Source organism: Dipodomys merriami, unplaced genomic scaffold, assembly GCF_024711535.1.
Source record: "Dipodomys merriami isolate MVZ:Mamm:240054 unplaced genomic scaffold, mDipMer1.0.p SCAF_10, whole genome shotgun sequence".
NCBI classification, from domain to species: Eukaryota; Metazoa; Chordata; class Mammalia; order Rodentia; family Heteromyidae; genus Dipodomys; species Dipodomys merriami.
Window position 1 is genome coordinate 39268034 of NW_027202271.1, and position 60948 is coordinate 39328981.

The 60948-nt window shown below is 37.4% G+C and overlaps 1 protein-coding gene and 1 pseudogene across 3 annotated transcripts; one reads left to right on the forward strand and one right to left on the reverse strand.

Moving 5' to 3' along the window:
- Nucleotides 1-11753: 11753 nt before the first annotated feature.
- Slc6a15 (solute carrier family 6 member 15) lies at nucleotides 11754-48257 on the reverse strand. 3 transcript variants are annotated; one of them, XM_069989362.1, is made up of 12 exons: nucleotides 48032-48257; nucleotides 35616-36071; nucleotides 30506-30663; nucleotides 30031-30157; nucleotides 28652-28833; nucleotides 26440-26550; nucleotides 22497-22738; nucleotides 22205-22397; nucleotides 20185-20377; nucleotides 17661-17820; nucleotides 13972-14134; nucleotides 11754-13100 (listed from the first exon to the last, which is right to left on the reverse strand). In XM_069989362.1, exons 2-12 carry the CDS (start codon nucleotides 35899-35901, stop codon nucleotides 12720-12722), a joined length of 2196 nt encoding a protein of 731 aa, XP_069845463.1. In that variant the 5' UTR covers nucleotides 35902-36071; nucleotides 48032-48257; the 3' UTR covers nucleotides 11754-12719. The 3 variants fall into 3 exon arrangements, with proteins under 3 accessions (XP_069845463.1, XP_069845467.1, XP_069845465.1); XM_069989366.1 differs by lacking the exon at nucleotides 48032-48257 and adding an exon at nucleotides 47767-47781; XM_069989364.1 differs by lacking the exon at nucleotides 48032-48257 and adding an exon at nucleotides 47641-47704.
- A 10906-nt stretch (nucleotides 48258-59163) lies between these two features.
- On the forward strand, nucleotides 59164-59993 carry LOC138838406 (3-hydroxyacyl-CoA dehydrogenase type-2 pseudogene; annotated as a pseudogene).
- The last annotated feature ends 955 nt before the right edge of the window (nucleotides 59994-60948 follow it).

Consider the following 60948-nt stretch of genomic DNA (forward strand, 5'->3'; position numbering starts at 1 on the left):
CACCTGTAATTCAAATGAGCTTGCAATGACATTTTTAATTACCTCAAGTCTTGAATACAATTGTTACAAAGGCAGGAGTGAATGCTGATAGAAACTAACACATCCTCAGTAGAACTGTGGCTCAAAGTGGTAGAGCACTCGCTTTGAGCAAAAACGCTCAGGGACAGTGCCTCGGCCCTGAGTTCAAGCTCTAAAACCAATGAATTAATAATAATAATAATTAATAATGATTTAGCAGGGCATTGGTGACTCATGCTTGTAATCCTAGCTATTTAGATGGCTGAGTCCAGATATATAGATATAGATATTATATGTATATATAATCACACAACTAAGTCTCTTATGGCAATATCTTTCATTCTTTCCTAAAACTGAGATAAAGTTTTCTCTGGCCCACAATAAGGTAGAAAATTAATGATAATTCAGTTAGACTGACCTACTGGGGAAATGACTGTTATGTACAGAACACTAGGCCATCCTCTTGTTCAATTACAGCTGTCTATTTCCTTCTAATTTAAGTAAATGAGGCAATCATTTCTTCTGAAAGAAAGAACATACCTGTAGGAAACAGGTGTTTGGAAAATGCCCCATGAATAGCACCGCATCTCCACACTCTCGTTATATAGTTTTGGACTTGAGAAGCAGATACTGAGGACAATAATAGCACTGGTGTTCACACGGTAAGAAGTGTGCCCTTCAGAAAATCATGTTTAGTATGACTATGAACCATACTACTAGTTTGCTGTCTGCCAAATATGAAGATAATGTATCTGTGTCTGCATGCACACACTTCAAACCAATCATCCACCATCCACACCTTCTCAGCATCTTACTGGAGAGACCCCCAGAGGGAAGTGAAATTTGGAGTGCAAAAAATCTCATGTAGACCTTTCGGTCTGCTCTGTAAATTGTAGCTACACTTAAAATCCCAGTTCTTTCTTTAACTGTGCCGTTTTAGCCTTTCCTGCATTCTCTATGTAAAGTTTATTTTAAATAGAATAACCTGTGATTACTTAGCCCAGAATGCCCAGATTCTACTAATGGAGGAGAAGAACAGATTCTCTTCTATCATTGGACTCTATAGATACTAATGGAATTTTCAAATGTGCAGAAATGAAATGATGGAGAAAATGTCTTTTAGGAGATGGAGAACAGTCTTTGGAATTTGTGAAACATGACTCAGTTCTTCGAGTCTATTCACAATGTGGTGGATTCTTTGAAAAGCCCTTCGTTAAATGGTTCATAGCAACAGAGGTACTTTCCCTAACACTCACCATAAAAACAAAAAGCATTTCTTCCTTACTCTCACAGGGCATAGATGGAATTAGGAACTTCTGATTGTTGACAACTGACCTTCGTATCTACATGAAGGTTAACCCTCAAAAGATAAATGACCATCATGCAAACAGCATGCAATGATGGCTTGTTATTTCAGTGTCATTCTAAGAGAATAAAGGGGACCACCTGTTCATTGAACTCATCTTGGATGAGGTGACAGAATTATGATTACCTGTTACCATGACTCATTGTTTCTTTGCAAGAGGAAGTAATAAAAGTGGTGAATTCCTCTGTTTCCCAAAAGTCACCCTGTTGTAAGCAAAGCCAGAACATTCCTGTTTGAATATCAGCTCTGCTCAGACTTTTAGAAAGCCAGAAAAGGAGAAGCTTTATCTAGGACCAATTACCAAATCTATGGGGACAGAGCCTAAATATGTTTAATGTTGATAAGAGGTCAATAACAAAGAAAGAGCATGGGTCAGATTCAGCCTTTTTAAAGAACTTTTGTCTCTTAGAGAACAAAATAAAAGTTAATCACATCTGAGATTTTCTTTTACATTTTCTAGGAAAAAATTATGAAATTGTTCAAGCAAGACTAGTAAATCTTTTATAATCACTGAAGTTGGGTAAACAGATGCAAAAAGTTTATTATTATCTTGTCCTTGTGTGTTTACGTGTTTATAAAAATTATTATATAAAAAAGTTTCATTAGGGTTCATCCTAATGATGAAAACTTTTATTTTAGCCACCTCTAAAAGAGTGACTCTTTTAAATTAACCTGTACTGTAATAGTTTATCAGTTTCTCCATTGAAAGCATACTACTATGGTGAACAATGTTCCTGAAGATTGAAACAATAAGCAAAATATTGCAGTTATAATATATATACTTTATATATAGGAGAATTGGGAAGAAACACACACACACACACACCTGCTTCTTTTTTTTAAACATTTGTTTTATTGTAAAATGCTGTACAGAGGGGTTACAATTACATGGGCAAGGTAATGAGTACATTTCCTATTGAGCATTGTTGCCTCCTCCTTTGTTTTCCCCCAACCATCCCAAAAGTTAGATAACAACATATCTTCCTCCCCATGTAAAATTTTGAGAAAAAGTATATCACATGTATCTGTGCTAAGTTGGTAAGTATTTCCTATATTGGCTTCAATTCCTCTATTTTTGTATTTTTTTTCTTTATAAAGAGATGGTGCTAATATCTGTTAGCATGGCTTTGAAATTGCCCCACCATCCAGCAATATTGTTGCTTTTGACCTCCTTTTTGTCTGTTCCATCTCATCTCCTGACTTGAATCATCTACATCTTCAATTTATGTCCATGAGATTTTTCTTCTTAATTTGCTCGTTTGCTTATGTTGAAATGTTTATACTATGGTACTCTGGCACAGATTTTCCTTATACCTCCTTATCAGTACCAACTGTGGTTATTGGCCAAATAGCCATTTGATTTTCTTCATTTCACCTTTTAAATATCTTATCTTCCCTTTAATATATGCATATGAATTTATTACTGTACATGTACTCATTCTTATTTAGTTTGTTAGTTCTAGGGCTTGATGTCAAGAGTCTCCTACCTTTGCTCAGTTTTCTTTTTTTTTTTTTTTTGGAAAAGTAGCAGGGTATATTTTATTTTTTTTATTATATATGTGTGTGTGTGTGAAAATACCATACATAGGGGTTACAATTACATGGGCAAGGTAATGAGTGAATTTCTTTTTTTTTTCTTTTTTTTTGGGGGGGGGCCGGTTGTGGGGCCTGAACTCTGGGCCTGGGCGCTGTCCCTCAGCTCTTCAGCTCAAGGCTAGCGCTCTACCACTTGAGCCACAGAGCCACTTCCGGCTTTTTTTCTTTTTGCTTATGTGGTGCTGAGGAATCGAACCCAGGGCCTCATGCATGCAAGGCAAGCGCTCTACCACTGAGCCACCTTCCCAGCCCCAATGAGTGCATTTCTTATCAAGCATTGTTGCCTCCTCCTTTGTTTCCCCTTCCCATCCCTTCCCATCTCCCCCCCCATCCTCCAACCCCCATCGCCCCACGCCGAAGATGTATAGTTCATTTTCGACATAAGATCTTGCACATCGCATTGGTGCAATAGTTTTCTTGTTCACAGCTGGTGTTTTTCCTCCTGAGCTAGGTCTCCAGTCCACCTTTATCCTGGTTAATTAGAGGTGGAATGTCATTGACTTTTCTGCCCAGCCTGGCTTCAGAGTTCCTCAAGATTTCACCCTTCTGAGTACCTAAGATTAGGCATTTCCGTTCTTACTTTTAGAGGATTTTTTTCTGTTTTTAGTTTGGTAGGGAATATAGTCCTCTAATAAATATCTAGTTAAAAAAATAGAAACCCACCCTTCTTCCTTCCTTCCTTCCTTCCTTCCTTCCTTCCTTCCTTCCTCCCTTCCTCCCTTCCTCCCTTCCTGGAAAATACAGCCCTGTAGTTTGAACTCAGGGCTTCATACTGTTACTTGACTTACTTGCTCACATCTGGCATTCTGCCCCTCACCCCCACCACTGCCCCCATGCTTCCCTGGTAATTAGAGATAAAGCCTCAGTCTTTGGGCAGGCTTCAAATCAGGATACTAATCTTGCATATATCAGCCTCTTGAGTAGCTAAGATCACAGGTGTGAGCCACTGCCCACCAGCTGAAGACTTACTTCTTTTCTTTTTTTTTTCTTTTTTTTTGGGGGGGGGGGGCGGGGTCCGGTCGTGGGGCCTGAACTCTAGGCCTGGGCGCTGTCCCTCAGCTCTTCAGCTCAAGGCTAGCACTCTACCACTTGAGCCACAGCGCCACTTCCGGCTTTTTTCTTTTTGCTTAAGTGATGCTGAGGAATCGAACCCAGGGCCTCATGCGTGCAAGGCAAGCGCTCTACCACTGAGCCACCTTCCCAGCCACTGAAGACTTATTTCTTAAGGAACAAATTCATAGTAAATGAAAACTGTTGTGCATTTTTGAATATATTATTCAAAAGTGCTATGAATATATTATTTTTTTCTACCCTATTAGAAATAGGCTTATTTATTTTCAAAGACAAATCATAATATTTTTACATACACTAACATATTATATATACCTAAACAATAATGGAAAATTTGGCTAACTTAGCTTTTAATATGCTATAATATAAGTGTTTTCAAGATATTTTGCTAATGTCCATACATCTTAGTTATCATATCAATACATTATATCAATTATCTTGCTTTTTGCTTTCATTTAGGAAAGCAACTTTTTAACTTTTTCTTTATTTTTCCTTCTAAGAATCAGTGCTGATATTTGTTTAGTTTTATTTCTTCAGAGACACAAACATATTTTTCTAATTACATGAAAGCAAACATTTGTAAAATATAGCCCTCATCCAAAATAAGGTCCAGGATTTTAGATAAGCATACACCACCTAAGCCTCCATTCTTCATTTCAATTTACTTGAACATAAGAACTAAAAACACTTGATTTTTTTTCCTGATGTGGAAATATGTTGCTGCCCTCTTATGGAGGATTCTTGAATAACAGAAGCTTTTTTTTTTTTTTTTTTTTTTTTTTTTTTCTGTGAAGGCACTGGGGCTTGAACTCACCGCCTGGGCACTGTTCCTGAACTATTCTGCTCAAAGCTAACACTCTACCAATTGAACCTCAAAGTCTACTTCCTAGTTTTGGTGATAAATTGGACATAACATCTCACAGACTTCCCTGCCTTGGCTAGCTTTGAGTAGCTAGGATTATATTTATGACCCACCAATATCTGGCTACCCATCTGTGTGTGTGTGTGTGTGTGTGTGTGTGTGTGTGTGTGTGTGTGTGTGTGTGTGTGTGTGTGTGTGTGTGTATGTGAAAGAGAAAGAGAGAGAGAGAGTGTGTAATCTTTTTAATAATTATTACAAAGGTAAGTTACAGAGGGGTTACCATTCAAAAGTCAAGTTATAAGTACATTTCTTTTTGGATAATGTCACCTCCTCTCAGTTTTTCCCTCCTCTCCCCAACTACAAGTTGTATAGATCATTTTCACCATAGCATCCAGTGGGTATTACTGGTGCATTTGTTCACCCTTTACATCTTTTTTTTTTTTTTTTTGTCTGTCATGGGGCCTGAACTCTGGGCCTGGGCGCTGTCCCTCAGCTCTTCAGCTCAAGACTAGCACTGTACCACTTGAGCCACAGCACCACTTCCAGGTTTTTCTGCTTATAAGGTGCTGTGGAATTAAACCCAAGGCCTCATGCATGCAAGGCAAGCACTCTACCACTGAGCCATATTCCCAGCCCTACTTATCTACTTTTAGATAAATAAGATTTAAATACTACAATTGGATTCATTATTCTATATTCTGCCTATTATTTTGCTTCTTATATTAGTTAACAATGGTTAAAATATATTTTTGCCTTTTCATTTGTTAAAATTTATTTTACCTCCAAGGATAATTAGTATATAATTTAAACAAATTTCCTTTTCACCTGGTATCCTTCAACTCATCTTAGAATTATAATTCCTTATTTAGTGGAAAATTGAAATATAGACAGTTGAACATTGAAGTGTGAGGGTTATAAGACAAGCATGTTAACAGAGATGTATAAATTGGATGAAGTGTACACGAAAATGCTTCCTTTAGTGAAAACCATGTGGCTACTTTATGCCATGGCTGCTGGCAGTAGGGTGGGAGATGCAGAGGACAGAAGAGCTTGTGTGGCAAGAGATGAACAGAAGAGCAGAGAAGGACCAAACTTGCACTTTATGACAAGCTCTCCTGTCGGAATTACCTGGAATTCCACAGATGCCTTCTAGGACAGCAGTCCTTTAGGATCCCCTTATGTGCCACGTCTTCAAACTTCCATTTTCTCACTGAAACCCAACTCCCAAGATCCTCAGTGAAAATATACACCCAACCCATAGGAATCAGTGTGCATTTACATTATACATGACTCTGACCCTCTCTTTTCTCTCATCCAGTATCTCTTTGCTCTGTTCCTCCTTAAAAAGAAAAATGAAGGTTGCCTCGGATGCCAAGAGCTGTGTATACTCAGCAATACATTCTGATAAAACAAAATATCTAACCTTTGGGATTTGCAAGGCTAATGTGGGAGAGAGTTTGAATACACTGCAATGAATCTTGTTCCAAGAGTCAACACAGTATCACATAAACAAGAGTCAACAGCCTCCCAAAAGAAAACACTATGTAAAGTGGGAATTGAAAATTGTGTTGGTTCTAGACAAAAGTTAAGGAGAAAATTAAGGAATGCAGACAGATACAGTAACATACGCAAAGAAATAGGTTAACAGGATCCGCAGGTGTTCCCCTGGCTATAAGCGTGAAGCCTGCGGTAGTATGGCTGGGAGGAATATGTTCTGGAACTCGCCATGAAGAACCAGGGATACCATGTTGCACAGTTCAAAGTGGAGGAAATGCAGAACATTGGGAGGTGTATATTTAAATAAAATATTATGGGTCTTATTTTAGTTTTCAGGGGCTTATTTCTCTTTAAGTTATAGGCATTTCTAAGAATAGGAAAAGACAAACATTAATACTGAAAAAAGATAAACAATAATTACAATTATTGCTTTCCTAAATGTATCTAAATATCAAGGAAATTGATCTAATGTAGGTTTCAGTAATAACTCTGAATATTATTTATTAAAATTCTTTATTGACAGTAATAGAGTTTGAATTCTAGGACTCATACTTGTTTGGCTGGTACTCTACTACTTGAGCAACACCTATAGTCTGCCTTTCTGCTGCTTATCTTAGAAATGGATTCCTTGTAATTTCATTTTGTATTTGCGGGTTATGGGGCTTGAACTCAGGGCCTCTCAAAGCATTTTTGGCTTGAAGCACACCTTTACTTGCTGGTCAGCTGGATAGAAGAGTCTTACAGGCTGATCTGCCTGGACTGGCTTTGTCTTTGATCCTCGGATCAAAGGAGGAGCTTGGATTATAGACATGAGCCCCTGTGCCCAGCTTAGTAAAATATTTTTGGCAGTACCCTTATTATCAATAAGTTGTTTAAAAAATAAGAGAACTAGGTCTTTTATTGTGTCATAGACACTTCTTGTGTTTATTCATGTGTGTGAAATGTAACACATTCTTCTTGGAAATACAAAAAACACATTTGAAACAGATAAGCTAGCGAAGATACATTAATTCATCTCATTTGGAATAATATTCCCCAAAGAATGCAAAATATAAACCTAATAATAAAAATGATGTTTCAATATTTTCTTTCATCTTCCTAAAGAACATGAAGACAGGAATTGTTTTTGTTTTCTCTACATAAAAGCACAATTCTGGTCTTATTGTTATCTTCAAAATCTAAGCCAGCACTGAGGATTCATAAGAGGAGCCAGATAAGGTCATCATACCCGGCTGACCAGTGAAGGATTTCACAGCAGGCAAAGGAAAGCAAGAACACTTTAAAAATAAATAAATAGGGCTGGGAAGTTGGCTCAGTGGTAGAGTGCTTGCCTTGCATGCATGAGGCCCTGGGTTCGATTCCTCAGCACCACATAAGCAAAAAGAAAAAACCCGGAAGTGGCGCTGTGACTCAAGTGGTAGAGTGCTAGCCTTGAGCTGAAGAGCTGAAGGACAGTGCCTAGGCCCAGAGTTCAGGCCCCACGACCGCACCCAAAAATAAATAAATAAATAAAAATAAATAAATAAATAAATAAAGACATTTATACAAGTGGTACTCTTTTCATATTAAAACACAAAAATTCATTTACATATAAGTTAATTCCTCTGACTAAAGGTATGATGTATGTATACAAATATAGAATTCTAACTCAGCTTATTGTCAAATAATTATCATGGTAATCATTGTCATTGAGAAATAGTATTATTTAATGCATAAAGTGTTTCCTTTCCCCAAAACTTTTATGGTATATTACTAGAAATTAATAGTATCATAATAAAGCACTATACCTTAATTATATTTGAATGCCTATGAAATCAGGCACTTTGAATTAATCATGGCAAAATGAAGTTGGGATCTCAAAATTAGTGTTTATTGTAACTGCTTTCTGAAATGCACTTTTCTCTGGGGCCGGGGGCCGGGGGCAGTTGTGGGAGATGTGTACTAGAGGTAGTACCAGTGTACAGTTAGATACAAGGATAAGCACTAGTCTTCTAAAGTTGCAATAAGGCTACTATAGTTTACAAATCATCTTATAATTTATAAAAGACAAGCATTCATAGGCTCCAAAGAAAAGCACATAGAAATACCAATTACTCTGATCGTGATCTACATGTTATCACAGTGTACTATTTAAATATGTCCAATTTTGTGTGTCAATAAGAAATAAAAATTTAACAATTAAGCCAGGCACTGGTGGCTCATGCCCGTAATCCTAGCTACTCAGGAGGCTGAAATCTGAGGATCACTGTTCAAAGCTAGCCTTGGCAGGAAAATCCATGAGACTCTTATCTCCAGTAAACCACCAGAAAACCAGAAGTGGCACTGTGGCTCAAGTGGTAGAGTGCTTGCCTTGAGCTGAACAATTCAGGGACAGTGCCCAGGCCCACATTCAAGCCCAAACAGACCAAAAATAATACATATACATATACATATATATATATATACACACACACACACACACACACACACACACATTTTTTATTGTGAAAAGACCGTACAGAGGGATTACAATTACATGGGCAAACAACAAGATGTACAAGTTGTTATGTTGAAAAACGAACTTTACAACTTTGGCGGTGGGGTGTTAGGTGAAATGAACCCCAAGATAAATATTCATATGTTTTTTTTTTTCTTTCTTGCGATTGTTTCTAACATATTTATAAGATGATTTCTATGTTGCTTTGTATGTCCCCCCCACGGTAAAACTCCTGTTTTCACTGTATTTGATGTTGGTTAAAAGATTTTTTTTTAATGAATAATAGCCAGACATTACTGGCTCATGTCTATAATACAATATTTATTCAAGAGGCTGAGATCTAAGTATTGTAGTTCAAAGCCGGCCTGGGAAGAAAAGTCCATGAGACTCTTATTTCCTCTCCAATGAATCATCAAAAAGTGAGAAGTGAGCCAGGCACCGGTGGCTCACACCTGTAATCCTAGCTACTCAAGAGGCTGAATTCTGAGGATCGTGGTTCAAAGCCTGCCCAGGCAGGAAAGTCCGTGAAACTCTTATCTCCAAGAAACCACCAGAAAACTGGAAGCAGCACTGTGGCTCAAGTGGTAGAGCGCTAGCCTTGAGCTGAATTGCTGAGGGACAACACTCAGGCCCAGAGTTCAAGCCCCATGACCGACAAAAAAAAAAAAAAAAAAAGGCGGGAAGTAGAGCTGTGGCACAAATGGTAGAGTGCTATCCTTGAGAGGAAAAAAAAAAGTTCAGGTGTCCCAGCCCTGAGTTTAAGCTCTAGGCTCATCACACACACACACACACACACACACACACACACACACACACACACACACACACAACCTAATAGTAAATCAACAATTTAAACCTACATAAACACGAACACATGGAGGTACAAACATCCATCTTAATAGGACTCTCTCCCCTAATAATGAGTCAGATGGCCTCCTCCTTTCCTTTCCCTGGGAACACTGCAGTTAATAGCCTGCCACTCCCCAGTGTCCTTTCCATTTCCAAATATAACATTCATAGCTATATCACTTCTAGGTATAAATTTAACTAATAGAGGTTTATAAAAGTAGTACAAAAAAATTCAAAGACAAAGAACCTCTGGTTTTTCAGTGTAGAAAAAATGTCCTTTAAACCTCTATTAATTAAACCTGGAAAAGGGAAGGGGAGGGATTTCATAGGCAAAGGAAGTAAATGAGAAAAAAAGAGGGATATCATTTATTCTCTCATTTTACTTTGCCTTTGAACTAAAGTATGTGGTGAACAATAAAGAAAGGGTGAACAATAAATGAAAGTATCACTGAAATACAGGTTCTATGAAAGATGCCTTCTCCACTTCATTTTACCTTTTTTTATTCTAGTTTACTCATCTGCCAACAGGAGGAATTAGAAGGGTTTAGATTCTTTTCACCTCAATTACAGGACTCTTGTCTTCTTCACAATAGCTTGGGAATAGTAGGGTGGATATTTATTTTGTAGTGTATGGTATACTAAAAGAAAATGCAATCAAGTATGACTTAGAGATCCCTTACTCCCATGTTCATTGCAGGAGCATTCACAAGAATGAAGATGCAGAAGCAATCTAAGTTCCTCTCAAAGAATGAATGTATAAAGATGGTGTAATGTATGCATGCAATGCAGTACTATTCAGTTCTTATTAAAATGAGATGTTTCTGGGCACTGGTGGCTCACCTGTAATCCTAGCTACTGAGGAGGCTAAGATCTGAGGATCATGGTTCAAAGCCAGCCCAGACAGGAAAGTCCATGAGACTCTTATCTCCAATAACCACTCAGAAAACTGGAAGTGGCACTGTGGCTCAAGTGGTAGAGTGCTAGCCTTGAGCTGAAGAGCTCAGGGACAGCGCCCAGGCCCAGAGTTCAAGCCCCATGAGCAACAACAACAACAACAAAAAAAAGAGATGTTAGCATTTTCAACAGCATAGATGAATCTGAAGGACATTGTGTGAAATAAGTTAGACACAGAATAACAAACATGACATGATCTTACTTATATGTGAGATCAAAATTTTTGCAAAATGAAAAATATGTGGAAACTGAGAAAAGAATATAGGTTATGAGGGCCAGAGGGAAGAAAAGCGGTGACGTAGGTCAATAGAAGAAACTGGGAGTTACAGTGACAGAATAAGTCTAGACATTTAACATAATGCACAAGGGTTGTAGAGTTAATAATACTATATTCTGAAATGTTGGTATCTATAGGTTTCCCTGTCATATTCAATGTCATAAATTTAACAATTTTATTCTTAAATACTATACTAGTTTAATCCAGGGACAGCACTGTGAAGCATTCTAATTGAGCATATGGTATTATGATCATTATAATTTTTTATTTAGTTAGTTATTTTGTCAGTAGTAGGGCTTGAACTCTGGGCCTGGGTGCTGTCCCTCAGTGCTTCAGCTCAAGGCAAGAGCTCTACCATTTGAGCCACAGCACCATTTCCAGTTTTCTGGTAGTTTCATTGGAGATAAGTCTCACGGACTTTCCTGCCTGGGCTGGCTTTGAACCATGATCCTCAGATCTCAGCCTCCTGAGTAGCTAGAATTACATAAACCACCGGCAGAAGGCTTAATTTTTTTTCCAAGATTGAGACTACATAATGTATCACTTAACCATAATACTCCTTTATCATTCTTTTATCTCTAAAGTGATCCTAGCTCTTACTTATCAATCTATTAATCCACCTTGGAAGGTGATGGTTGTGAAATACCTAAATGCTGAGTGAAATGTCATATCACCAAGTATCATAAAGAACATAATTCCATTCAGCCAATTCAATAAAAGGAACATGAAAGAAAACCAAAACATAACACCATTTTAACTTTATTTGTAGATTAAAAGGTAATGCCATACAGTTTAAACAATCACTTAAAAAATGATTTATAGTTGCATAAAACAGAAGCAAAACAAATATATGAAATAAAATGCCATCTTGCTTCAGGTTTTCAAATCAGTACTTAGTGTACTAATCATCTATATACATTGTAAGTAGAGAGTATAAATATACTATAAGTAATTTTGAAACTAGAATAAATATCAGGTAGGTTTGTAGGCACACGGCATAAGAAGAATGCAAAATCTGCATAATTCTAGAGAGTGCTTAGTGACTCCCTCTTAGCTCGGTTCCACGTGTCTATTTTACACAAAATATACAATAATCATTCTCATCCTCAGTCATCTCTGAAATCTAACCTTTCATCCAGGATCTATGCCTTCATGTTCTTCAAGACTATTGCACTATACAGCTACTGCATAAGAAAATATTGTTCCGTTTCCTCAACTAAGTGCCTAACAAGGTATCAATGCTATCAAAATAAGTACAGCCTATCTACATATTGTACCCATGGGAATGTGTAGGGAGTCACTGGCTTCCACATTGTCCTTTGCAAATGTGGAGAGTTACCCTGAAGGCAAACTTATAAATTGAAGGTATAACCATTTTTTTAATTTGCCAATATTATTAAAACCAGAAACCATTAGAAACTGAGGTAACATATATATATGTGTGTATATATATATATAATTTTTAGAGATAGAAATACTTGTAGATACACCAAAAGTACTTTTAAAAAAAAATCCCGACAAGTGTGGACCTCAGTCATTGTAAGCTTGGTCTGCAATCCTTCCTAACAATTGGTAACCCATGAATCCAAAGGAATATTCTAGTTGGCCTGACATATAATGTCAGGATTTAAGATCAAGCCTTGGAACACCTGAGATCGACCTCTGATAAGTGAAGCCCAGTGCTTCAAATATGAGAGCCAATGTCCATTGATTAAAAAAAAAAAAATCAACCAAATAAAACCTGATTTTCCAGCTACAAGTCAGATTCTGGCATATCCGGAGTATCTGGCATATCAGCCATCAGATACCCTATTCCGTATCGCCCATTGGGAGCAGTGTCCAGAGTTGGCGATCCACTCTGTTTCCTATAAATATTTTTACCAAAATGTGGAGAGGACATTTCGCTTGGTATCTTGCCGTGAATGAGGCTGGCGTCGTCCCCCTCCAAATTCACTGGCTCTTTCAGCACCCTTCCTCTTTTATAGGTCACAGATGCTAAATTACCAGAAGTATCATCTATGAGGTTGAAACAACGAACAATGAAGACTACAGGGACCGGAAGTATGGCAAAGACCATTAGAGAGATACACAGAACCATTCCCCACAGCGGGTAGCTCAGAAATTCTTCAGATGCCTATCAAAACAGAAACAGAATCAGTTATAAGCTTTCTATGCACATAAACAAATAAACTGCATTTTTCTTAGATCTGTGAGTAAAGAAATCTGGACTACTTTGTAACTTGCTTTGCTTTCACTGACAGAAATCAACAGACACAGCATTCGCCAAATTCCAATGTTAGGCTTTTTGTTTAAAAAAAAAAAGTCTCAGCACTTATGATTCTACTTCTTAGAGGCTGCCTTGACTCAAAAAAGCCAAGAATAAAAGAACAGTGAGAGAGAGAGAGAGACAGAGACAGAGACAGAGACAGAGACAGAGACAGAGACAGAGAGACAGAGAGAGAGACAGAGGCAGAGACAGAGACAGAGACACAGAGACAGAGACACAGAAACATAGAGAGAAAGAGAAGAAGAAGGGAGGGGAGGGAGAAAGGGAGGGAGAGAGAGAGAGAACGAGAACAGCTCTCCAAACTGTATACAACTTCATGAGTTAGCAACAATTCTAAAAGAATTGCAAGTTCACAATGTATTAAGAAAATAAATCTCCACCATAACTTCATTCATGGAATTTGTCAGTTGCTTATTAGCAATTTAATAAAATGAAACTTGTAGGACACAAAACATCAATTTAAGAACCCCAAATAGGAAGTGGCGCTGTAGCTCAAGTGGTAGAGCGCTTGCCTTGAGCTGAAGAGCTGAGGGACAGCGCCCAGGCCCAGAGTTCAAGCCCCACGGCCGACCAAAAAAAAAAAAAAAGAACCCCAAATAAAAGTGATATAATTTATAACAAAGTAGAAAATACTATGAAGAAAACAGAAGTTGAAAGCATCTAGTGTGGCATTTCTTTTACTTGTTTAAAAACTGTAATGTTTTATTTTACATTTTACCTTATCTTCAATCCATGCATTATAGCCAGGAGGACTTAATCCCATATTCACGATGCTGGCTATCAGTAATGACAGTAGAATTAGAGGAGAAATGTACTTCCACATGTAATAGTAATACCTACTGGGTGCAAAACCCAGCATATCTTTTAGGTCTTCTATAAACCTAATAAAAATAAATTGTCTAATTAATCATCAAGTCACAATTACGCTGCTTTAAAAATAGATATGGCCTCTATCAATGGTCTGATATTCAAGCATGAAATAGCTTATGATATTTTATTCTGATCACAAATATATTGAAAACAGACATAAACAATATATAAGGTAATAATGAAATCAATAAGTCCAACCAATTCATTTGGAAAAACTATCTTAATCTAATTATTACTCCTACCTAGAATTTCCTATTTGTGGTATATCAACAATCCTGCCATCATTTTTACATAATTCCTTAATATCATCAAATAACATCTCTCATTGTTGTTCCGAGTGTTCAAATTATTTGAAAGAAGGTCTATACTGGATGTTGGTGGCTCATACCTGTAATCCTAGCGACTCAGGAAGATGAGGGCTGGAGTTCCAAGTTCCAAGCCAGCCTGGGAAACGAAGTGCATGAGACACTTATCCCTATTTACCCACCAAGCCCGAAATGGAAGACTGGCTCAATTGGTGAACTGAGAGGAAAAGCTAAGGGACAGGCTTGAGTCCAACACCAGTACTGGTACTAAAATAAAAAGGATGTCCATATTTTATAACTAAGGGGCATGTCTCTCACCCCTCTCAACCCCCCCTTGCCTCTCTGTTTCACAGATGGAACCTGTCAGGTCCTGGCCTACAGCTCCAAAGGAAATTGAAACTGACTTTCTCCTTCTCTACCTGTCTCTCTCCTCAGCATTCCAGGTTCTACACTGCTCCTCTTTCTTTTGAATCATCTAGGTATTTTTTCCCTATAACTTCAAAGTCTGGATTTATTGGGGTCATCTCTATAATATTGTTAATCAGTACCATCAACTTCCCTATTTCCCATAAATTAGACGTAGGCATAATATCATAATTAGGTTTATGTTAGATATTTTAAATTATAAATTACATCGGGATATAGGTTAAATAAAATTCACCCTTTTTAAATGTGCAGTGTTCACACTGTCAGAACATGTAGGCCATTGCATAATATTCTATCTAATAATGAGTTTTTCCTACCCATCTGGTACTGATTTTTGTATAGACACTTTAATGATCTGAATCTAGTTCCCCTGATAGATTCTTTTGAGAGAACAGAATGATTTTTCCTATGCTCTTATGTGTTAGTGGTTATCTGTAGTCATTGTATGTGATGCCAGATTGGCTGGATTTATCTTTTCTTGAAAATCCTACTTAACAGCATAATATTGTTCCATAATATCTGTTGAAATCAGATTTTCTCTTAAAAATTACTTTGTTTTCTTGTACTTTTTTATGGCTAAACACTCTCTAGGATACCTATGTATCCTTTCTTCCACTCTATCTCTGCCAAAAATAGATACTTATATCATCTTCATGGTTTTACCTTTTCCAAAATGTAATATATCTGGACTCATTCAGGACGTGGCCTCCTCCAATTTGTCTTCTCTCACTAAGTAGTATGCATTTACATGTGAACACTGAACAGTGTTCAATTGTCTGGATGTATCCTACTTTATCCATTAACCAATACATTAAAAGACATCTTGATTACTTTCAACTTTTGGCAATGATTATAGCTGCTAAAAATATTTGCAGTGTGTGTGTATGTGTGTGTGTGTGTGTGTGTGTGTGTGTGTGTGTGTGTGTGTGTGTGTGTGTGTGTGTGTGTATGTGTTTGTGTGTGCGCTGGTCCTGGGGCTTGAACTGAGCGCCTGGTCACTGTTCCTGAGCTTTTTTCTTGCCCAGGGCTGGTGGTAAGAATTTCACTGGCTTTCTTGCTCGGTCTGGCTTTGAACTGCAATCCGAAAATCTTAGCCTCTGAATAGATAGGATTACAGGCACAATCCTGATTACACAAATACATTGTACCCAGGTTGTGCCATATATTTTCAACTCATTTGAATAAATACCAGAGTGTACTGGATAGATCCAAAGGAAGAAGATCTTCAATATTTTTTAGAAAGTGACAACATTTCTGTAGAGTGGCTTTGGTGCTTTGCATTTGCACCAGCACCCAATGAGGACTCTTGCTATTCCACACTTTCACCAGCATCTGTGCTGCTAATATTCTAGATGCTGGTCATTCTAGTAGAAGTGTAGTTGTGTCTCATTAATGCTGGACTTTGCATTTCCTTGGTGACTTGGAATATGGAGCATCTTCAATATCCTACGTCCTATCCATAGTGTGTTTAAGGAGGATGAGGGATAGGTTACTACATGCCAGACAGTTCTATTTACCACTATTTCTGTACAGCTGATGATTAGTAATCATAGGTTTCCTATTCTTCTTGGCTTGCAGCTTCGGAAAGTAAAAATCATCCTCTAACCTTGGCCACATCATTCACGCTATATTAATATTTTTCTCTATCTCACTAAAGACTTGGATCTTCACTTAGAATGCACTCATTCTTGAGTGATACTAATTCTTGCTTTATAAAAGGCACTTGTAAGCTTTGTTGTCACACAATCCATATGTCAATTAGGTCCAATATCATAAAAAGCATTAGATAAGAGAGAGTAAGGGAAGGGGTGATACTGTCCAAAAAGAAATATACTCTTCACCTGGCTTATATGACTGTAACCCCTCTGTACATCACCTTCATAATAACAATTTTAATATTTTTATTGTAAAAATACTGTACAGAAGGGTTAAGTTACATGAGCAAGGTAATGAGTACATGTTCTATCCACATTGTTACCACCTCCATTGTTTTCCCCTACCATCCATTCCCTCCTACCTCCACAACTACATTACATCTCCCCCTGACTAAATTGTAAAGTTCATTTTTCAACATAGTGTCTTGTACAAATTTAAAAGCATCAGATAAGTACTTCAGTTCTTGGAGACTAGTTTGATATTTCATTTCACACAAAATACATGAACTTTTCAAATTAAACAAGTAAATATATACTAAACTCAGAGTTGTAGGAATAGTGAATTCAAGCCATAACTCAATTAGAATACACAATCTGTGTGCAACAAATGATGTATGTCAGGGAAGGATATAATTTTTCCCAAAACATTCTGCTACTAAACGGCTTCATGACACACCCAATCCTTTTATAAAATAGTTTAACAAATAATTAGGATGTAGGCATTAGAGATTAAAAAAATAAATTGCTATGAACTTCATTTATGTTGCTGTGAAATACAAAATAAAGGATCACTTGTAGTCTCTCTAAGTCTGACTTTCCAACTGTAAAATGTAGGTGACAATAATAACTCAAAAGAACTTGAAGTTCTGAGAACACAGACAATGCTCACTGGAGCTTGGGAGTTTTTGATAGCCATAATTAAACCAAACTTTCAGAATAGATGATATCACAAAGTACACATTTCTAACTGCTCACTCAATGGGGGAGTTCTTTTAGTAGAGTCATTGAATGAATAAGTGCCTGCAAAGTATTTGACGTGGTAAATAATTTTTCCCTTTTTATTGCTCTCCTCCTTCATGAGATGGTTATTGTTAATTGAGGTTTTCAAAATAAAGATGAGAAAATGAACGCAAAAAAGCAAATATACTTACTTATCTATACCATAAACAAAGCTTACAGCAATATTCTCCAAAATGACTACAATTAGAAGAGGCAATGTAGCAGAATAATCATCAAACATTGTAACAAAGTAATTTCCAGAATGCTGCACAAATATCAAGCCAACACCAAATGCCAGAAGACAACAGATAACTGGAGGAAAAAAAAAATGAAAGGTTAAGTTGTTTTTTAAATTTCATTATAAATTAATCCTTACATTCAAACAAAACAAAAATAGTTACATTCAAACATTTTTTAATGTTTATTACTATTACAGGCAAATATTATCTAACACTATGGATATTACATATTGGGAGCATTATTACCTGGGTTTAGACTCAAATGGGATACAAATTCACTTTAAAACACTAAGTAATTTCCCTGAGACTGTGAGATAGAATTTTACCAAGCATGAGCTAAAATTATAAATTTCCATACCACAATTCCATTTTTAAAAGCAAAGGCAGCAAATGCTTCTGTGTCACTTTTCTGATTCTTACAAGCTCCTAAAGTTTTCACTTCATATGAAGTTTTAGAAAAATGATTATGAAATGAATCTGGCTTATAATAAGACTATTAAATCCTGTGTATTTTTGTATTTAAAATATTATCTTTAAAGCATAGCTGGAAAAAAATCTGATCAAAACTAGCTTCAGCATCAACTTGTACTTAATATTTTCATCTTGCCCCAACAGGTTATTTTGGAAACTATTTGTTATAGTATCAAGAAATTTGATTATCCAAAACAACAAAGAAGAGCTTTTAAAATGTAGTTTTGTTTTTAACATCAAAGAGACAAGTGCATAAGCCTCAGAGCAATTGCTATTGATACAGGACTTTAGAGAAGGTTTTGAAATTCATATAATATTCCTACGGTTTGGATAGACTCTGTTCTCTCATGGTTGATATGAGAGAAATAAAACCCAAAGTGATGGTAAAGCTGGAAAAGCAGTGGCAAGGGAGTAACGAATTCAAGTCCAGCCTGAGTGCCACACCATGTCTCAAAAACAGAACAACAACAACAAAAATCTGAAATAGATAAAGGTAGTTAAAAGAGAAAAAAAACAGACATCCATAGATTCAACCATAGAAGGCGTTTCTAACATCTCACTAGACATGAGTTACATTAAGTCACAACTTCCATCTCTCGTGTTCTGAGAGCTACACTATACAGAAATATATATATGTATGTTTGTATGTATGTATATACATATACATATCATATAATCCATCATATAGTATCATCATATAGTACAGAAAAGGAAAAACAGAATACATGTGGAAGTCTACTGTACATTAAATGTAAATCTTTTCATGCTTTATAATACCTTTCAATTACCTGTTTTTTAATTTAAATGGACAAATTGAAGTAATATTTATTACTATGATTAAAAATATGGGCACACAATATATGATACAGAGGCCTTTGTCTAATAAAAATATGAGTTTGGTGTGGTAGTTCATGGCTTTAACCCTAGTACTTGGGAGGCTGAGGCAAGAAGATATTGAGCAAAAAAGCAACAAAGCAAACTCTGTCTCAAAACAACACAAAAAGTGGGGCACCAGTGGCTCACGCTATAATCCTAGCTACTCAGGAGGCTGAGATCTGAGGATTGTGGTTCAAAGCCAGCCCAGACAGGAAAGACCGTGAGACTCTTTATCTCCAGAAAACCAGAAATGGTGCTATGGCTCAAGTGATAGAGCACTCTCCTTGAGCTGCAAAGCGCAGGGACAGCACCCAAGCCCAGAGTTCAAGCCCCATGACCGACCAAACAAATCAATCAATCAATAAAATAAAAACAGTGAATAAAGTTAGATCTTACTTTTTTTAACATCCCAGTTAAGCAACATGTTGTTATTTTTATCCTGCAGATTAGAAAAATGACTCTGAGGGCTTAGTGGTAGAGTGTTTGCCTAGCATGCATGATGCCCTCGATTCCAATCCCCAGTACCATACAAAAAGAAAAAGTTGGAAGTGGCTCTGTGGCTCAAGTCTTACAGTGCTAGCCTTGAGCAAAAAAAGCTCAGGGACAGTACCCAGGCCCGAGTTCAAGCCCCAGGACAGAAGGAAGGAAGGAAGGAAGGAGGGAAGGAAGGAAGGAAGGAAGGAAGGAAGGAAGGAAGGAAGGAAGGAAGGAAGGAAGGAAGGAAGGAAGGAAGGAAGGAAGAAAGGAAGGGAGGGAGGGAGGGATGGATTCTGATGAATCTAAATATTGGTAATTCCAATTTCAGTTTGGAAGTAACAGAGTTTGAATTTTCCCTGAACTCTGCTCAACTCCACAGACTATGCCACGGTCATTCTACATTTTTTGGACTATAATACAGGAGACATATGAAAATGATCCATTCTCATGCTAAGTGTGAGCAAGTTTCACTGCAGAAATTCAGAAGAGAAAACCCTATCTAATAGGATGAGAAGGAAATATTTTATATACTGCGACTTGGATCATAAGCATGATTCCAAAAGAGAGGAAATGGAAGAAGTTCAATAAAAACGCAAATACATTAAAAACTCACCAGTCAGAATTTCCTTCCTCACTTTGAAAGTGTCCACAATGGGCGTGATGATCCCTTCGATGGTCCCAAACATGCTGCCGAGGCCTAGATTTATCAGCATGAGGAAAAACATGACTGACCAGAAGGGAGAGGCTGGAAAATGGGTCATGGCTTCTGTAAAGGCAATGAAAGCTAAGCCTGTCCCCTGAACAGCCTGGAAGACAACAGAAACACAGCATTAATACAGAGTGGCATTACGTGATAACTTTACTTAGCAGTTATAAAGAGGGGGATCTCTGAACTAATAGCCAGAGGGTATTGGAAATAAACATAATGGCATAAGCCTTCAGCCTATTAAACCATGCCCTAGTTTCAGAACAAAGATTTAAATAATAAATGAAATAATAAAACTGCTCAGAATTTCTAAACAGTACACAATTATGCTGTGTACTATTTTGTGCTGTTTTATGAGAATAATGAATGAATAGTACTAAAGGCACCCAGAGGTTTACTTCTGTAATCCTAGGTATTCAGGAGGCAGAGATCTGAAGATCAGGGTTCAAGGCCAGCTTGGGCAGGGTGGCCTTGAACAAAAGAAACTATCAGGAACAGTGCAGTTCCAGAGTTCAAGCCCCAACCAAAAAAAAAAAAAAAAAAGCATAGTACTTTTGATTATGTTGTCTTTTTTTTTTTTTGGGGGGGGGGGTCTGGTTGTGGGATCTGAACTCTGGGCCTGGGCGCTGTCCCTCAGCTCTTCAGCTCAAGGCTAGTGCTCTACCACTTGAACCTCAGCGCCACTTCTGGCTTTTTTCTTTTTGCTTATGTGGTGCTGAGGAATTGAACCCAGGATCTCATGCATGCAAAGCAAGCGTTCTACCACTGAGCCACCTTCCCAGCCCTGTGTTAAGTCTTATGAGTAAGAATTGTGGTTTATTTTCATTGAAATATAAATACAAATATGTAAGTAACAATTTCTGTGCCATACATGCATAATAGGGTTTAGTCAATTGGTATAAAGAAATTTCAGATTGTGACTAATAAGCTTTTTTTTTTTTTAACTAAAATAGGGGTGTGGGATAAATGAAAAATAAAATGGTATGAACAGGAAATTTGGATAACAAAAAATTTGAATCTTAAAAATATCTATCACATCCTAATCTTTTCCACTTATGATATTTCTGCTTCTTTGCTTTAAAAAAAGGTTGGTTTTCATAATTCAGGATATTGTGAATTTTCAGTTAGCCTTCATTAATAATAAATAGATAATAAAACACTATAATGAACAGAATAAAATAGGATTACTGGTAAATGTTAACATGAGTTTTTTATAATACCATAAATATTGAGTTCTAAAATAACAGTATCTAAGAAATTAAAATTAACAAAATAGATGTTTTAATGAAGAGTGAATTGGAACTTTATAATCTTTCACTATAAAATTTGATTAGTATAATTAATGATGATTTCAATCACATTTTAATATAATTCCTTATATTTAGTCACAAATATACTTTTCTTAAAGCAAAACAATTGATAGTTTTTTCATGGTTACTATGTTTCCCTACTACATTTTCCTTTATAAAAAGACAGTAGTAGCTAGTACCAGGATGTTGATTACCGATTTGTTATAAAAATATGTAAGTGGCTAAGGAAAATATATTTTTTGGCCAACTATTCAAATATCCCTTTTAGGTAGCACTCATACATCTAATCATGTAATATACACAAAGATTAAGTCATTAGTTAAATTCTGTATTAAATGCTATTCTAACAAAGTTTCAGGCTGATTTCCATTCTATGATGAAAATCACCTTATTTGTATTAATATTTTACATTTATGTAACCCTATCAATTAAACTGTGCATTAAAAACTCAGCAAATCTTTATGATATAAGAAAATAGGTTATCTGAGATGAAAAATGTGAATTTTGGAACAGCCTATTATCACGGAGTATAAAAGGCCATATTTTTTAACAGTCTGTTGAATACATCATATTTTTACTGAATGAGATTATTTTACTGGCCAACATGGCCTACTAACTTTATTTAACTCATCTTCAATTTGACAGGAGTTGAGATGAAGAACAGGAAACTCTTCTTCTTTCACTTTCTCAATGACATCATAAAGTAAATAATAATCTTCTGCTGTAACAGCTGAAAGGTTGATGTGATGTGGAATGATATCCTGACTGATGTTTCCCATTTTCACAAACTTGATGATCATCTCTGAATTTCTGATAAACAGAACAATAGGAATGAGCACTGAGATTCCTTGGCAAATATGTTATCTACAACCCTGCCATTAAAAGCCAGTAGAAATTAAGTATGCATACTGTGCAACACATCTTTCAATTACAACATTCGCTTTGAAGCCCAGAACTGCAAACACCACCAGTGTTGCCAGGACAGAAGTGAAAAAGTTGATGAAAGACACCAGGACAGCATCAAAGTGGCAGTTGTTGTCTCTCTTGTTGTAGCTTGAAAAAGCTATGACACCACCAAATCCCAGCCCCAAGGCGAAAAAGACCTGGGTAGCAGCTTCTCTCCAGACCTTGGGCTCCAACATTATTTCAAGCTGTGGAGGATTAAGCAGAGTAGATGTCAGCTACAATATAATACTTCAGGTGGATAAATTTAGATGGAATCAGTTCTATTTTTTCCATCCACTTGAATAATATTATGTACCCAAAGTTTATTAAAATCTGGGGGTTAACCTGTTATTTAAATAGAAAGAACTATTTAGAAAAACATCAGAGATTAAAAAATTGATTTAGCAAGCCTTTACATGTTGATTTTAGTACCTAGAGAGTATAGAGAATTAGTAATCTTGAATTACTTAATATTATATCTCTTTTACTTTACAAAACAAAACAACTTTCAAATAACAGCTAAATAATTACCTAACACTCTGAATTTTTGTAATATTCTTAAATTTTGTTATAATGAACAATTATAAACCTAGCAATTATTAACTTACAGAGTTGAATTGCTTGTTCTTTGCATGCTCATGAAGGCCTTATTTAACTCACAGTAAAGTTTCTTTAAAAAAATTAAAAATAGAAGAAACCCCACTGCATGAGCTATATAAGCCTTTCATAGCCAAAGTCCTAATGTTCTGAATGTGTGAATTCACATTTCAAGTAACTGATTCACATCCTAGATAGCCATCTGATATTTCCAAGATATCAAGGTTTAACTGTAACAGTTAATATTAGCTGTGTCTGGCATAGACTTCATAACCATTATGTTAGAGTTCAATACTAGTAATACTTAAATTGGTATTCTTGAATTTTTGTAATGATACTGCTTTTTTGAGAGCAATGACAGATGTACTTAAGAACATAAAAATCATACTTTTTGATTTTGGTTCTACTAACCTAATAATTTGCAAAAATATTCTGTTAGAGTGAATAAGTTATAACAAATGATTTCTGTTAGTAGAATGTGAAGAAACCCTCAAGCCGGATAACCAAGTACTTTAAAAAAAACAGTAAGTAAACAAGAAATTCAATAATAGCCCAACTTAGGGAGAGCTCACAATCCTCTTTGAGTTTCACATCTTTCAACAGAAAGTTGTGAACAAGAAATGTCTCAATTACCTCAGTGCCCGCCCTAAAGTCACTACTCATGGAATGACAACATACATGAACTATCAGCAGGTATTCTGATCAGCCCCTTATATGGATCATTTCATTTAATAATCACAACAGGGTGAACAAATGCAACAGTGATACTAGACTGTGTAAAATGAACTATACAACTTGTGAGTGGGAGTGGGAGGGAAAAACTGGGAGAGAACAAGGGAAAGGATGACATTGTCTAAAAAAGAAATGCGTTCTTTACCTGACTTACATAACTGTAACTCCTCTGCATCTTTATAATTACAATAAAGGGTTTTTTAATAGTCAAAATAGCCTATGGAGTTGATAAGGATAATCTGAATTTCTTTAAAGTCGAAAACAACAAAAATAAACCCCTGACTAAAGTTATACAGATTTTCAGTGGTAAAAATAAATCATGAAAAAGTTCTTGTTCTATCAAACGTTAAGAATTATTGATTCAATTAATTAAATTGTCTTTTTTTGCTAGTCCTGTGGCTTGAACTCAGGGCCTGGACACTGTTCCTGAGCTTCTTTTGCTCAAGGCTAGCGCCTTATCACTTGAGCCACAGCAGCACTTCCCACCTTTTCTGTTTATGTGGCACTGAAGAACCATACCCAGGCTTCATGCATGGTAGCAAGCACTCTACCATTAAGCCACATTTACAGCTCTAATTGTCATTTCTTTTAATTTATAAAATATGATTTTATATGGTGGGAGGGAAGGGATGATAGGAGAAAAGCAAAGGAGGCAACAATGCTCAATAGGAAGTTTACTCATTACCTTGCTCATGTAACTATAACCCCTCTGTACAGTATTTTTCAATAAAAATGTACAAAAATATGGTTGTATTTATAGTTCCTTGGCACTTAGCTAGGATCTGCATAAAGCTTTTCATCCATTTCTTCATCACCAGTTTGCTTACTGAAAAATCACTATTACACTCAACTTTGCATCTTCATTTCTACCACTAGATGGCAGGAAATCCATATGCCCTACACACTCAGCTTCCACTTTCTAAACTCTCTCAGGACAGATTCAGTGTATTTTGCATTCTTAGGATCTTTCTTCCCTACTAATTTAAATGGGAAACAACTAAGATTACCATTAGTTTTATATTTATCACAGTTGAGAGTGACACCATGCTTATCCAATCAATAGCCAATAAAAATGAGCTCAAGAAAAATTTAACATTCTGATAGTTGTTCTTGGTATAGGGGTTTTGTTTGTTTTTTATAATGCAGTTTTAAATACCAAGGTCAGACAAACAGAATTGTGTCACCAAATATTGTCCACTAAAGAAATGCTTATATTCCAGAAATTCACAAAGAATTGTCTTGATCTCAGAAAACATTTTTTTCAATGTACTCAATACTTTTAGTCATTAAAGGTAATCAACTTCAAGCAGATTTTAATTACATTGGAGCTGAAATGCACAAATCTACTCTGTTTACTTCAGAGGAGTTTCCATAACTCTTAAAATGTTAAACAGGACTTTTTGAACTAAGTGAGAAAAGCCAGACACCATAGTCAGCATTTTTGGTAGGACAGAACCAGACATACAAAGAACACAACTTCTTTTGCCTCATATGAAGTCAGGCGCCAGGAGGGACAAAGAATTCCACAGACACTAATCCCATCTGCCCCACTCACAGCAAACTCGCTGCACATTCATCTTTCAGACACCTTCCAGTTTCATTATTTTACTCTTATACTTAGTATTATGTTAATGCATACATATAACATGTAGGAGTTTGCTGTAATATTTCCTTATATGCACACAGTGTTCTTTAAACAAAGTCACTCCTTTGAACTTATTCCCAGCTTCTCCTGTCTAAATTGTGAACTCTTCCTAAAGTTGAATTGAAGTTCTACTAATAAATCAATAGGGATGTGCAACTTTACTGTGGTGAAGAATGGATGTATATATTCCCCAAAAGCTATTCTTTGTTTCCTGCTTAATCCAAATAACAAAGTAGGACTAAGTTCACAAGTTATGATTAACCAGATTCAATTTGTCCAGTACTGAGTTCAGCTGTACCTGATGAATGACAGCAAAAAACCTCAGCCCTCTATGATGCCTACTAAGAATTTTTCTGAAATGTGTGTTTTGCCTAACTGATCACTGTATTTATTATTCTCAAATACCCAAAACAATTATTAACAGAAAATACTTATTTCTTATAAGATAGTATTCTAGGGTACAGTAGAGTCACATCCAAATCTATAGATTTTAAATCACCTGTTATCCTTTCAAATCACTATGTAAATCAATGTGCCCATTTTATTTTTCTAGTAAGAAATTAGTATTGTGTTACATTAAAAATCCACAGCAACAAAGGTTCATGAACCACTGAACAAAATTTCTAAAATTTCCAAAACAAATTAAAATGTATTAGTATAGAAACAAGAAGTAATCATATTACAAATAAGGGATTTTTGAAATATAAATTCTGATAGATTTATGCTGGAATCAAAACTGGTCATTTCAAGTTGGGGATAGATAGATTTAATTATGGAGATATAAAACTCGGGTCTAATCTAGCTGATTAACACAACTATAGTTTAAAAGTTCAATGTGTATTTATTAGAACAATACATAACAAAGAGAACACTTTACAAATTAAACCCTGGAATACTTTGATCCCACTCCTTAAGAAGAACCATGATACAAACCTTTGGAGTGAACATGTGTCGAATGCCATCAGTTGAACCATTTAAAAGGAGTGCTCTGATTAAAAAGCAAATCAGAACTACATATGGGAAGAGAGAGCTAAAATACATGATCTGAAAGAAAGAAAAATAAAACTAAGATGAATAAACAGCTATTTACATAGATAAAAAGATGCTTTGCTGAAATATATGGACATTTACTACTTTGGACTCTGTTTAATAACAATAATGGTTTAATTTCTAATATCTTTTAATAATTTATTGTATATTTTGTTTTTTATTTTTATTGGGGCTTGAACTAAGGTCTTTGTTCTCAAGGGGAGTGCTCTACTACTAAGCCACAGTACCACTACAGGCATTTTATGAGTAGTTTATTAGAGATAAGAGTATCACTGGGCACCAGTGACTCATCATGGTTCACAGTTCAAAGCCCGCCTGGACAGAAAAGTCCCTATGAGACTCTTATCTCCAATTAACCACTCAAACACTGGAAATGGAGCTGTGGCTCCAAGTGTTAGAGCACTAGCCTTGAGCAAAAAAGGTCAAGAACAGAGCGTAGGCCCTGAGTTCAAGCACCACAACCAACAATAATAAAAGAGTCTCGTGGACTTGCCTGCCTGGGCAGGCTTCAGACCACCATTCTCAGATCTCAGCCTCCTGAATAGCAAAGAATACTGGCAGCTCCTGGATAAGAGTTTATTGGTCATTTGATCTCATTTAAGATCTAATTAAGACTATGAGGAAAAAAGTAACAGAACTTTATTGTTAATTGATACAATATTTATATTTATGGTTTTGAGTGTGATAAATATATATATATATATATATATGTATATATATATTTATAATGTAATGATGAAACCAGAGTAGTTAACATTTGGGGAAGACTTTTGAATCCTCTTGTCATTTTCTTAAAATATACAATAAATTGTCAGGAACTCCAGTCACCACTGTACAATAGAATAAGAGATCTTATTTCTCTTGTCTGTATTTTGGTTTCTGTTTTCTATCATCTTTCTATTCCCCTCTTTGCTCCCCTTCCATCTTTTAGTGACCAGGAATCTACCTTCTACTCTTTTGAGATCACCTTCTTTAGCTTCTCTGTATGAATGAGAGAGTACAGTATTTAACTTTCTGTGCTTAGTTGATTTTACTTAACATAGTATCTTCCAGTTCCATCTATGTAGGTTTTTTGTTGTTTTTGTTTTTTTGTTGGTTATGGGGTTTGAACTCTGGGCTTGGGCACTGTCCCTGCACTCTTCAGCTCAAGGCGAGCACTCTACTGCTTGAGCCACAGTGCCACTTCCCATTTTCTAGTGGTTTATTGGAGATAAGGGTCTCACGGACTTTCCTGTCCAGGCTGGTTTTGAACCATGATTCTCAGATCTCAGCCTTATGAGTAGCTAGGATTACAGCATGAGCCATCAGCACCTGGCCATCTATACAGTTTTAAATGATTTGTGTTTGCATGTTGCTCAATGATTGAACAATATTCTATTGTGTATATATATCACCAAAAACAAACATACTACTCAGCCTCTATGAGTTTGTAGGTATGTGGTAGCTTGAAGAGTGTCAATTCCTTATAGGGTATTTAATTTTTTAAAAAGTATTATTTAGGGCAGAAATTAACAAGATTCTCTTTTCTTTTTTGGCCTTTTCTATCATAGCACTTAACATTGTTAAAGTTACCTTATTTATGTGTCCACTTATTTCAGTACCCCCTATTGGAATATAAATATGATTTTACAACAGTACTAACTTATTTGTGTGTGTGTGTGTGTGTGTGTGTGTGTGTGTGTGTGTGTGTGTGTGTGTGTGCATGTGTGCACACCAGTACTGGGCTTAACCTTCTAACATTGGCCCTGTCCTTGGATTTTTTGCCCTAGACTAAGCATTCTACCACTTGAGCCACTTCTCCATTTCTGGCTTTTTGTTGGTTAATTGGAGATTAGTATCTCATAAATTTTCCTGCCTGGGCTCATTTTGAATCCCAGCTTAGATCACAGGCATGAGCCATGGATACCCAGCAATAAGATAATTTTTTAAAGCATCATTTGTTGACATCTTTACTCATCTAGAATTAAGGGCTATACGCACTTTGAGCATAGAGATTTTTTTTTCTGTTTCATTTTGTCTGGGTCTGTTCATTCGTTGGGTCTGTGCTACCCAGAAAGATGCTTTACAGACTCAGGAGGGACTCTGGTATACTAACTTTTCCCGAGGACTGAATGCCTTTGATCATAGCTAAGCAAACCAGGGTCCAGGCTACCAGCAAGCAAACAGCCATCCTCCAGTTTAAGCCTCCACTTTCAGATATTGAACTGGAAATGTTCAGAGCTTCTCGGTACCAGTAGTAGGTAGTGGCAGAACTTTTTTCACACTCTGGCTCTATAACTATGGAAAGAAAGGCAATACATAATCACATCGAATTGTAAGAAATCATGAGACAGTGTTTTCCACTAATCCCAGCCATCCATTCTTAAGGTTTCTTAGCAACACATTATCCATTGAACAGGATTGTAGAAATCTGCACTAAAACATTTTTAAAAATTCAACTGTGAAAAAGTTTGAAAAATCAAAAGACCTCTATTCTATTTGATATTCCTTACTATCAATTCTTGAAAGAATATGTGAGATTCTGAACAAAGTGATTAAAATAAATAAGTTTGTCATCTCTTCTACCACCTTAAGGATGTGATTGACACCCTAGGACACTACTCTAGAACATTCCGGCAGCTACTCACAGACACCTTTGGAAATGAGACTCATATAAGCTGATGTGCTGTAAATGTAAAATTCACATCAGGTTTCTGATTTGCTACATGAAAAACACTATAACCATTTTTAATGGTTATGTTAAAATGAACATACTTTTCATGTATTGGGATATATCACATTTTCCCCTGCTTTATTTTCCTTCCATGTGACCATTAAACAAATTTAATTACATTTGAGAGTTGTTTATTTTCTAGGATTAAAAGAACTGGTGAAGAAACTACAAAAAAAAAGATAGGGCCAAAAGCATTAAAGCAATGATTTTAATTGATATAAATCTTCTTTGTTCTTCTCTCTGGGTTTTTTATTTATAGCTATTAAGATTTGAATTCAGTGTGTCTTGTGCAGATTGCTTGCTCATTTAGAGCTCTACCACTTGAGCCAGACCTCCAGCCCAGTGTTTTGCTGGATCATGTTTTTTGGAGATGGAGTCTTACAAACTTCTCTGCCCGGGCTGACTTCAAATCATAATTCCTCCAGATCTCACCTCCTGGGTAGCAAGGATGGCAGTCATCAACCACTGGTACCCGGCTTCCTTTTGAAGGTTTTTAATAAAGATACAAGGCATCAAGTCATGCTATACAAAATCAAAGTCTATCAGAAGTTACAACTCAGGACCTATAAGTATGTCACCTTAGTGTGTTCACATTAAATTCATCTATAAATACTCAGTAATTTAGAGGATTCCAGAAGTCCATTAGTCCATCCTAAATTCAAAAGTCTCTTTTAATGCTGACTTTGAACCATTTTGTTTTACATTGTTTGAAAGCAGTCATGATCTTATCAAACAAAAAGAGTATATTACAGGTGTCTTACAAGTGTGTGATCCATTCTTTGCCAATGGACACTGGTCCCAGGGAAGAGGTTGCTGAAAAGACTGAGAAAAATAAAACAGAGTCCAGCCAATGATGACGTTGTAGTAGAGGGCCACAAAATAGCACACCTGCAAAAGAAAATGTCATTACAAAAAAGCTTCTTGTGCCTCTTCGCTTAAAGTGGGATGAAAGACTCTCTAACATTTCATAAATTGGTATTATAGTTTCTTTGTGAAGTACATTATTATTTCTTAAAAATCATGTCTCTTCATGGGCTATAGACTACGCATTAATAAAATTGATTTATGTCAATATTTGTGACCTGATATTTTTTACTCATCTGCACTCCAGTAGTCTTTTAAAATATGATTGAAGAACTCCATAGAAACACACAATTAGAGGTCTCATTTAGATGTGAATTATATCATTCTATACCCAGTAAAAAGGCTGTAACACAATCACAACAGGAAACTTACTATACAACTTGCAAATCCAATCCCGCCCAGTTTAGGGCTTATGTAATTCCACACACCAATGCTGCCTCGCCGAATTCTTTGACCCACAGAAAGTTCCAGAAAAAAAAGGGGAATGCCAATTACCAGGAGTAGTATTAAATAGGGTAAAAGATAGGCACCTACAAAGACAAAAACACAAAGTGGATTAAGTTTTCAATAGTCATAGAAGAGTACCCAGTAAAGCTGACTATGTCATGAAGGATGATACTTGAGTTTCTGTATTGCTAGAATTATACAGGGCATTGAAGAAACTATAATTGTATTTTCAACATTTAAAATTTTGAAGCCTGAATTTGCTACAAAAAGTTTCTGATTTTAAAAATGTGATAAATGGATAATAGCTTCAGTTGAATTTTATTGGAAAGGTGAAATAGATACTTTCCTCCAGATCTCGCCTCCTGGGTAGCAAGGATGGCAGTCATCAACCACTGGTACCCGGCTTCCTTTTGAAGGTTTTTAATAAAGATACAAGGCATCAAGTCATGCTATACAAAATCAAAGTCTATCAGAAGTTACAACTCAGGACCTATAAGTATGCAATTTAAAATAAATTGCATACCCCAAATAATCTCCTTTGTACAATGTATGAAGTCATATGCTGTGTTACCTAAATTCTTCTAAGTTATGAAATCCCCCCAAAAGAATAAGATTTGAGGGCTAGGGAGGTGGCTCAGTAGTAGAGCGCTTGCCTTGCATGCATGAGGCGCTGGGTTCGATTCCTCAGCACCACATAAGCAAAAAGAAAAAAAAGCTGGAAATGGCACTGTGGTAGAGCGCTAGTCTTGAGCTGAAGAGCTGAGGGACAGCACCCAGGCCCAGAATTCAGGCCCCACGACCGGACCCCCCCAAAAAAAGATTTGATAATACTAAAACTGCTTGTAGTCTACATAAAATACCATCATGAAAGAATAAAATGTGTACTGAAATACTTAAACACTCTACCTAACTTACATAATTGTATCTCTTTGTACATCACTTTTATAATAGCAATTTTAAAAAGATCAAAAAAGCAAAATCTACAAAGTCAAGGATCCATTTTTTCTGATATATACTACATACAAAGAGTTCATTTCAGAAACCAAATATCCAAAATTATGAGAAGGAAAGGTAAGAATGATTGAAAAACAGAAATATTTATTACAGAAATGAACATCTAGTTCTCTTATCATAAAGTTTCCATACTTAAAAATAACCAACATTTATTTGCAAAATCATAAATGAAGACATGTGGCTATTTACTTTTAAATGTATTATTTTGGTAATGTTAATACTATATATAATTGACTATATAGAGAAGCTAACTATGATACGTGCTTATTTCTACACTGAGAACATTTTGTAAATTAGTTTTACAAAACTTCTAAGCTGTACATTGTATATTCAAATTTCAACTAGATACAAAATATAATGTCCATGTAATAGATGATACTTATTCTAATGTTTATGAAGTTATTCATTATATATTTCCTGTTTTTTTAAAAAATGTAATATTAGAAGTCTAGTAGTTATTCAAATGTTTCTGGTGATTGTTCAGTTGAATAAGTAAATAGTAATAATTTCTTTTAATCTATCCAATCATGCCTATTATATATACAATAATACTTATATATAGATATGAATGCATTCTAGTATAGATTTGGTATATAATCTTTACTTTTCTCTGAGTTAATTTCATCCTTTCAGACTTCATCATTTATTAAAAGTGGGAATGTAATTGAAAGCATGAAGGTTTGGGCTTATAATACCCAATGTTCAAAATTCCAATTCTAAAATGTTTAGGGACTATTGACCAGAACATGTTTCCCAAATGACAAAGTGAATTTTAACATCTGAATCAAGTGCCAAATTGTGAGTGGATTTGTAGGCATGGAATGGCTACAGAGAGAGAGAAAGAGAGAGGGTAAGAAGCGGGGAGGGAGAAGGAGGATTATTAAATTGGATTATTCATGGAAAATCTTCTAATTCAAATGACTCTTATATTAGTCCTCATGTTTAAAGAAGCCAAATCTAGAATACAATATTTACTGTTAGAGTATTCAGTATTTTTCCAGGAACCTTTGTGTCATCAAATATTTGTTACAAGAATATGGTGAGTTCAGTACAATGATCACTCCTATTGCAGGAGTAGAGACTAAGTCAGAAGAAGCTAAGTAACTTGGGAAAGTTCACAGGTCTAGGACTGTAGACGGAAGTCAGACTTCAAGGAAGTCAAGTTCGTTTATAAAAAGAAAACATGCCAGACACCAGTGGCTCACACCTATAATCCTAATTACTCAGGAAGCTGAGATCTGAGGATTACAGTTCAAAGCCAGCCCAGACAGGAAAGTCCATGAGACTCATCTCCAATTAACCACCAAAAAAACGGAAGTGGCACTGTGACTCAGGTGGTAGAACGCTAGCCTTGAGCTGAAGAGCTCAGGGATAGCACCCAGGCCCAGAGTTCAAGCCACACAACCAATAAAGAATTAATAAAAAAAATAAAAAATAAAAAATTATCTTTCTTATATCTATTAGTCCACCACAAAATAAACACTTTTCTCTCTCTTTTTAAACTGTATTCACCACAAAGAAAAGGGAAATTAGAAAAACATGACTTTGATATCTCATAGCAATTATAAAGTTTAATTATTGTTTTTCTTAAATAATAATATCTTTGGATGAATCACTTTATTGGACCTATTACTTTTTATTATTCAGAAAGTGCTTTAAATGATAAAGTGAATGAGATAAATATTTGGGTAAGTATGTGATAGATATTCTTTAAGTACTCAAAAAACTCAGTGCCATGCTGAAAAACCATTCATTTTTTTCTAACAAAATATTATGATAAAACCCACCAGGGGCTGAAAAGGTGGCTCAGTGGTAGAGCGCTTGCCTTGAATGCTCAAGGCCCTGGGCTCGATTCCTCAGCACCACATAAGCAAGAAGAAAAAAGCCGGAAGTGGCGCTGTGGCTCAAGTGGTAGAGCGCTAGCCTTGAGCTGAAGCGCTGAGGGACAGAGCCCAGGCCCAGAGTTCAGGCCCCACGACCGGACCCAAAAAAAAAAAAAAATCAATATTTTATAATGTACGTAACACTACTCTCTAATATTTGTGCTTGCAAAAAGGGAAGCAATGTGAAGAGTATTTTACACATGGAAATAAAACAATAGAACTATTTTTGCTAACAACTAATTACTAAATATAACATTCTTCAGAGCACTCTACTAAGGCAAATACTATTTTAAATGAAATCCAACTTGATTTTTCAACCAGGACACACTCTTCTTCCATAGCAATATGGCTCATGAGGTAAAATGATTCAAAACCAGAATTCACCACTATTAGAAACAATAAAGCTGAGTAGTTCCTAGTGCCTATGATTGACTTGAGAAATGATTCATGTGTGATTATTTGTACATTGAGGGTTTTACAGGTATTAATTCTTATCTTTCCAAAAGATTTGTCATTTGGCTACTTTTTCAAAACTTGTTATTTTGTTGTTCGATTAATTATTTAAAAGTATCAAACATATTTTATTATCATAACACCTTAAGTTTTTATTGCTTAGTAGCTAAAATTACATATGAATGGTTATATCCATATGGATTACACATGAATGGCTTTATTATTTAATTGGATACAAGACTTGTAGACTGTAATTACATGAAAAATAAGATTATATTTTTGTTGACACTGAGTATGGAAATTAGGGAATTGCACTTGCTAGACAGGCCCTTGACTACTTGAGCTATGTCTCCAGCCATTTTCATGTTGATTATTTTTTAAGTAGGGTCTCACTTTATGCTGAAGTTGGCTTGGGCTACCATGCTGCTATTTGTGTTTCCTACTAGGCACATGTCATCATGTCCAGCTATGGTGTTTCCCCTGGAACTGGAAATACAGGTGTGAATCACATCAGACCGAACTATTAGTTGAAATGGAGTCTAATCAACTTCCAGTCAGGGTTTACATAGAACAACTCCCCTAATCTTTGCCTGCTAAGAAGCTATCAAATGATCAACCACACCTAGTTAAAACCATAGTTTTGTTCAGTCCACAGAGCTATCAGAGACTGAAATCAAATATCAAACTAGTATCATTATGTGATGGAATGCCTAATAATTACAGACCATAGGCTTTTCATCATACTTCTTTTAATAGATTGAATGTGCCTAGGTAATGAAATATTATTTTAACATCCAGTTGATTTTTTTCTGGTTCTGGTGATAGAATCTGAAGCATCACATAATGTAGGTAAACATTTGTGTCACAGAGCTACATTCTCAGCTGCTTCATGTTTATTCTGATATACTATAGAGTTACTATCACACGTGAACAATTTACTGCTTTATTCCTAGATTTTTAAGACAACTTTGCTAAGTAAGACTTTATGATTGCATGCACAAATACCAATAGTTAAAGCATCATTGATGCAATATCTTTGTTCAAAATTTTTAAATCTTACATTTCCAAACTATTTGAAATGTAAAAACCAAAGAAATAAGACCACTCAGGACAAAAAAAGGACTAACATCACATTATCTGGTTACATTCCTTCTACTAGATTCTAAAAGTTGTGGCCAACATTAAAAAACTATAATAATTTCAAATTACATGGTTTTCAGGTTTTTTTTTCCTTTGGAAAGTGAGGCAATTGTAACTTAAAGGTAACAAAACATAGGGAGAAAATTCTCTCTGTCTTCCTTCACCAATATTGTCTTGGAAAATTTAGCTTCTTTTTTAAAGGAAAAACATTGAGAGGCATGTGGTAGGTAACATTTGTTAGACAAGTTTCAGTCAGAAATCTAGAGATGTTGATAGCATTCAGGGAGAGAATTTGGGAATGTGTTACCCTTAAGCAGTAGCTGAGAATTTCTCAGCATGCCAATCTGCTCCTAGGGAAACATAATTTGAAAACAAGAGCTGGGCTCACTTCCCCCAAGTGAGTCTTCTAGCTTTCAGTAGATTTCACAGTTTCAAAAAATAAGGAGACTCGCAGCAACAATAGGAGCTATTTGAAATAATCAAGAATGATTTACTACTATAGCAATTTATCACCTTAAAACAAACAAAACAAAACAAAAACTTACCACCACCATTCTTCTGACATAGGTAAGGGAATCTCCACACATTTCCTAAACCTACAGAAAATCCAACTTGTGCCAGAATGTATTGGAGCTTACTGTTCCAAGCTGGTCTTTCATCTTCCACTTCAGATTCTTCAATATCTCTATCTTTCTCTTCTTGGACATCAACAATTAGTTCACTCTTCTTAAAAGCCTCATCGGCTGAGTCTTCATTAGAAAGAAGGTCTTTGACAGACTCAGTAATCTCATTGTTCAATTCTCTTTTCACCACCTTGCTATTCTTAGGCATTGGAAAGTATGGAAAATATTCTTCTTAAAGACTTCCTTAAGTCCAAAAAAAAACTTCTTTAAAAATTACTAACTATGAAGACTGACTGAAGGAAGTTATCAAATAAATCCCTGATCCAAGGTGATAAAGTCTTAAGGCTCCTGGATCATATCTTAGAATTCTGTATATACCTGTAAAATAAATTGAAATATGATAATCATGAAAAGTACTAACCATATTTCTATTTCATCCTTTCTATCTTGTTTTTATGATAAAATCTTTTTCTATAGAATATTTGTCTGGTTGCTTGCTTTTTTTTTCAGTATTGGAGTTTGAACTTGAGACCATTCACCAGGCGAATGGGTGCTACAAGCACAGCCCTTTCTTTTTTAGTTAATTCTTAAGTAGCAGGTCCAGGAGCAGCCTGGATTGCAAATCCTCCTGATTATATCCCCCATACCTAGGATGACAGATATGCCACAATTCCCAACTTTTTGTTCAGAGAGAGTAACCCTAACATTTTTGGTTGGTATGATCTTGACCATACTACTGATCTTTACCTCCTGAGAAGCTGGGATTATAGGTGTGAGTCAGCAAATGTAGCCTCTACAGAGCTTAAACCATGGTTGTCTGAGTCTTACAGATGTTGATACTTTCTAGACTGTAAAAATTATTAAGTATATGTAAATTTCACACATTGTCTCTTAGCTAAGTTTCTCCTTGTCAAAATACTTAACGAATATTGTGTTAATTAGTAATCAAACATGTATGACTAAGGTAGGCACCACTGGCTCACAGCTTAACCCTAGCTACTCAGGAGGCTGAGAGCTAACGATCATGATTGGAGCCAGCCCAAGCAGAAAAGTCCCTATGAGACTCTCATTTCCAATAAACTACTCAAAAAAGAAAAAAAAAGCTGGAAGTAGTGCTGTGGCTCAAGTGTTAGAAGACTAAGCTTGAGCACCAACAGGCTCAAGGACAGTGTCCAGTCAACGAGCTCAACCCCCAGGATGGGGGAAAAATGTGACTATATCTTACTTCTAGTTTCCTTCTTGATTAAATATATCATTCTCATAGTGCTCTTATTTTATCTCTTTTACAAATCAACTTCAGCCAAACCTAGAAATTTATCTTATACCTAGCATCTTCAATTCATGTAGTCTTATTTCTCATCCCCTTACTTGTGATGGGATTACAATCATTACTGAAACATATAGTACCCATGCTTAAGGAACTTATACCTAATAGAAATAGAGAAAAAGTATATATTAACTAATTATACAATATTGTGGAATTCAAATGATTGAACATCATTGGAATAGGAATATTCTTAGATCATTAATAACTATCGTAAAAATTAATGGAAAGTATGTAATCTTTATTTTTCTTACCCAATTAGTTTATATTCCAATTTTAAAACACACAGGAAAATAATTCTCACTTGTAAAAGAGCTGCTAAGTCTTTTGGAGCTGGGCTGGGGTGGGAACTCAGAGGAAGAAGTTACATGATCCTGAACTCCAGCCATAAACGAGGGAAAACAAAAACCTTATTATCAAAAGATTTATGTTAGACATAGAGATGAACATTAATTTCAGTGAGATATGGTTTACAATTCATACAAGGCATCCTGGGAAAATACAAATTAATGTAAACCTCTTTGTGTCTTCTGACTAATTTTTTTTGAAGGTGCTCTATCAGATATGTATATAGCTATTCTATTGCTTTCAGATCTTTTTCCTTCCAATATTTATCTTGATGAATGAGATTTGCTCTTGTAAGCTACAATTGAGTCTTGATTTCTAATCTCACTTGCAATTCTCTGTTTTGATTGGAGAGTTAAAAGAATTTAGCACTAATATTGAAAGATAACATAATATTTCCCTTCACTTTGATGATTTTGTGGTGTTCATCATTTTTCCTATTCTTGTTGGCTATTCTTTCTCCCTCCCCCCCCCAGCCATAGGGTTTGAACTCTGGGCCTGGTACTATCCCTGAGCTCTTCAGCTCAAGGCAAGCACTCTACCACTTGAGCCCTAGTGCCGGTTTTCTGGTGGTTAATTGGAGGTAAGAGTCTTGGGGACTTTCCTGTCTGGTCTGGCTTTGAACCGTGGTCCTCAGATCTCAGCCTCCTGAGTAGCTAAGATTACAGGCATGAGTTACCAGTGCCCCACCTTCATTGGCTATTCTGCTCTTCTAATTAAGTTTACTTTCACTCATTTGTGAAATCTAGATCTAAAAGACCTATGAATTCACAGACATATATAAAATGTATATATGCAAATATGCACATAGTACATGATTATAACTACACAACTGTTTAGGGAAGTAAGGTATAGGGGAATAGGAAATAGAAGGAAGAAAGATGAAAAATATCTACTTGCAGTGTATGAGTCTATGTATGAGGATTCCACAGGGGATAGGTGTTAAAAAATAGGAGTACAAGGGAATAGGAAAATAGTGAGCCATAGAGGAATTATTTTGATTTAAATATATAATACACACATTACTGAAATATTATAATGGATCCTATTGGTGTTATTTTTTAAGTGATAGGAAAGTAAAACATACTCTACTGGGAAGTAGGTACCACAGATGCAAATGGGGGACACTATGGATGGTGTGCTTTTAAGGCATATATGAACAGATGAAATGTTCTGGGAAGAGAATAGTGGATGGGAGAGGGAGATTGATTGGGTTCAATTGTATGCTTGAGTGGAAGTGCCAAAATGAAAGCTCCTTTGTACAAATAAGTATCCCAATAAAAATACTAATTAAAGTTTTAAAGTAACATAATAAAATGAGACATTATAATGGTAGTAACAACATTAAAATGGAAATAAAAGTGTTAAAATGTCCTATTTCATACAGGTCATAGATACTATTTAAATATGGAACTCATGATATATAAGAGGATAATGACCTCAACTTCTTCATGCTTTCATATCATCTTTCTTACTCATTATAATGGGATCTCATAGGAATTATAGTTCTTGAGAGAAGTTACTGCAAAACATTTAAGTTCAGAGTTTTATTTGCTTAGATTTTAGAGAAAGACGGAATTCAGATTTTAGCTCTGTCATCTATGCCTTTAGATGTTGGCCAAATTATTTAATGATACCTTGTTAAATAAAATGTATAACAATAAAATGTATAACATGCTCCACTAATTAGAAAGTCCTTGAAGAGACACCAGCCCATTTATAAAGGACAAAATGCATCTTCTTTTAATCCTAGGATGGTATATTTATTCTGGTTGGACTATATTACAACTGGTGTATATTAGCCTAGAGATAATATACAGAGAGTTCTTAATCAAGAATCGTTGCTGTTTTAGTTTTTTTATTTGCTTTGATTTAACTGAGGATTGAACCAGAGCCTCACAATTCTAAGTGATCAAACACTTAAGCTAATTCTCTAGCTGAGGTGTGTGTGTGTGTGTGTGTGTGTGTGTGTGTGTGTGTGTGTGTGTGTGTGTGTGTATAACACTACTCTTTTTTATCACTTATCTACTGCAAAATGCCAAGAGATTTTAAAGCCTTTAGCTTTAAATAAAAGAAGTTGTATTTGTTGATGATACTTTGATTCAGCCATATAAAGCTATGTACAGGTTATCAGTTTTGATGGCCACAACTAGGAGTCACCAGTCGACTCCAGTGAGAGTGGATGGTATGAAATTGTTTAGCTCTCCTTTGATCAGCAGACAGGCTAATTAGCCACAGCACTTTGGTTCTCAAAGATCACGTATCTCCAAAATACTAGTTCCATGTTGTTTTTACAGATTTCCAAATGTAGACCCAAAAGATTCATCCCAAAGCAAAAAATTCTACTAAAGCCCAAGTCATAACTAGTAATGTCTCACTGGTCAAACAAACAAACAAACAAACAAAAAACCATAAGAACAAAAAACAGAAACAAGAACTCACAGCCAAATACAGATTGATTCAAGAAGAGAGCTAAATCCTTCTTTTTGATGGAAGGAATAACAAACAGTCTTATTCAAAGAATACGGGTACAGGGAAGATAAGAACACAGTCACCATCTTTGCAATTGTTCTCCCACATTTGTTTAACTAAATCACCCTCTCCAGAATTTGACACGTAAAAGCCTGATACACAAAAAAGATTTTTAAAAGTTGGCATCTCACTGGGTCCCATTACAGGAACCATGGCTACGCTGTGGTCACAACTCTAGCCACGGGTTTGGTTTCTAGTCTTCAGAACTATTTTCATTCTTGCCCTTTTCCATTTCATTGCCAAGCACCTATTTCTTTGAGTCCTTGTAGCTCTGCCATTTTTTTTCTACTTAACCAGGATCAGCTTCTACAAGTTGCAAGTAAAAACCCAAAAGGATGCATTATTAATGTAAAACTATTTTATCTTTCACTCATGTAAGAACATAAATACATAAAGGTGTTTGAAATTTTACTACTTAAATTTAAACTTAGTTACATTTTCATATATATATATATATATATTACTATAGAGCTTCTTTGTAGTATTTTAAACTAAAATAAAGGTTTGTTTTTTTTTTAATCAACATCACATTTTTTTGGTTGATGGTGGTGGTGTTGGAGCTTGAACTCTGAGCCTGGAGGCTGTCCATGAGCTCTTCAGCTCAAGGCTAGAGCTTTGCCGCTTGAGCCACAGCACCACTTCTAGTTTTCTAGTGGTTAATTGGAGAAAAGAGTCTCATGGACTTTCTTGCCCAGGCTGGCTTTAAACTGAGATCCTCAGATCTCAGCCTCTGAGTAGCTATGATTATAGGTAGCTAGCATTACAGTAGCTAGGGTCTATTGGATCACCAACACTTAAAATTTTGAGTCTAACATTCTATGAACTTGTTATATCTTTTTGCTTGTGTTTTCTTCAATTTTTCTCGAAAATATTACAAATACTTCAGTGTCTGTCTCTAGACTATCTTTTGTTTAAATTTACCCTTAATTAGTTTACATTCCTAATGATTATTTTTCTTTAGTTTAGATTTTTTTCCTTCATATTACAATTGCCTTGTGCTAATCTATAGGACAAACCTAATCTTTTTATTTTGTTTTGTTTATTTTGCCAGTCCTGGGGCTTGAACCCAGGGCCTGAACAGCATCACTGAGCTTCTTTTACTCAAGGCTAGCACTCTACCACTTGAGACACAGAGACATTTCCGACTTTTTCTGTTTATGTGGTACTGAGGAATTGAACCCAGGGCTTCACAGATGGTTGGCAAGCACTCTACCATTAAGCCATATTCCCAGCTCCAAAACTGATCTTAATAGTCAATTGATGTCTTACAATGATTTCAAGTAAAATTTTGTCTTTTTTTTATAATATGGCTCAGAGCATCTACTTAACACCGCCATGTTTCTATGAAATACAATTTCAGTTACTCTAGACTAAAATTTTATTTCTAGTTCGGTGGAATTTTTACTTTTTGAATTATGAGTTAAGTGGTGAATTCTGACCCATAATTTTCTGCCTTTCCTTTAGACAATCATATCAACCCTTAATAAGTTAGTGTAGAATATTACATTGACTGTTTTATATTTAAAAATCAAACTTTTATTTATATGACAAACGATTGGTCATGGTGGTTTATATATTTAATGTATCATTAACCTGATAATATTTTACAATGAAACAAAGACCTTCATGGAAATGCAGGTCTGTAATCTTTTTCCTTTCATTTTTCTTCTTTATTTTTTATGGCGTCATAAAGCAGCTTTAAGATGATCTTTCTTTCATTTTCTGAAAGACTATTGTAGGATTTGTTTATGTCTTTAATAAATGTTTGCAAACATTCATCAATAAATCCATCTGGGCCTGGATTTTTCTTCTAGTTTTTTTTTTAAATCAAAAATTCAGTTTCTCAACTGATACACAATCATTTAAATTACCACCTTCTTGGGTGAGTTTTAGTAATTACTACTTTCTGGTGTGAGTTATAGTAAGTTAATTCAAAGGCATTCATTCACATCATCTAAATTGTCAATTTTATTATTTTAAAGTAATTTCTGATATTCTAGGGCTGTTGTTTTTCTTAAACAAATGGACTCTATCCCATCTCGATGATTACAATAGTCTTTTCTCTGGTTTCAGCCACACTAATAGTTCTACATGCAAGGACTATCCCAGTACTTTGGGCAAATCTTGCTCCATCTCTCAAAACTTATTAATTACAAAATTACTATGACAATTTCTCTGAAATTACATTGAACTGTATTTTGCAAAATACTACTAACAAAATACCCCAGACTAGTGCACACAGGCACAGCCACAGACTCACCTGCATGGACCATTTAGCTTTTGCCCCAAACTTTCAGTTTTATAATAAAGCGCTGGACCACAAATACATTTAAATGAGTAAACTTAAAATTTGAAAAATTTACCTTTTATTGTAGAAAGTTTTCTTGAAATATGAATAGTGGAAAAGAAGCCAATTAGGCAGGATAAACTGATAAACCAAAACTTGCCATACAAAGAAATGAGGGCCAGGGGCTACAGCAGAATGAAGAAATAAGAAGGACAGAAGAATGAGGAAATAAGAATGATAAATCTTTAGCAGTAATTCTTTGGCACCACAGCCTTTCAGGCAACCAAAAGCAAGCCACTAATCAGAGAGCTATCTTCAAGAATCCAATTCTATTTAACCCCAAACCAAGCATTTCGTCTAGGAAGATGGGCTGCAACCTTGTCTTTGTGTGTGCCCACTTTCTCTGCCATACTTACTGTCTAACAAACGTTTCTATCAGCCCTATTGTGTTTGCATCTTGCGTGACTTCCTCTCTTGCCACATTCAAGAACTGAGGTCAACTTAGACACCTGCTACATTGGCCAGGAAATCTTTGACTTGGACTCATCAAAAGTTTACAAACACTGTCCACAGTTAATTATTATTTTTATAATTCCTATGCATAAGACGGAGATCAAAGACTATCTGGATTAAAAGCAAAATGTTAAAGCATGTTGAGATATTTGGGAAAGACTGGTAAAACATGCTACTTGCCTTTGAGTTACAGAATAATTACCAAAGGAAAAAGATAAGAAATTTTGTAAAAGTTGAAATAATGATCTTGACAAATATGAAATAATTTGTCATTGTAGAACTTAGATTTTCTTCTGCAAATTATATCCCTCTTTCCAAAAATGTATTGAATTAAACTAAAAAGACAAGCATCATATGTATCTGAAAAATAGGGAGAAAACTTGTTTATATATCTTGCTTTTTTAGTGGCTCTAGAGTGTGAGCTCTTGGACATGTGCATCTAAGCAAGTTTTCTAATGTGGAACTGCACACACTCTAGCTCTTTTCTGCTATCTTTGGCTTTCAGCTAGTCTCCAGTATTTGCCTGAGGGTAATCCAGATCCTATTACCTAAGACTCTGGCAGCTCTAAGACTTCCTCTAAAGCTGAGGTCCTAAGGGCATACCACCCTACCCACCCTACTGATTTAAGATCCCACTACCTTTCTGCCAAACTGGCTCAAATCATGATCCTTAAGACCTAGACTTCCCATTTAGCTGGGCCTTGGGCTGGCTGGAAGAGAAGACTTATTTACCACAAATAGTACAAAATTACTATTGACAGATCATTACAGACATGTTTTAGGAAAACAGCTGAAGATGGAACAAGATGGAAAAGACCGGCTAAAATGCTTTCTCCTGTGGCAAATCTTTGCCACTTGCTCTCTTTCTATGCCATACTTCTTTTTCCAATGAGCTTTGTATTTATGTATGTATGTATGTGTATGTATACATAATTAGAAACTTATAGATAATTAGAAGTTCCACAAAATTAATCTATTGGCTCTCAAAGATTCAATGAAGAACCCAAAATGCCCAAATGATTATCGTAAACTCTATAGCATTGCTCAGACAATAGAATAAATTCATTCTGTGGAGCTAGTACTACCCAGATAACCAAAGTGGATAAAGACACAACAAAAGAAAATTACATATTAATATTTCAGGTGAATATAAACGTAAAATTATTTCATAAACTATTTTTAAAAATTGAATTTAAAATCGCACCCTGATAACCCATAAACCAGAATGGACTCTAACATAAAGCAAAGCTGCAATTTAGTCTGTACCGACTATTAACTTGTGATCAGTCAGAAAGGTTCTGGGAGAAAGCTTAGTACTATAGAGTCACTGAGTAAGGAAACTTGATAAGCAAATGACTAATGAAAATTATTTTAAGCCCTTTAGAAATACTTAATTTCATTCAACCACTGAAATTACAACTTGTTTTTAGCAATTTAAAATTTTAGTTACATGCTTTGGCTCTAGTTAGTTCATATATCTGAAAATAGCAAAGCTAAATTAAAAAACAACAACTTCCTTCCTTCTTTTCAAGATTACAGTTTACCACAAAAACAATTGTAAAATGTATGAGGCATGATCATAATTTGAGGAATTGCTTATAAATTAAATAAACAAAAATATAAAAAATGAATTTAGTTAAGTACAAAAATAATTGTATGCCATGATCAAATGAGGTCTATTTTTCATATGCAAAATTAGTATTCCAAAATCTCTGTGTAGGAAAATAATATAGCTATATATAGAAAAAAATGGTAAGATTGAAAATTCATTAATTTTTAAAAACAGTAAAAAATCAAGACTAGAAGGGAACTTTTTCAACTTGATAAACAGGATCTATAAAAAATGTAATTGATACCATATTTACTGAATATTTCTTTGGATCAGAAACATGCCAAATGTCTCTTTGTCTTGTTATTCAAATATAATCCTCCTGTTCTTGTTCAGACTGGATATTGACCATGAAAACCACAATCTTGCCAACATCCATAGTACAACTGTATGATACTGAACAGCATGAAGTGTAAAATAACTCTTATCCCTTTATGCCTTGTGTGTGGGTATAATTATATATTATACACATATACAATATGTGTATATGTATGTATATATGTAATATATAATATGTGTATTATATATACATATATATAGGTGTAAGACTGGACTCAAACACCATATTTAATGCTTGCTTTGACTAATTGGCTGGCACTCTTTGATCTGAGCCATGCTTCCTATCCCTCTAATAAAACTTATAATTATCAGTAAGTCATCAAAACTCCCACAGAATATTTTTGTACATATATATGTATAACATATACAACCATTTATGTATAATCCTGTATCTTGATTTTTCACTTTTGATCTCATTATACTAGATTCATTTTTTGTTTTAAACAACTGAATTAGGACATACCACACATGACTGTCATTCCAGGTATATAGTATTATGATGTTACAACCCATAGCTTTACATGTCCTGTATTCACACATTTGTAGAATAATTTCCCAGAAGTGGAACTGTTTGGCCAAAGGTATGAGCTTCTATACTTTTGATAGATATTGTCAAATAGGTGTTTAAATAGATCCAATCTGCATACTATAAGCAATGTATAAAAGCAACCATTTCCTTTTACCCTCTCCAGTACAATCTGATAGGTGAAATAGTACCCTGTCAGCATTCCACTAAAAGAACACAATCAAAGGATACTTAAGACCTTAATCAAAAGGAATCAAAGTGACCTTGAAACTAAAGGCATATTTATCAAATGGCTCTGAGCATCTAAAACTACCCTGTGTCTTTATATAATCTTAAGGTCAATACTTAAGCAGATACTTTTGTCAAAAAATCCTAGGCACCATTAGAAAAGTAATATCCTAATTATGACTAAATCTAAAGACTCTGCCATGTAACCTTGAGTCTTTCTTGCATCAGACTCTTCATGTGGATTTTTGTTAACAATGCTATCTGCTCAGAAATCATTGCAGAAAGTACTCTGCATGGGAATATATTAATATGTACAATTATGCATATATATGTAGTAGTAAAGACTTCATATCCTCATGGATAGTTGAAAGCAAATTAAGAAGCAAAAGAAAAAATGAAATTTCTGACAAATAGGTCTCTTTCAGTTCTGCCATTCTAAGTGAAAAAAAAAAGTTGTTTGGATGATAATCCCAAAGTTTAAAAGGAAATAAAATTCTTACTATTCATACACAAGTTTCCTTTTATGACATATTTTCTTATATGTACAAGTTAAAATCTGAACTACTAGCAGTGTAAATTGGTGATTCTCAGGATTTAAGTGTTAGTAACAAATAGGCTTACGTTGGTATCTGAAGTCGCTGAATGATCCAAATTTGACATTTTCTTTTTCTTGTTAATTAATTGGGTAGCAAAGTGTTTATCTTCTAGATATACAAATATCTGTAATTCCATTTAATGCTACAGCTTAACTTAGATATATGGTAATTATAAAAATAATTCTTGAATCAAGAATATTATGTGCATCAAGTTAAGCTTACTAATAAGTCGTAAGGGAATATCTTCCCTTCAAAATTATATTAATTCTTTTTCCCCAAATAAAGAATGCATTGAAAGTCAGTAGATTCATTTTTTTAATTTAATGGGATAGTATAAAAATCCTATTATGGTCAAATCCAACCAGAAATTGAGAAGTGAAAAAAAAAAAGTTTTCCCTCACCACTCAGCTCTCTTTTGGAAAAAGAGAAATACACATTCTCTTCAAAGAAATCTCTGTTCACCCTCAAGTATTTACTAAGTACCTAGAAGCACTTGGAGGGAAAAACATTAAGGAGCATTAACTCTTGAATATATATATATTTTTTTCAAGAGTTAATGTATATGAGACGGTGAATGAGGCGTTGGGTTGTGCTTTATTCCTCAGTAGTACAGGAAGCAACGGAACATGGACAGACATAGCATAGTTGTTTCATCACTGGGGACAAGGAGCCCAGAAGCCGCGCGGAAAGCAAGCCTGCCACCATTCCTACCTGTCTAAGGCCGCTGAAGCTGTCAGGAACAGTGCAAACTAAGCCTGGGTCTACCTTTAGGACCCTGAAGGGAAGACCACCTGAAATGATTACGGTCGATTTGCATAAGCACCCAAACACTGCCTACGTCACCACGCCGAGTCCAGACTCCGCCCAGTCTTACTCCAGCGGTGCCCAGAGAAGATGAAGGATGGAGAGCGAGAGCCAGACCTTGGAGAGCCCAACCCTGGGAGGCTCCGCTCTCTTACCCGGCGCCTCAAAAAGCTCCTTCTCGGCTGAGCAGCCAAGAAATGCCGTCCCGTGGGGTGACCCCCTTTGCGTGGCCTCGATCATTTCGAGGCATCCATATCTAAGCACCCGGTGCGCACATTGAAGAGGAAAAGGCTTTCTCTCGAAGCTAGCTGCGCTGTCGCCAGCACCGTTTTCTCCCCGGGTTACGCACAGACCAGCCGAGTGAATAAATGCTAGTAACGACCTGGGTTTTCCACTTCCTTCCCATCTGCTCTTAGAAATCCCAGCGACCCCTCCCTCCCCACCTCTAATCCCCCCCTCCCCGCCTCTCACTGGTACCCCCCCCCCAAAATCCAAGATGCGCAGAAACAAGACTAGCCCTGCGGTCTGCCACAGCCACGTGCACGGTGCGCCCGGCGCGGAAAGAAAGGTTACCTGCCTGCCAGGAGAGCACCACCGGCGGCCAGACGGAATCGGGGTCGCTGGAGATCACCCGGCCTTTGACAGCGCCTCCTGCGGGTTGCCGAAGAACCACGGAGGGAGGAGGGGCCCGGCCCGGATCCCCCCACCCACCCCGGCCCCAGCGCCCACCCGCCCTTGGGGAAAGGCTTGATTCACCTGAGCCGACACCCTGCGCCCTGAACCCCCCACCCCCACATCCCACCCCGCGACTCCCCTCTCGGACTCGGCAGCATCGAAACCCCACCTTCAGTCCAAACTTGTCTTGGAAACCACCAGCTGGTCTCCCGGGGATGCTACTGGCAATTTCCACGACGGGGAGGGAGGGAGGGAGGGAGGGAGGAAGGAAGGATGGCGGCACGTTTCTACTCACGTGCTTCTCCCTAAAAGAGACACCTTGGGCTCCCCCACTTCCCGACGAACCCCGATTTGCGGCGGCGCAGGATGTGGTGAGGCGTGAGGAGGGTTGCCTAGCAGAGCGCAGCTTCTCCCTTCCAGATTTACTGAGCCCCCTTCCCTTCTCCCACCCCGGGACACACGCACCGCCTGACTCCTGCTGGGAATCCAGAGAATGGATTCTGACTCCGGGGGTGACTCATGGCGGGCCCCACCCTACCCCGCCACTGCGTTTTCCTTACCCTTCGCTGTGTTTGCACCCAGTACCTTGGGGCTGATGCCTCGTCCCGGCTAAAGCTGCTGCGGTCGGGAGGCTCCAAGTGACAGTGATCGAGGCGGCCAGAGAGCCTAGCTAGGGGTGAGGAAGGGGGTCTCCAAGCGCGGACCCTACGGGCTGGGTTGAGAGGGGGTCGCGCCCGGCGCTGCAGGCTGAGCTCCGGGGAGACTGACGAGCGCCGGTGTGGTCGGCCTGGGAGACCGGCGCGAGCTGCGGGCGCGCTGCGCGCTGGCTGGTGGAGAGTGTCTGACAGAGAAGGGTGTGACGGAGACACCCACGTGCCCCGCCCGCTCGCCAGCCCGCCCGGGCTGCGGCCGCCGCCGCCAGGCTGCAGGGGTGGGGGAGGAGGAGCAGGAGAGGCTGTGGGCGGCGGCGGGGCGCGGAGCACCCCCAACACCCGCTCGATGCAGAGGCCACTGCGGCGGCCCGCTGCGTGCTCTCTGCGCACCACGGGGCTGGGTCCCAGGAATGCAGGATGGACCTGGGGAAACCCGATCCAAGGCCAAAACAAAATAACCACCAGCACCACCACCACCACCCCCCATCCCCGACCTCGTCGAACCTGCTCCCTTGCAAGGATGGGCACTACTTGGCTGCCCTCTGTCTTTGTCTGGATGAAGAAAACAAAAGGAATGGTCCTTCTAGCCCATCCTCTAGTTATTCAACTAGTCTGTAGCTGGACTAGAAAGGGGGGATCAGAGCTTTCGCCCCCACCTCCCAGACCAGCTATTCACATACCCTAACAACAACAACAACGACAACAACAACAACAACAGGCCTCCTGGCCATTGCTTCTCCATCAAGCAATGACCTGAGAGCATTCAGGACTCCTGGGCAGGTTATGAAAGTGGAAGTGGTTCCAACCTGGGGTTGATGCCCTCTCTGTGCAACTCTTGCAAGGGAGCTCACTACCAAGCCAAGGCTACTTGATTGCTTATAATTAAGCCACGTGGAGAAGTCTTAAAATGCTCATCTCTGGACGCAAAGCTTAGTCTGCTTTTGGAAATGCCTGAACCATGCCCTTAAACAAGGCATATGTCCTAAGGATTCAATATACGGCCTCTGAAAATGTCAAAATGTGAAAGAAGCAAAAGAAACCCAGAGCACTGGACCAAAAGCATGCTGAGTTACTTAGCAAAGTACATTTTGTCTCACTTCTGTATGATTAATGTTATCATTAGAAAAGACCTCTGTGCACTTCTAGGCTTTCCAACAATCTCATAGTGTTAAACGGTTTCTAGCCAATTAAGGTTGAATTAAATAATAAGGTCACTGCACACGGGTTTTTGTACAGTGAGAAATCTCCAGGAAATAAATCACAAGACCTAAATTTCAGGTCAGAACATTACTACTAATCCTTTTACAGCAGCCAAGACTGACTTTCTTTCTTTCCTTCCTTCTTTCTTCCAGCCTTCTCTTTCTTTCTTTCTTCCTTTCTTCCTTTCTTCCTTCCTTCCTTCCTTCCTTCCTTCCTTCCTTCCTTCCTTCCTTCCTTCCTTTCTTCCTTTCTTCCTTCCTTCCTTCCTTCCTTCCTTTCTTTCTTTCTTTCTTTCTTCCTTTCTTTCTTTCTTTCTTTCTTTCTTTCTTTCTTTCTTTCTTTCTTTCTTTCTTTCTTTCTTTCTTTCTCTCTGTCTTTTTGTCTTTCTGTCTGTCTTCTATCTGTCTTTCTGTCTTTCTCCTCAGCCTTTCTTCAAATACTCTCTTCAAAAGTTAAAATTATCTAGGACAAGCAGAAAAGGTCGAAACCTACATATGACTATATAAGATGATGTTAAGTGAAATGAACCCCAAGATAGGGACACAAGTGTTTTTTTCTTTCTTGTTATTGTTTTAAACATATTTATAATATACTATATGATTTTTTTGTTTGTTTCTTTGGTATGTTCTTCCCCCACCATATAACCCCTGTTTTCTTTATATTTGTGTTCTTTGTATTTGTATCTTGTATATACATTTTTCTAATTTGGGGAGGGGAAGGGAAATAACAAAGTGCTTAAATGAGGATACAGATTGACCCATTGTAACAATGAGATGTACAAGACACTATGTTGAAAACAAACTTCACAACTTCTGGAGCCTGGCTGGAGGAGTTGGGGAGGTTGGGAGGGAAGGGATGGTAGGGGAAAAATAAAGGAGAAGGTAAAAATACATAACAATGCAGTAACAATGCATAACAAAGCAGCACATGGGAAATATACTCATTACCTTATTCACATAACTGTAACCCCTCTGTACAGTATTTTTACAATAAAACATATATTAAAAAGTTAAAATTATATATATGTATGTATATATATGGAGAGAGCAAGAAAGATAAAGAGAAAAAGAAAGAGAAAGAGAGAGAGAAAGAGAGAGAGAGGAAAGGAAGGAGGGAGGGAGGGAAAAGTAGAATTGAAGCCCTGTGCCAGAGGCTCAGGCCTGTAATCCTAGCTACTGAGGAGGCTGAGACCTGAGGATCACGGTTCAAAGCCAGCCTGGGCAGGAAAATCCGTGAGACTCTTGTCTCCAATAAATCACAAGAAAATTGGAAGTGGCGGGGACAATGCCCAAGCCCCCAGGACCGACAAAAAAAAAAAAAAAAAGAATTAGAATTGAGCCCTGGACTCCCTCCTCTGCCACGGGTAGGTCATGCACACAGGAAAAAATAAAAGGATCTACAATCAACCTTCTTATGGAATATCTTATGTAATTTGCTTTTACCTCACAGACCAGGCAAATATTTATGTTGATATACATCATTGTATAATATGAACAGTATCAATAGTAGCTAAAAAGAATTTAAGAGAAGATGTGGCTATGCTCACCATAATCAAGATTTGGTCCTCTGTAGCAAATGAAGTTATCTGCAGGTTTCCCTGAACGCTTTACAGCAGTAGTTTTTTTTTTTTTTTTTTTTTTTTTTTATCAAATTGAGGTGTGATGTCTATCTTAAATATATGTACTTATCTTAAAATAGTTGTAGTGATGCATGCCCGCCTTAATGACTATACTTGATGCCACTGAAGAGTTGGAGAAAGCAATGGTTAAATTGAGCTTTGCACTCAGTGTTTGGGATTTTATAATATTTAATCTTCTCAACAACTTAAGGTAGTTTATCTTAATTTAGAGGTTAGAGGCATGATACATAGAAAACAATCAAAAGTCATGATCTGACTTAGTGATGGCACAGTTTAAACTCAGATCTACTGGCCTCAGACCATGTTTTTAAAATAATATTCCATCAGCTTTTATGTATTTAAAGATGTTTAGTGATAGGAATGATTTTTTTTTTTTTTTTTTTTTTTGGTCAGTCATGGAGCTTGAACTCTGGGCCTGGGTTCTGTCCCTCAGCTCTTCAGCTCAAGGCTAGCGCTCTACCACTTGAGCCACAGCACCACTTCCAGTTTTCTGAGTGGTTTATGGGAGATAAGAATCTCATGGACTTTCCTGCTTGATTTTGCTTTGAACAATGATCCTCAGATCTCAGCCTCCTGAGTAGCCAGGATTATAGGTGTGAGCCACTAGCACCCACAGAATAAAAGATTTTTAATAAGTGCTAGGTCCCTTTGTAAACAAGAAGTAGAGATAGAGAGATAACATCTGATCACCTCAGCAAAAAGAGACTGACAATTCCACCTAAAAGTTAAATGCCTCTATTAAAAAAACAATGACAATAAAGATTCTTTAAATATTTAATGTTCAATGTGCTCATGTCTTTTAGGCTAAGAATTATTGAATACCTTCTCTATCAATATAACTACATGGTTCTGGGGTAGTGAAGGGGAGATAACAACAGATCTTAGAAGAAAATTTCAAGCCCTGAGTAAGAGGAGATGAGCTTTTATTAGCCAACACTGAATACATGGAAAAAGCAAAAACAAAAACAAAGAAAAGGCCAGGCGCTGGTGGCTCACGCCTGTAATCTTAGCTATTCAGGAGGCTGAGATGTGAGGATTTCGGTTCAAAGCCAGCCCGGGCAGGAAAGTCTGTGAGACTCTTATCTCCAATAAACCACTAGAAAACCGGAAGTGGCCCTGTGACTCAAGCAGTAGAGTGCTCACCTTGAGCTGAAGAGCTTAGGGACAGCGCCCAAGCCCAGAGTTCAAGCCCCACGACCGACCAAAAAAAAAGAAAGAAAAAGAAAAAGAAAAGAAAAAGCCATGCATATTTGCAATGTATGTACAATGATTTATATACATTATTTCTTATTTTTATTAATATTTGTGAGGCTTTTATATCCCTTTGAGATAAGGAAAGTTACTTGTCAAACAGAAAACTGAGACAATTTGCCCAACGTCCAAGGTCACACAGAAAGAAGTGTCACTAAATGCCTGTCCCTACTAAATTCTTTCTTGCATTTGATACTAACATTGAAGCAATTAGTTATTATTTATATTTGTTTGCAAAAATATTTTGATGAAATACAGATGCAAGTGAAAACTGCATTCTCTTAGACTGGAGCAGGGAAATATTCTAATCCACCAAGTTTTCCTACCTAGGTATTTCACTAACCAAACTGCAATGCTAAACAAAATAAAGTGGAAATAAGTTGACATAATGAAATTGTATTGATTTATTTTGCTATACAGTTGTCTGTGGGGTATATTGTGTAAGGTCTGTCCCCAGCCACCCAGGTCCTATACAGATACCTCCCTACTTCCTGGCTAAGTTTCTGCCCAGTATTTGTGTTACCTAGGTAACTCCTATCTGACCATAGGCAGGTCTCAGGCCCTGAGGTCACATCCAGATCAAATGTGCTACATCTCTTTTTGTTCCTGGCCAAGATAAGTCCTGGGGGGAGGAACCCCTTTGCATCCATGCCTCTCCACCATGCAAGGTTGTTTGTTTATTTGTTTGTTTTTGTGGGTTGTGGGGTTTGAACTCTGGGCCTAGGCGCTGTCCTTCAGTTCTTCAGTTCAAGGCACACGATCTACCACTTGAGCCATAGCACCACTCCACCATGCAAGGTGGGGCAGCAGTTTGATAAATACACGTCTTTTCTTGCCTGAATAGCATGTGGTGTTCTCTTTATCAGCTACCTAATAAAACCAACCCACATAATATACTTTACATGGGGTGTCGTGATTCCAATGAGGCTTTTGAGTTGGAAATGTTAGAATTTCCCGACTACCCCTTTCTGAGAACTGGACTGCTTAGAGATACCATGTGAGACTTTCCATCAGTACCTTTGCTGGCCTTCACATCCATGTCCATACCATTTCACTACTCTGGTGAGTGGAACTACTCTCTATGGGTTCTCTGTTGCTCAGTCTCTGTACAGACTCGGTGCCATACCATAGAGCTCCTGTAGCCTTTAGCTGAAAGGCTGGTGACCTCTAGAGCTGAGGACGCTTGGTTTTGGGGGTTGGCCATTTCTCTCTGGAGTGCTCTGGAGGAAGTCGGGATGCTGCTTCTGCCTGGTCAGCTCTCCTTCACTCACCAGACTGACTCTCCTGCACTTTTAATGGGGAGCTGTGTGTCAAGTCCAAGCCAGGAAACTCCTTTGAAGTGCCTGCTGCGCTCCCTGGAAATCCAGAGCACCTAATTTTTTTTTTTTTAGTTTTATTTTATTTTATTTGAGAACATACTGTACAGAGGGGCTACAATTACATGGGCAGGATAATGCATACATTTCTTACCAAGCATTGCAGCCTCCTCCTTTGTTTACCCTTCACCTCCCTTCCCAGCCTCCCCCCTCCCCCCACCCAATTATACCCCCCTCCCCCCACCCAATTATACCCCCCTCCCCCCCCCACACACCGACATTGTAAAGTTGGTTTTGACATGACATTTTGTACTTCTCATTGTTGCAACAGGTCCACCTGAATCCTTAAACGACTTGTTTGTCCCCATCTCCTCCACATGTTATACTGACATCAAATATAGTGAAAGCGGGGGTTACACTGTGGGGGAGAGACATACAAAGCAACAAAGAAATAATCTTATAAATGCGTTAGAAACACATGCATGAAAGAAACGAAAACATTAAAATACATATTTAAGGGTTCATTTTCCTAACATCACATTATCTGACCTTTTCCGCTTGACTCATACCTATACTAGATATTGCAAATAAGGGAAACCATGGGACCTATGCTTCTTTGGGCCTGGCTTACTTCACTTAATATAATTTTTTCCAAACCTTTCCATTTCCTAACAAATGGGGAAATGTCATTCTTTCTGATGGAGGCATAGAATTCCATTGTGTATATATACCACATTTTCTTGATCCATTCATCTACTGAGGGGCATCTGGGTTGGTTCCATATCTTAGCTATGGTAAATAATGCTGCAATAAACATAGTTGTGCTGGTAGCTTTAGTGTGGTCTTGTTTGTAAACATTTGGGTAAATGCCCAAAAGTGGGATCAGAGCACCTAATTTTTATGCCATTCTCAGAAGTAGACAGTTTTTGCCATGGTACATTGTCAGAAGTCTATTTACTTTCAGGCTCTCTTTGCTGTCTCTCTGCCAAGCATGTCCAACCCTCCCTTTCTCTCCCTTTTTCTCTTTTCTGCAACCTTTTGGCTTGTGCCCTGAAGAGTGCTACACAGGCAGGGTCCCAAGGACCACTCTCTAGGATCCCTCTCCAAAGCTAGCCACTCTATGGTTGAAAATTCAGTTTCTACATGTTCAGGTTTTCTTTGTCTGTCCGCTGTCTCGCTAAACCCTTCACCTCTGCCTCCCAGTCATCTCCTCTAGAAAGGTGTCTTTCCTTGTCTTATAGTTCAATCTCTTTCTCTGTCTTTCCTTAAAAGCACTCACACTCTGTGAGAGGGTGCACCTTCCTTCTGCTGCTTGTCTGCTTGCTTCCTTACTCAATAAAGCTCCACCAAGTTTTCTTAACATCATGACTTTTTCAGAAATTTGCCATTTTGAATTCGCCATCTTGGCCACATGGTGAGTTAAGGGTTTGGCCTCATTTGATCTTACCCTTCCACCAAGCTTACTACTCCTCCACCCATTTATTCTAATTTACCTTTTTTCACAGACTGTGGAAACTGAAGCCTGACCATCTTATATGCTTTGTTAGCAAAGAGGTCTAAACATTTTTTGTCAAAATTTGGGGTTTTGAGGTTTTTTGTTTGTTTGTTTGTTTGGTGTTGCTTTTTCTAGCAGTGACCACATGGTTCTAAAATATTGGGCAAAACAATCTTGTCTTACTGCTGGAATTCCAAGAGTCTATGGCCATTATTCATTTTTGCACACTGTAAAAGTTAATGTGCATAGTGCTTTGTGTGTGTGTGTGTGTGTGTGTGTGTGTGTGTGTGTGTACACACGTGCCTATTTGTGTATGTCTGTGTCTGTGCAAACTTGTTATGTGGCATTGTGATCAAGTTATTTGGCTTAAATGGCCTGAGATTCTTGAAGTTTGTTCACTTTGGAATTGTTTGTTCACTACTGCTAGACAGTAGTCCAGATTCAGCCAATATCTTCCAACCTGGCCTCACTCCTGCCTAGACCATCCTGACTCCCTCCACCATGGTATACGAAAACTGGACTCCTGCTTAACCTGGAAAAAGCTAGCTATGTTGTTATGCTAGTGAAACAAATATAGGCCAAGAGAGCCTCTTGTGAACTTTGGTTTACTTAAGCACCGGTAGGGTCACCAGAAATCAATACTATATCTGTGCTAAAACTCTCATCAGATCTACTGGAAGTGGCACTATAACTCAAAAGTGCTAGCCTCAAGCAGAAGTGCTCAGGGACAATGTTTGGGGCTTGAGTTCAAACCTCCGTGGATACCAACTGGAATGAGCCATCCAAGCAAGAGCACCTAGATTCAGCCAGTCTGGAGAACAAAGGACATAGAAAGGAGATGATGTCACATCAGCCACTTTGTGCTTACCCTTTCAAAATTAACCAGAGTCGGGAGGTCAATAGAAGTAAGAAGCCTGCCCATCTAATGGCCACCTGTCTACCTTTAACTGAACAGGAACTTACATTCTTGCCTTTGTTAGCTGGTGTTCTCCACTACCTAGTCGCCAGATGTCAGAAGTAGCTAGGGACATTTCTACCAACTCCAGAACAGCCTGGAATGCAGGAGGTAAGAACTAGGCATAAGTCATCCAAATTTTAATTTGCTGCCCAAACCCCTTCCTCTTCCCATTTATTTGCTCTCCAGTACTTTTTTTGCCCAGCCCCTCAATGCTTCAGAAGACATCTTCCAGACATCAAGGACTACCACCAAGGGACAGCTGCTGCCCCCTGCCTTCTCCCTGGGGGACCACATCTCAGCCTTTTACCCCTAATGTCGAAGCTGGTAGTACATAGCCAGAGAGAATCTTTGCCTTTTTTCATAATTATCAAAAGGCTGGAATGTAAGGTCTGTCCCAGGCCATTCAGACTCTATGCAGACATATTCTTACCTCTGATATCCTTTAGTTCAGGTAGAACTTGTGGGATAAAGTACAGCCAAGTGTTGTTCTTTGTAGTGAAAATTCAAAATAAAATAAACTAAGCAAAAAGAACAAGGGGTAGAGCACTAGCCCTAAGCAAAAAACGTCAGGGACATAGATTGCCATGAATTCCAGTTCCAGGTATAAAATAAAGATGAAAAATTATACTAAGAGTTGGTTCTTTGTGAGTGGCTAATAGATAAATATTTTACATTTTACTGATCAAGACAAGAAAGGCCAAAAGACATATTATTTAAAAGTATATATGTCTATAAATGTAATATGTGATCTATACTATCTAATTATACTATTATAACTGCATGATTTGTACTATTTTGTACAAAATTTTAGTTTAGTGGTATAAAATAGCATAAAATAAATTTATTGAACATTTTAGAAAGCACATAAAATGAACTAAAAAGAAAGTAATTTCTGAAAGGCATGCTTTCCTGGGAAAAGGAAGTTAAAGAGATCAATAGAAAAACAATGAATTAACAATAAAACCCCTCGTTCTTGTATCAGTTCCCCAGGTGAATAATCAATAGTCTGCTTTATGAAATATAGGTGAGAGTAGAATCAGAATGTAACTCAGGAATCAGGAAAATGTCAGGATAATCATAAGAAAACAAGTATAAAGAAAACACGAAATCAGAAGTCACTTTGATTTGTGTATATACATAAGAATCCTATAAAATACAAAAAGTTACATCTATCTATCTATACAGAGAGAAAGACTATTATCTCATGGTAAAGTAGGATGAATCCACCAAAGGAAAAAATATATACATTTACTTTAATTTTTCTTAAAACTATATGCTTGTCTTGGAGTAGAACTAACATTTGTTCTATCTAGACTTCATTTCTCACACACTCCAGGTAAAATCTGTTGAAAACTGAACTCTCTTGATACCCTGGAACTTGATCAAAGGAGCTTTTTTAAGTTTCACTCTGTACAAACTCATAGTTTTAAATTTATTCAGTGAGCATATATCATTTCTGTATTCAAATAACAATTTTAGAGGCAAAAAATCATAATACCCAAAGAATCTGAATATGAAAAATGTGAAAGAATGAAATTATTCAGAGAAGCAGAGTAAAGGTGGCTTACATGCTCCATGCAAGATGCCATAGAACATTCTTATTTGTTCTGCCTCTGGGAATACATGCCATAAATAATGTTTTAAAAATGTGATTTTTACATAAAAGAAATTTTGAAGTAAGGAGTAACTTAAGAACTTAATGACTTATCATGATGAGAACATTGCAGCAGGGTCTGCATATCTGCATCAACATAGTGACAGATTGTGTTAGTATTTTTACTTGCCAAAGTCATTTAGGTTTTATCTACTAAGTGAAGAAACATTAGCATATTTTACCTTGTCTTGGATGCTTTACTATCTCAGTCAATTAACTTAAGAAACTGATTTTATGGCTTTGACATTTGTCAATTCAATTTACACATCTTCTACTCATAGAGACATTAGATATCCTAGTTACTTGGGTGTATATAGCTTAAAGCTCATCATCTGTCATGGGTGTAGGAAGAGCCAGGCATGGTGATGAGCTTCTATAATCCAATGCTTGACAAGGACAGGAAGGAAAATATCTTCAGTGCTCTGAGGCCAAACTGGGCTATATGGTGAGTCTCTGTGAGGAAGGAAAGGAGGAAAGAAGGGAGGGAAGGAGGAAGAAAGGAAGGAAGGGGAAAGGATGGAATGAACATTGGAAAAGAAATCAAAGAAACTAGGAAGTATAAAAAGAAAAAAGAAAATGATATAGGAAGAACAGAATACAGGTATATAGTTGTTCCTTGCTGTATCATCAGTTTGCCATCACTGTTGCAAAATCCTTGGGGAGGACCAAATTCTTAGCATGTCCTTCCAGTGTATCTCCTCAATGAATTAACTTCCTCTGACTAGGCCTCCCTTAAAGATCCCACCATCTCCCAACAGTACCATAGGCCAAGAAGCAGGCTTTCTTATGAACCTTTGGGGCACGCCACCCAAGGTACTTGTACTTGTACTTGCTACCCAAAAAAGATTGGTTCCAACATCCTCAGGGATAATGAAATGCAGTGAGGTTCCAGTCCCTAATGCAAAGAAAATTATATTACCATATCACACCTTAATCTCCAAATACTTGGTAGATTCCATCACTAGATTCCATCTTTAGGTAACTTGCAGAAGTTATCTAATGAGTTCTTTAGAAAATAATGTCAAAGGCTGGGAATATGGCTTAGTGTAAGAGTGTTGGCCTAGCATGCATGAAGCCCTGGGTTTGATTCCTCAGCACCACATAAACAGAAAAAGCGGGAAGTGGAACTGTGGCTCAAATTGTAGAGTGCTAGACTTGAACAAAAGAAACTCGGGGAGGGCTGGGAAGGTGGCTCAGTGGTAGAGTGCTTGCCTTGCGTGCATGAGGCCCTGGGTTCGATTCCTCAGCACCACACAAGCAGAAAAATCTGGAAGTGGCGCTGTGGCTTAAATGGTAGAGCACTAGCCTTCAGCTGAAGAGCTGAGGGACAGTGCCCAGGCCCCGAGTTCAGGCCCCAAGACAGCCAAAAAACAAAAAGACAACAACAAAAAACAGAACAACAACAACAACAACAACAACAACAAAAAACCGGGACAGTGCTCAGACCCTGAGTTCAAGCTCCAGGACTCGCAAAAAAAAAAAAAAAAAAAAAAAAGAAAAGAAAAAACGAGGGCGAGGAGCCCAAGATGACTGCAGCAGTGTGTCGGAGTGTGAAGGGCTTGGTTGCTATCATAACCGGAGGAGCCTCTGGTCTTGGCCTGGCCATGGCCGAGCGATGGGTGAAACAGGGGCCACTGCTGTGCTTCTGGACGTGTCCGACTCGGATGGTGAGGTCCAGGCCAAGAAGTTAGGAAAGGGCTGCATGCTCGCCCCAGCCGATGTAACCTCTGAGAAGGGCTTTCAAGCAGCCCTGAATCTAGCCAAAGAAAAGTTTGGCCGTGTAGATGTGGCGGTCAACGGTGCAAGTATTGCAGTGGCCATTAAGACATACAATGCAAAGAAGAACGTGGCCCATGCTTTGGAGGACTTCCAGCGAGTTCTCAATGTGAATCTCGTAGGCCCCTTCAATGTGATCCGCTCGGCTGCTAGTGAGATGGGCCAGAATGAAGCAGACCAAGGAGGCGAACGTGGGGTTATCATCAACACTGCCAGTGTGGCTGCCTTTGAGGTTGGACAAGCTACATATTCTGCATCCAAGCGGGGCATAGTGAGCATGACACTGCCCAGTGCTCGGGATCTGGCTCCTGTTGGCATCCGAGTTATGGCCATTGCTCCAGGTTTGTTTGGCACCCCGCTGCTGGCCACTCTGCCAGAGAAGGTGCGCGACTTCTTGGGCAGCCAAGTACGCTTTCCCAGCCGACCTGGGGACCCTGCTGAGTATGCTCATCTGGTACAGACCATAATCCAGAACCCGTCCCTCAATGGAGAGGTCATCCGACTGGATGGGGCTATTCCCATGCAGCCAAGAAGGGAGCAGGAAGGGAAAAGGAAAACAGAGGCTTCCACCTTCCCCTGAAGTTCTATACAGCTTGGAAGAAGCCTGATAACCGTTTAATAATAAATTCTTTTTCACATAAGAAAAATAAAAAGTCTGTGTGTGCTGTGTGCTTAGTATGCATTTTTTTTCTAAATATTTTCTATCCGTGGTTATTTGGATCTATGAATACCGAAGGCTAACTGCATTCTGTATACATCTTGGGATTGTGCAGGCTCTGGTTGCATAAAAACTTTGAGAACAAAGGTCAGATTATATTTTGTACAAAGTATACTATAATAGTTTTTATTAGGGTGTAAGGAGAATCTTTACAATATGTAAGGTATATTAAATAGGTAGGTTTCATTAGGTAGCCATGAAGAGAATACCAAGTACTATTCAGGTAGAGAGGCATGGCCAAAAGGGGAGACCCACTCCCAGACCAGGAATTATCCAGGCCAGGGACAGGAAGAGGTGTGGCCAGGTAGGGACAAGGTGTGGCTACATTGGATCTGGATGAACCCTCCTTTATTCAAATGGGAGGCTTGACCAGAGGTGGCCCAAGATATAACCTAGCAGGAAGGGGAGGTGACTGCTTCCAGGTGTGCCAGTTACCTAGGTAACACAGATACTGGGCAGAAACTTAGCCAAGAAGTAGGGAGGTGTCTGCACAGGGGCTGCATGGCCTGGGGCAGATCTTACAGTTAGGCTTGTCAGTCTGTACCTTCTCATTCAGGCCTAAAGAACTTGAAACCCTGGTCATTCTGGCATGCAAGAGCAGCACATGCATTCTTTTTGGCAGATAATAAATTGCTATTCCTGCCACCTTCTAAACCTCACCAGGTAAATCAGCTGTGTTTATTAGACCACAGTCAACAATACATATATCTCTTATTTCCTACAAACTAGCAGTTTCTGACTGCAAACACATAGAATTGAAGTGAGAGAATGACAAAAGAGGGTAATTTGGTGGCAGGGAGAAAACAGTTTATGAGCT

Coding starts and splice junctions, on each gene's coding strand:
- Slc6a15 (XM_069989362.1), bottom strand. CDS start 35,901: ATGCCTAAGAATAGCAAGGTGGTGAAAAGAGAATTGAACAATGAGATT. Junction 26,551..28,651: donor GCATTCAGTCCTCGGGAAAA/GTTAGTATACCA, acceptor TCTTTCTTTCAG/ATCATGTATTTTAGCTCTCT. Junction 14,135..17,660: donor TTTGTTTATGGTATAGATAA/GTAAGTATATTT, acceptor TATTTTTATTAG/GTTTATAGAAGACCTAAAAG.